The 72,089-nt window shown below is 45.0% G+C and overlaps 1 protein-coding gene across 1 annotated transcript; it reads left to right on the plus strand.

The window, feature by feature from the left end:
* The first annotated feature begins 32,289 nt into the window (after positions 1–32,289).
* LOC147706053 (phosphoenolpyruvate carboxykinase, cytosolic [GTP]-like) lies at positions 32,290–50,826 on the plus strand. Its single transcript, XM_086932502.1, has 10 exons — positions 32,290–32,448; positions 37,660–37,922; positions 38,293–38,474; positions 40,112–40,315; positions 40,412–40,599; positions 45,596–45,758; positions 46,393–46,617; positions 46,735–46,866; positions 48,445–48,540; positions 49,480–50,826. Exons 2-10 carry the CDS (start codon positions 37,660–37,662, stop codon positions 49,932–49,934), a joined length of 1,908 nt encoding a protein of 635 aa, XP_086788628.1. The 5' UTR covers positions 32,290–32,448; the 3' UTR covers positions 49,935–50,826.
* Positions 50,827–72,089: the final 21,263 nt, after the last annotated feature.

Here is a 72,089-nt window from a genome sequence, read left to right on the forward strand (position 1 = left end):
GCTGCTGTCGTACACTTCTGAACGAAGAGCGATCTTAATTTGCGCGCAGTGACATGGCCGTTGGAATACAATGGAAAAATCAGCTGAGGTGACAAGGCTTCAGCAGCGTTTTGATATGAACATATTATTAAATTGTAACATTATTAAAAGAGTTACAATTAAACCAGTGGTGGTCCCTCCCTTAATTCATGCAGCAAGATAAAAGGAAGTCACTAGTGCTCTCAACACTGTGCACCTGCTAGTAGTCGACGGCTCACTAGAGGTTGGTTACTGGATGAGGGGAAGAGGGCTAAGGGCTTCCAACAGAGTGCCCCTGCTATTAGGTCCCAGATCTTGCGAGGTTGGTCATTAGGGGAGTAGTATGCAACTAGTGCTGGCATCAGTGTTCCCCTGCTATTAGTTTGCAGTCACTAGAGGTTGGTCAATAGAGGAGGAGTACGCAACTAGTGCTGTTAGTCCCCTGCTGTTAGTCTGTGGGTAAGTAGCGGTTGGTCAATAGAGGAGGAGTACACAACTAGTGCTTGCAACAGTGTTCCCCTGCTATTAATCTGTGGGTCACTAGAGGTTAGTCATTAGGGGAATAGTATTCAACTAGTGCATGCAACATGTTGCCCTGATATTAGTCTGTGGGTTAGTAGAGGTTGGTCACTAGAGCAGGAGTACGCAACTAGTGCTAGCATCAATGCTCCCCTGCTATTAGTCTGTGGGTCACAAGAGGTTGGTCACTAGAGCAGGAGTACGCAACTAGTGCTAGCATCAATGCTCCCCTGCTATTAGTCTGTGGGTCACAAGAGGTTGGTCAATAGAGGAGGAGTACGCAACTAGTGAGTGCAACAGTGTTTCCCTGCTATTAGTCTGTGGGTTAGTAGAGGTTGATCAATAGAGGAGGAGTACGCAACTAGTGCCTGCAACAGTGTTTCTCTGCTGTTAGTCTGTGGGTTAGTAGAGGTTGATCAATAGAGCAGGAGTACGCAACTAGTGCCCGCAACAGTGTTTCTCTGCTGTTAGTCTGTGGGTTAGTAGAGGTTGATCAATAGAGGAGGACTACACAACTAGTGCCCGCAACAGTATTTCTCTGCTGTTAGTCTGTGGGTTATTAGAGGTTGGTCACTAGAGGAGGAGTATGCAACTGGTGCTAGCAACAGTGTTCCCCTGCTGTTAGTCTGAGTGTTACCAATGGTTGGTCAGCAGGTGAGGGGAAGGGAGCTTTTGCATCATCAAAACTCCCATGCTGGTAGTCTGACTATTACATTAGGTTCAACAGTAAGGGACTGGAAGAGGGCTTGCGCTTCTACCAGCGTGGTCCTAAGAGTCAGAGGGACAGTAGAGGTTAATCAGTTAGGAGAGGAGTGGAGCTAAAGGTTGAACCAGTTCAGCCCTGAGAATACTCCACGTGTTGCACCAGGGAAAATTTGCAAACTTTTTTCCATGACTAGGTATGTCTTACGCAATTTATGAGTATGTCAAATATAAGTCTGGGTGAATCCATACCTACTCAAATGAAAAGGCTATTTGAATCCTGCCCTATATCATTTACTCAAACTGATTAGAAATGCTGGTTTCTTACCAGCCTCCTTGTTTACGTCATTCAGCCAACTCACATGCAAATGGCAAAATGGTGTCTTCCAAGCCATTGCTATAGTTTTTTGTGGTGCTAGATCTGTTGTTTCCTCAATGTTACTCTGTGGGTAGTAGTCCCATGAGATATATTTTCAATGTGCACCAAGACTTCCTCCCATTTCTGTATAAACGTGCTCCAGTAGCGTTACACCACATTGCAGGCTCTCATGGAGGAATCTGCTTGGCCAAAGGGATGTGTGGGAGATATATGGGCTGGGTTGGATTGGGATAAAAAAAATTGGCCTGATACCCTGACAAAAAGAGGCCCGCACTTGTGATTTATGCCTTTTCGCAAAAAAACTGCTTCAGTGTTTTGAGTATTATGAAAAAAAGGTGGGGGGGTTTCTCTAAAAGGGGCATGTTATCTTATCTTCACTGAGATTTAAAAAAATGCTAGGACTCTTTGTGCACGTATTAGTTCACCATTGTTCACCACCCCTGAATATAAGTAAGGCCAATTCTGCTCTGGCACCCAATCTCAATCTGTGTATATTAATGGGTCAGCGGAGCAGGAGACTGGGAATGACACCTCTACCCCATTGATAAAAGGGAGGTAATAGAGGCCCACCTGCCTCCGGAAAGGGCCCTCAGGTCCCTACTGAGTAGCTGGCGGCATCTGAACAGCACAGACACAGCCTAAATCGTCAACCACTGTGGGCAAAAAAGATGCCCATAGCTGCAATGCAGATTACGGCCCATTGCCTGAGTGCCTGCCTTACCAATCCAACCATGTATTTGGGGAATATTATTATTCACTTTATATGAACCCTCTAATATAAAATAACTTCTAGATCACTATTGCTTTGGCGGTCAGATACCAAGTTACTCCTTAGGCTGTTCTTGATTGACATTCGGTAACTCTTGTATCATGTTTTTGGGTCTTGTGTTTGACTCTTCATCCTATAAGTTTCTCCCAAGAGCATCAACTCCTTGGCTCTAAGCACTTGCCATGTATTTTTTTGGGAACAATGGCGTACACTGCCCCCAATGTGATATGGCACAAGAAAATCGAGGAATAAATATCGCCAAATACATTGAGTTCAGAAAATCGTTGCCAAAAATAATGCCCAATTGGTGTTAATAGCAGAAAATCGACACCCATGGGATGATATTTTTGTAAGCAACAGGGTCTGACTAGCCTATATGGCAAACAGGCAGTGCTCGAAGGGTTGGTCTGACAGGTGAGTGTGTGGGTCGGTTTTTTGGCTGTTTGAGGGCCTGTTTTATGGAAAGTGTGCTGGTTTTTAATGATGATTTCCCTAATATAACCACAAACATCAGAGGATATTTTTGTTCATGATAATCACAAACTGCAGCCACGCTAAATATTAATTTCTCCTTTATCACGGACCTTACTAGCAAGAATAACATTTACCTCTCCCACATTAACATACACATTTTCTTAGAACAATGCTCCTTCATTTGTTAAATAGCTTTTTCACGATCAGTCCAATCTAGGCTACCAGTCCAGGTCAACTCTGAACACGGCCGCAAGCACGCCAGATTGGTTTCGACCTACTTACGTCTCCTCAGTGTGATATAGTTTGAGTCCTGTTGCACCATGAACACTGGACCCACGTACGGGCATACACGCTGCACAAACTGATTGAAGAAGTGCTTGAATTAATTTTGGTGATTGCAATCATTTTGCATGGTTTTTTATTCACGTTCTGTACCACTCTAAACCTAGAAAAAACACTTATAAATCAGGCTTGGTTTTGCTCCAATAGGAACTGTCCAGTTCAAGCTGCCAAGGCAGGTCTAAACCAGTGGGGAACACAAGCGACCCAGACCATTTTTAGCCTTGCTAGGTTTCATCAGTGAGGTACACCTTGAGTTCTGTGGCACAGTGAGCAGGGGTCACACGTCTTGTAATACCAGTTGCACTCAGTAGCAGCTGCTACTGGACGGGGGTGGTGAGGCGGGGGAGGAAGGTAATAAAAAAAAGACTTACCTTTAACGACCAGTTGCCCCCTCTCCTTCTTCCTCCGTCCTCTTCATCTCCCTGTCCCGACCAGCAGCAAGAAGCACCCGGGCACACAGGATCCCCTGAGCCAATAAGAATGCTGCAATGCAGCATTGTGATTGGTCTAAGCACCGTGGATCTGCGCTCAAACTGGAACAGGGAGCCTGTGCATGTTCCTCACCAGGCTGTATAATGCAGCCTGTTAGGAAAATGGAAAGTGCGCATAACCTGTTTGGTCGGCTCAAGACAGCTGGCCTAATAGTTCATGCGCACTTAGGGAGTGCAAACCACTCCTCCCCTGCGCCGGCCAGCAACGCCCTGCCCCACCCTGCCCCGCTACTGACTGCAATAGGGAAAATAAAATGATAATAACGATATGTTATTATTGTTTTATTTTTCCTTTTGAGCAGTGGGGCAACGCTCCTCTGCCTTAGCGGAGGAGCACACCTGTTGCACTTAGGGCGTCTACTGCAGCAAACAATATGGCGATGGAAGAAATACTACAATTAATCTCAGACACTGGCGCTCACGCGCGGAAGAATCCCAATCCATCAAGCCTCATTCAGGGCCTTATTTGTGAAGGCCTTGCGCCGCCGGTACGTCACTTTTTCCCATTTTAAAAGTAACGCACTGGTGGAGCAAGGCCTTGATAAATAAGGCCCTCAGTTTTGAAGAAGCCACTGCGCCTCTGCCTGTGACCCTCAATGCTAGAACGCTGACTGCTATCAGAGACCTCGCCCACAACCTCCGCCCTCTAACTGCAACAGGTCTGCACACAAGGATACGTACACCTCCGGCACTTTTTTATTTTGGGAGGTAGAGCACAGGCACTTCTCAAGAGCAGGGCCGGACTGGCTGTAGCGGGCAGCGGGCAGTTTCCCCGGTGGGCCGCTAGGGTGGGGGTCGATTATGGTCCTCTGGGGGGCGTTTTTGTTACAGGGCCGTTATTGCAGCATAGCTGCAAAATCGGCACCTGTTACAAAATCGGCCGAAACCGGCCCTGGAATCAGCTCGACCGCTCCCAGGGGGGGCTGGCCGAGCTCTTTGCCAAGGCCAGTTTTGGTTCCCAGTCCGGCCCTGCTCAAGAGAAATGCTATACTTTTAATTGGAGAGTACCAGCACTTATCAGAAACAAGCAGGTACTCTGCTACAGAGTACCTGCACCAGGCACGCAACACCCATTGGCCTCAAAGGCCTTCAAGCCCCCCCCCCGCCCCCCCCCCCCCCCCCCCCCCCCGTCGTGTGTGGCAGCCCGAGATGAGAGACTTCCCGGGCCCGCTCACAGCCGCACCCGAGCACTTCACGGGTCTTTAAAAGACCATGTGCATGTTAATGGGGCTTTGTTGATGTTTCACCCCTTCCAAGAGCCCCTGCAGCTCAACTCTGCCGATTGCCTAAAGATTCAGCCCCCCCCCCCTCCCTGAAATTTGTTCTTAGGCCCCGCCCCGAAATTTGACTCTAGATGCGCCTCTTACCTGCACCTCTATTTTTCCATTTCAAACACTGCTCCTTATACATAGCTTGGTGTGGGTAGTAGGCCTGGCTGGTTATTGAGGTGGCGAGGCAAAGTCTGCAGCCAGGGAGGTTGTTAGTTGCACTCTCAGAGGGAGAAGAGGTAACTGAGACTGAGAATAAAGTACGATCAATCACCAAACTCCTCGGCAGAGCTGTCAAAGTTGCGACTTGTTTTCTTCTTGTGGGTAAATGTCACTCGTGTTGATGCCCGAGCAGGCAGCAGTCTGGAAGCGAAGATAAAGATACTGTTTTTTTTTTATTTTATTTTTTTTAACAAAAACGTATTATGGAAGAGAAGGCCTCCGAGGCTGGCGCCGAGAAGGGCAGATGCCTTCATGAATATTTAGGGCATATTTACGGAGCGCGAGCAGCTGGCAGACATCAGCAATCAGCGGCAGGGCGCTCGAGAGTGCCGCAGGTGAGCGGAGGGCAGCGCCCGCTGGAAGGAGGACCGGGCCCGAGACCCGCGCGCCCACTTGTGCTGCTAACAGCGGAATCAATATTTGATTCAGGCGACTAAATGTATGTGCAACACTGCGTGCTGCCGGACCCAGGGCGCCTTTCAGGAGATGGGCTCAGAGCTTTCTAATCAGTGGCGGGACTGTGAATTATTCATTAAAGCCTGTGCTCGACCAATCTATCTATCTATCTATCTATCTATCTATCTATCTATCTATCTATCTATCTATCTATCTATCTATCTATCTATCTATCTATCTATCTATCTATCCATCCATCCATCCATCCATCCATCCATCCATCCATCCATCCATCCATCCATCCATCCATCCATCCATCCATCCATCCATCCATCCATCCATCCATCCATCCATCCCCCTCTCTCTCTCTCTCTCTCTCTCTATCTCTCTATCTATCTATCTATCTATCTATCTATCTATCTATCTATCTATCTATCTATCTATCTATCTATCTATCTATCTATCTATCTATCTATCTATCTATCTATCTATCTATCTATCTATCTGTCTGTCTATCTGTCTGTCTGTCTGTCTGTCTGTCTGTCTGTCTGTCTATCTATCTGTCTATCTATCTATCTATCTATATATCTATCTATCTATCTCTGTCCGCCTGCCTGTCTAAGCCTACCTGTCTGCTTACTTATATCTATCTATGTTTCTACCTGTCAACAATCTACCTATCTATCTATCTACCTCTGTCCTCCTGCCTGTCTAAGCCTACCTGTCTGCTTACTTATATCTATCTATGTTTCTACCTGTCAACAATCTACCTATCTATCTATCTACCTCTGTCCTCCTGCCTGTCTAAGCCTACCTGTCTGCTTACTTATATCTATCTATGTTTCTACCTGTCAACAATCTACCTATCTATCTACCTCTGTCCGCCTGCCTGTCTAAGCCTACCTGTCTGCTTACTTATATCTATCTATGTTTCTACCTGTCAACAATCTACCTATCTATCTATCTACCTCTGTCCTCCTGCCTGTCTAAGCCTGCCTGTCTGCTTGCTTATATCTATCTATGTTTCTACCTGTCAACAATCTACCTATCTTTCAAACTATCAACATAGTTTTCCAATTCTGTCTATTCCCTATAACTTGGCGTGTCTGTTTCTCCATCCTTAAGAATATGTACATCTCTACCTGCTTCATTCTCTATCTTCCTGTAGGTCTGAAATAGTGTCTGATAGCCTCCCTCTCTCTCGCTCTCTTCTCTCACAGATACACACTCTCTCGCTCTGCCCCTCTCTCTCGATTAGCCCTTCACCCCTTCCCTTTTTATTTGTATCTGCCTCATTTTCTTTGCATTTTCATGTTTTTAGTTGGGTCTGACTCATTTCTTTGCATTTTCATGTCTTTCTCATCATGGCCACCTTTTTACCTATGCTTTACTTTCATCTTTCGGTTTCTTTCTATATCTTTTTCTGCCTACTCCCACTGCGTTTATTTAGATTCATGTCTTTTTCGCTGTATTTTTATGCATCTATCTCCCTTTGTCTACCTCTGTATCTCTCTCTCACTTCTCTCTCTGCCCCTCTCCATGTCTTCCTCTCTCGTTCACTCTCTCTCTCTAACGAACCCACTGTATATATTTACATCTGTCGCCCATTTTCTGCACTTCCATGTTTTCTCTCTTTGTATCATTTCTGTATCTCTGTCTATGTGTTTGCATCTCAAACTCTCTCACTTTCTTTCTCTCTAGCTCTCCCATTGTCTTTATTTACATATGTTTCTTATTCTCTCTGTTTCCATCTCTCCCTCTTCCCCCCTCTCTCTCTATATCTCCATGTGTCTGTCTGTTTGTATCTCTAACTCTATAGACTGTCTCTAAGTCTCTCAGGGGCAGATTTACAAGCCCCTTGCGCCACGTTTACGCCGCCTTGCATGACGCAACAGCGGCATAAACGTGGCGCATCTCTGCGAGGCATTTACAACGTGATGCATCTAGGGAGATGCGTCACGTTATAAAGCCCAGCGCCACAATGGGGGCATTCCCACGCAGGGTGGGCGTTCCGGCACCTGTGCGCCTCGAAAAAGTGCCTGCGTGAAATCTACAAGATTTCACGCAGGCACTTCTGCGACACTGCTACTCAATTCCTTACGCCTGCTTCAAGCAGGCGTTAGGACTGAAGCAGCATGTAAAGTATTGGGCGGCCCAGAGCACTGCTGGAGTTGCGTCACGCTTACGATGCGACTCCAGCGTTGCGCCGCCCTTACGTCACGAGATGCGTCACACATCTGCCTACCCTTGCGCCACAGCGCACCGCATTGTAAATGCGGCGCATCTGCCGTGATGCAAGGGTAGTTTTGCGTGACGCATTTGTTCTGGCGTATCTCTGCTGATATGCAGAGATGCGCCAGAACTCGTAAATATGCCCCTCAGTATCCATACAGCTGTCCGAAGGTCTATCTTTCTGTCTCTGTGAAGGTCTCCAAGTCATCCCTTCGGCACTCTTTATTGAAGCACTTGGTAGACATTTGCAATGGCACCCCGGTATTGTGGTCCCCGTCTCAACCATCAGGCTGTGTACTAGTGGGGTAACAAAGCTTGAGGGGGCTCCTCTGCAAAGTACATGGAGGAATCCCCTCCGGCCTTGCTTAGGAGCTCTCAGACCAGGGTACTGTGCTGATGGAGCCCCCTAGAGCTCAGCTGCCCCCCCCCCCCGGCACCGTAGGGGCTGCGGGGGCCTATGTTACATCATTGCCCTGTACCAAAGTCTGGTATTCTCCATTCACTGCTCCCAATTACACCATGGAAATCCTACAATCTTTCTTTGAAAGCAATATTGAGGAGGTTGGAAAAGGAATTGCTAAAGTTACTTTTCGGGAGCATCACTTGTTTTTTTCCAGACTGTACCTCTGCTACTCCCTTTAAAGGTCATGATTCCATGTAGGGTTCCCCTCCCAACAAGATGATGAGGAAAGAGGGTTAACCCCACTATAGCAGGATAGAGTCGCGGGTGCTTATTACTGCTTTATGACAAGCCAGATGCCTGCTAAACCACTGATATAGATGGAAGCCACCTGCACATCTACAACTCCATATTTTCCTCATTTCACTGTTGCTCTGCAACATCATGGGTACTCACAAACATTTTCCCAAGGGCTGCAAAGTTTGGTCTGTGGTGTGCCCGAGGGCTGCATCGATGACAGCAAGGTGGTGATCCTGGGGTTGAGGGCGGGGTGGGTGGGCAGGATGGATAGGTGAAGCACACAGTAAGGTGGGTATAGGGGAAGCAAAGCATATACATATAGTGGTTGAATTGCATAATTTGAAACCAAAAGAACTGGGATTAATCCCAGCTTCCCCACTTTACCTAGTTGTGTGATCCTAGGCAATTGTTTCACTGTCCCTCCTTTTACTTTTAAGAGGACCTCGAAATACATGACTTCAGGATGTGCGCTGTACATAACCTTCTCATATGTTTGATTTAATAAACTATAATGTTGTTCATGTATAATAGGAGGCCACCCATAGCAACTGACTTACCTCTTAGGTAATATTGTTGTCAGTACTGGAGGAAGAATGTATGTTTCTAACTTGATGTTTGAAAACTATCACTTAAAAAATTACTTTTTAATACACTGATATAATCTGATATACTAATGTGAAATGGTTCTACGTGTCAATGACATACACTTTTTGAACTTTTGAAGAAACCTTAATATATTTTTACACTTTTGCTGAAAGATGGATTTGAAAATGAAGGTGTTCCCTAAAGTTAAGTGGTGCAGGACAACCTAGTTACTTATTTTCTTTAACTTGAATTAACCCTTAAGTAAAAGCTTGCTTGAATATTTAACATTGTTGTAATTATAGAGCTGAGACGAGTGAACAGCAGTCCAGTGCTGCTGTTGATCAGGAGGCTGCATGTAAAGAGGTCAGGAGGGCCGCATGCGCCCCCCGGGCCGTACTTCGAGTATCGCAGCTCTACATGGATATTATCCCATACATTTTGCTGGGACTCACTCCTTGCTTACTACTGAACTCAAAAGTAAGCCACGCGTATTACAAAAGTAAGTCACACCTGCTTGTGGCAAAATCTTTCTGAATCAAGATAATTTTTATTTATTTATATGCGATGTATACAGTGCAACTTTACAATGATGGTAACAGCGTGCTTTACAGCTATCCAATCGAAGATAGGTACATCTTGTCATTGAACATTAGGAACAATAATCAACATAGTTTGAAATCAGAATTTAAATAGTTACAATCAATGGGGAAAGGAGGAAAATCAACCACTATATCAAGAACAAAAGAAATACTAATCAAAAGTAGGGAATATCAAGTCAAAAGTTAGAAAGGGAAAGGAACAAAAGGAGAATTGAATGCAGATTGTAAAGAAGATGAACAAGAAAAAATCAAGTGAGGGAAGAATAAAAAGACATAAGATTGTAGTACAGCAGATTACAATTCTTTCTTTCTTTATTGTAATTTTAATATGGCACAACATTTCCATTTTGTTAATAACTCATTTTACAAATAAGCAGTCGAACAGAGATGCATCTCATAAACAATAGTCTACGAAACATATTTCTTGATATTTTTCCCTGTGATCTGCAACCTCATTCTAATCTGGAGGTGTTCACAAGGTTTAGAATTCCATATTATCAAAATATGGTACAAATATGCCACCTCAGATACCTGTGAGATCTCCTTTTTTCTGTTCTGCACTTATGGAATTTCTCTGTGGTCCTGTTCATCCATAAGGCCTTCAGGGCTCATGATTTGATAACCCATAAATTGAAATACAGAACTTCTTTTTTCTATTTCCTTGATGTTTCTACTGAGTTGATATTGATTCACCAACTTTACCATCATAAACTTTTTCAATTAACAGACATGCACATAGTCCTCTCTACGACTGCCTGAATCCCACCTTCATTCTACAAGTAGGGTTGGTGAGTTGATTAGTCACCTAAAATTATTCAGATGCAACCACCTTAATCTCTTTTGGGAAGCATCAGATTTGCTCCTCTAAATTTGCTCCTTAAAGTTGGTGTAATGCCGATAACAAATGATACTATACAAAATAAATATTGTATCTTGTATAAATACATTTTGTCCTGGTTATGGTTGTATGTGATGTAGCACAAAATCAATTTGTTATTGTAGTGGTGCATTATATTCACACCTGTAGACTGCATCTCCATATAATCTTTGTTGTGTTAACCTAAGTGTTAGAATCTTGTTAGGTGATAACATGAACATGATGTGTTTAGGCCAAAATGTAGAATATGGGAATAAATAACATTTAAAATGCATGTACATAGCAGAGAATATTAGATGAAACACACGTGTTGTGCCATAGACAAGTATTCCATTATTGAATGTGCTTAATAATAGTGTCATTTTATATGTAGGTGAAATTATTAACTGTACGTGATTTATTTCTATATAGCGTTGTAAAGCTCATATTCCCATTCTCTGTTTATGTTGCAGGTGGCAAAAGCATCCTTGTTAGCTGAAATAATGTCTTTGTTTTAGGAGTTAGGCAAAGAGAGAAGGGGATACATTGAGTGTTGATACTGATATGGAGAACCGTTGTACTTTCACACCGGAGAGAGCCTGGGGATCAAGGTCATCTCACCACCGATCGAGAGCATCACTTTCTAGTGGAAAAGTACCTATGAGGATGTGGCCTGACCAGATGGCGTGACCGTTAAAGGATCCTGGGAATCTACTTGTGCTGTTGATGTATGGTAACTATGTAAAGAGTATAATCACAAAAATCCCAAGGCGGACCGAGGGAAGGGAACCAGAGGCACAGGGTGCTAGGAGCAGGCAGCCTCCAACATATAATGTTCAGCATAAATGGGGCCGCTCCTAGTTGAGGAACCAGTGTGCTACAGTGTTACTTTATGAGTGCAGGCATATCACAAAAAGTGAAGGACTGGTCTCACACACCACCTGGTGTCATGCTTCATCATTGACCAGTCTTCGCCCTCTAAAAACTTGGTTTGATAGAGGGCGGGCATACACCTGACAACAGGGACGCACTTCTAAGCTGAGTGGGGGCCCTTAAAGAAAAACAGTGAAATTAGAAGGCCAGTATAGATGTCATAAATAATTTTAATGTGACTGGCATCTATACGGTAATTAAAACAAGTGATCAGGGTGTTGGGGATTTTATTATCCCCCCCACTGTGTTAAGTGTGGTCGACATGTTTCTGCCTCTTGGCCCCGTAGGGTCCATGGCTTTCATCAGGACCTGTAGATAAGGAGGGCTCCACTCTTACCAGGGTTTTGGAGAGATGGTTCCACTGTGTAGGGTGATCTAGAACACAATCCACTTAAAGGTTATGCGTTCAAACCTGAAAAAAAAACAATGTGTAGAAAACAAATACAAAAACAAAAAGAGCACCAAGTGTAAAATTGCATGAAAAATCCATGAAAATTTCATGCAGCCACATGCATAGATCGGTATTGTGAGTGGCTATAAGTGCAACAATAGTGTTAGACATCTGTGCACAAGTAAAAGAAACAAGCAAATGAGGAAAATTACAACAAAATGTTGGAGCTGCCTTGAGCCACTGTGGCTTTGAAATAATTGCCAAACTACTGGTAGCCGCTGGTACAATCACACATACAGTCATGCTGTCACTCTCTTACTGTTCCGTGGTCTGTCTCCCGCCTCTGCACCTAGCTGTTTTGTCCTCCCCTCCTCAATAATAAATGAGGGGCGCAAGTGTGTGCATTTTATAGTGCTAGCGCTGGGTGGAGTTCGTTAATTAGTGGTATAATTAGGTGTAATTGACCGCATTGTATTGAGGTCCGGTGTCACAATGCGGCGCTGCTAAGAAATAGAGAGCGCCGCCTGGCTTGCCTGGAGCACAGTGCGCGGGCCTCACAGAGACATCCGGTGTCTCCTATTTACGCTGCCCTTATGAATAGGGGGCAGCTTAAATATCAATGGGTGTTGCGGTGGAACGCCCACCACAACACCCACTGCACGTCCCTTTCACGCAAAACACAGCGTCAAGCCATGGCAAGGCAACGTTGAGCCATGTTAAGTGGCTTAACGCTGCCTTGTGAATAACCAAGGCCCCTATCGCCCCTACATTGTCACCAAAAGTGGCATTGTGGTGGCGATAGGGGATTCTGAATATGCCCCAGTGTTCTATGTCCAAAAGGATACCTTCTACCTGCCTCAGCTGCCACAGTATGCCCAGCATTCAAAGGCATTAGCCGAGGAGAGTTACTTGCGATTAACCCTGGAGGGCAATCTGAAGTACAGTGTAAGTTGGACATGGGGTAAGGAGAGAACAGCTTATGTATGTTTGCATGCATGCCTGCGTTTATGGAGGTTTGTTTGAGTCCATGTCTTATGCTAGTTTATGCATGTGAGTCAAATTGAATGAATGTATACAACTGACAGCATGCCTGTGTGCTTCTTGCATTGCACAAAGGTGGCCTGGAATAAGCTGCAGCCCTACCCAACTCATAATCATCCTTGATTTATTGTGGCCTTCCTTTGAAAATCGAGGCTTTTCTGGCATAATGGTGCCCTTCCTTGGCATATTTTGAGTGCTCTTAAAATAAGTACCATTGTCTATTTCTTTATATTGTCCCTGCCATGATGGTAGCCTTCCTTAAATTATTATGGCCTTTCTTTTAAAGACTGTGTTGCTTCACAGCACTATGTTGATCCTGGCATAGTGGCACCAATCCTGAATGTATATGACAAGTTCATGTTTTGGGACCAATACCAAATTTTGTACGGAAATATTTTTTCATGCTATTTTTCAAACTTTTGTTTGGCGTTATTGAATGCATTTATCCTACATGGAAAGTTTATATTTGATAACAAAAAGGGTGTATTTGCAGAATCTGACAAGCTGATTTATAGGGACAAATTATTGTGTTTCAGAAGCATATTTTCAGCTGACAATCGAATGATAATTCATGCTAAATTTGGGAGACATTTCGCTGGCCTTGGTTACACGGTACCACGAGGTACTTAAAGTAGAGTTGTTATTTGATTACTTGTGTGGTTTTATCTATATTGATGAACCTTTCATTTATCGCTGAAAATTGATGTCTAAGTAAAGGACATGGAAAATTAGTCTAACATATCAGATTCATAAAGATCGCTGTAGATTGAGCTCTAGCAATGATTTATGAACCTGCAAAACATATCCAGTTCTTTTGTCTATTGCCTGTGATTGTGAGATTTATGTACTTTTTTATTTTTCCAACCTGCCTCATTGAAATAGATTCTCACTCATATCATACTGAGAATCTACCATCTAGGGGCAGGATGGAAATTGTGTAGGAAGTGCTCTGTACAAGTGTAGAGACCACATATATTGCATCTCAAGAAGATTTGTTTGAACTGCCTATAATAATTGTATCTTGAAAGACAATCTTAGGGAAATAATGTAAGGCTGATGTGCCATGTTTCAAAGTTTTTTTTAGGAAATTGACCTATAGAAATATGCCATTTAGATCAATTTTTTTTTGTAATCGGGCTTTCTCTCTCCAATCCGGTTATTAAGACTCACTACTCTTTAAAGTTCACCAGTGTCGACTGTTTATTAATCAGGATTGAATTGTTTTAAGGAAAATCTGTGAGGTATAGCAACTCTGATACCAGTGTGGACAGACAGACAGCCTTGTTGTAAGACCTGTAGATCCTTGCTGAGGACAGACCAGGAAGCCAATAATAGGAAGTAGGCGGTGTGCCCACAAAAATACCTGATAGATCCAAGAAGTAAATGTAGGTATACAACACGGAGAAATTGGGGTAAATGTTGGGGAGCAGTTGGTGTCCGAGGAAAACAAGGGAGTATGGATTTGTCTATGGGAGGAAGGAAGTATTTATTACACAGGGATTAATTTGAAGGTAAGTACACAGTCGTTTGCATTACAAAGGGGTCAATCATTCACTACACTGCCTTGATAAACAAGCGAACTTGGGGGCATATTATCAAGGACCTTAATTTATGTGTTAGCGACCTTTTCTGGTTGCTAAAGCATGAATTAATTATTGCCCTATTATCAAAGCGTCGCTAACTCCAGTTAGTGACGCATTTCATGCGTTATTCATCGCCCCCACACTGGGGGGATGAATAACGCTAATGATATGCAGGGTGGGCGTTTCCACGTCCAACCACATGTAAAATGTGGTTGGAGGTGGGATTGCCTTATTCACAAGGCAGGCCTTGGGAGAAGGAGACCTGCGATAAACGTGTCTATAGCAGGTCTCCCAACGCCTGCTTTTAGTAGGTGTTAGGCATTGCTAGCATGAGGGGGTGGATCATAAAGCGGATCCACCCCCCATATTATCAAGGCACACATTAGCGCGTGAAAACAGCACTTGTTTTCATGCGCTAATGCGACCTATCGACGATTTCACTTCGCCTGTTGGATTTAGCGTTGAGAATACGCTGCTAACAGGCGATGTGAAATCGGCGATAGATTTTTCCACGTTATCAACGCTGTGCGATATTTTTTGCACAGCGTTGATAATATGCCCCTTGGTTAATTTTAGAGGGCGTTCCTGGAGTTTTCACCCTGGCCCCAAGGCAGGCTTCAGGTTCTTTTAGTTCGAATATTTTCACATGCACCAGGATGGTTCAGACAAGTGTCTGGAGGTGGTTATTAGTAAATGGTATTCAAAATATGTCACTCGTGCGTCCGCTGCACGTTTCACACCAGCCCTGTTGACCAGGGTACATACAGAATATTTCCTCGTGAAAAGGAGGAAGCACCTTGACCTTCATGCTAATTACCTTCTCACGGAAGCCGCCCGGGCTCTAAACACAGGCACGCTTTCCGTGCAGGCGCGTCCTTCTGGCTGCAACAACACTGCATCAGACCTCGGTGGACACAAAAAACACACAAAATAGATTATTTTAATATTTTCTTTTTAAGTACATTAGAATGGTTGAGGTGAGTAAAAAGATCATCATTCAGTTTCTTAGAATTTCAAAAGCCAACATCTTATACCAATTCAAGTTTGCACTCCAAGCGCCAGATGTACGGCGTGATTTTGTATGCACAAACAGGTTTGCGACCCGTGTGCGCCTGCAAAATCACGGTGGGCTGGTACGAACACTATTTTGCGAGTCACAAATAATTGCGACTTGCAAAATAGTGTTTAGTGACTCGCAATTAGGAAGGGGCGTTCCAAGGGCGTCCCTTCCTAATTGTGACTCGTAGCCTAATGTTTTGCGACCGCACTTCAAGAGGGCGATAAGACAGTCGCAAATGGGAAGGGGTCCCCAGGGGACCTCTTCCCTTTTGTGAATGCAGGGGAAAATATTTTTAGAGGTCTCGGGGACCACTACCTGCCCTTAAAAAATGAAACGAAAACGTTTCATTAAAAAAAAAAAAATGCATACTGTTTACCTTTAAGGAAAACGGGCTGCATTTTAAAAAAACGTGCTGTATTCAAAAGCAGTCCCAGACATGGAGGTCTGCTGAGCCCAGCAGGCCACCATATCTGGGAGGGCCAGCCATTCCCAATGCGGTCGCAAATTGAGAGTGCCTCATGAATATTGATGAGGCATGCAATTTGCGACTCCATTCGGTATCGTAAACAGTGTCTTTAAAACTGCAGTACATGGCATTTAGCGACTCACAAATTGGCACTCACAATTGAGCGCAATTTACGAGTCGCTAAATTATTATTATTATTATTATTATTATTAAGTGAAATTTGTAAAGCGCACTGACACCATGGGTTTCCTGGTGCCATGGTCGTACATCTGGCACTAAGGGGCTTATTTACAAGCTGTCATTTTTAATATGCGGGAAAGTGACGTCCCGGTGGCGCAAGCGCCTTATAAAGAAACCCTGCAGGGCCTCATTTAGGAAAACTGTTGCATCACTGCGTGAAAACAGAGATGTGACAGTTTTCACTGAGCCCTCCTTGCGACAGGATAGATGCACCATATTTAATGTTCCGTGCTCCATGTTGCAAGGGGTTACAGATAAGTAAGTATTTCTGACATATATGTAGGCGCAGTAATGACACTTTGCTGGAGTGTGTTGCAAAAGTGAAATAACTCCAGCAATGGGTCATTACACATGGGCAATTCCCATGTTAAATGTGCCTGCGCCAGTCTTATGCCTGCTGATAGATTTCACTGTGCCTCTTCTACGAGGCTTTTTTGCTGAGGAACACCCACCCTTCATACATTATACCTGACGCAGGTATAATGTACAAGAAAACACCTATAGGTAAGGGCTCTAATCAGTAAGGCTGAGCCCACGTAATCAAAAAAACAACAATCGCCAGAACTGATCTAACTTTGCACAAGAAACTAGACAAGGGGCATGCGAAAACCAAACAATATGACCCCAGACTGATTGTTTAAACCATTCTTAATTAGGCATTTATTTTTTTCAATTTTATCTACTTTTGGTTCAATAACAAATTACTCAATATTTACAGACAAATAGTAAAACAAAATGTCACCAAGAGTACTACAAAAAAGAATGACTGGACACCAGTGAAAACTTTCATTGCCATACTACCACACACACTTCCACACACTACAATACATGTATTCAATGTGAGACAAAGACAAGGACAAACATATGCAAAAACTGTGGCTTGCCCATGGCAGTGCCCACAACATAAATATTAGAACTGATCTCAACAAGAATATTTTGGGCAAGCCCAAACAGTGTAGAGCTTTAAACAATTTTGCTGCAATCCCTACCAACAACTGGAAGAAATTGTACAAATTCACAAATAGATTTTCAACAGGGAGCAGGGATACACTCTTTAATACACTTGTTTGGAGAAACAAAAAAGGTTGATGCGTTTCAAACCCTCTCTTATGGGGTTCTCTTCAGGAGCGAAAAACTTTCATAAAGAGATCAAATCATCTCTATAGGATAAAACCACGCATTCTCTTCAAGCTCATGATCCGTATGGGTGGAAGTGGACAAAAACTCTTTTGATTTCCTTCTTCTTGGTTCATGGAATTGATTGTAGGACTCTAGTGCATTTGTCCGCAGTAGAGTATCTTGAAAGCTGATCAGGCGCTTAGTGGACGACAGTCCAAAATATGCAGCTATGTACGACCTGTCATAGCTTTTGGTGACAAATGTGATCGTTCTTTCTTCCTCGTTTTTTTTATGCAGGTATAATGTAGCACAGGGTTTTACAAAGTGAAGCATCTGCTTAGATACATCATTTTGTAAATAGGGCGCAACATGGCACATTTTTTATGCAACAGCAGCGCAAAAGTGTTGCAAGGCCTTATAAATAAGGCCCTCAGTTTGTTAGCTACCTGACATGGGCGTCTGCATCATTGTTTTCAGGGGGGTGGCATAATTAAAAAAGTTTCAAGATTGTGCTGCCTGTATTATATCAGCAGCGCGATCTTGCAATTTTGTTAAAGGGCAAGTGAAATATCTAGGGGGTGGGCTATTGTGAGGAGGAATGGGGCAGCAAGTGCCCCCTCCCCCCCCCCCCCCACTGCGGATGCCCATGATACTAAGCACTCACTGCAGCCTAATCATTAAGGTTTTCTAAGCTTCAAACGTACAGCTGAAAATGCTTTATTTACGGATGCAAGAAATTCACAAAGAGATTCCATGTGGACATAAGTGTTGTAATAACACCTGGCTTGCATTCGAAGTTTGTGAATGCCCACAATCTTAAATTTGGGGGCATTTGCAAACTGTGATCCTACCTGTTGTCACCCTTGACATGGCCACAGATTTACTCCAACCAAGGACTGGAATAACTCCCCTTTCAAGATGGAAAAGTAAATAGATCACCCAAATGTCCTGAGATTGTAAGGGATGAGCTTTTTCCAGGGCAGTTGTTTTTAGTCCTCCAAAGAGATAAAAACGTTTGTGTTTACACAAGGAGCTTAATTCACTCTGTGCTGAATTCTACTATAGATACAATATCTGCACAACGGGAATAAGAACACACTGGAATTGTAACATGGAATTTCCAATCGTATGCTTGGAAACCTGTGCTTGCTGCAGCTTTCTGGGTATAATACAAGGAAGGCTGGAGAATTATAAAAAAAATACGTAAAAGTGCGTTCTGGTGGAAATGTAAATCTCTGCCTGTATTCTTACCTTTTTGGGAGTACCAGTGGCGGCTCCTCCGCTAAGGTGGTGGAACGTTGCCTCACCGCTTTGAGAGCAGGGAAGAGGAAAAATAAATTGATAATAACTAAACATTATTGCGGGGAGGGGTGTGGCGGTGCTGGCCAGAGCAGGGGCCAGGGGGAGGAGTGGTTTTCGCTCCCAAAGTGCACATGACTGTTTGGCCGGCCCTCTTGGGCCGGCCAAACAGTCATGTACACTTTGCATCTTCCCCACCAGGCTGTAATGCACAGCCTTGTAGGGAATATTCACAGGCTCCCTGTCGCCATCTGAGCGCCGAACCATGCAGCGTTGTGATTGGCTTAGAAGAGCCCAGGTGCTTCCTGCGACAGAGGAGAGGCGTCAGCTGCAACTTGACCTGAATGTAGATGTTCTTTCTTTTTTTTTAAACTCCCTAATAGCCGCCACTGGCTATTAGGGAGGCTCCTTAGTATTGCGAGGTGCTGTCCTACTTTGGGTCTACTGGAAGAGCAAGGTTTAGGATTTCTTGTGAAATTCTTTGATTGAGCTAGAGGCTCTGATGTGCAGGGGATGTCCTTCTAGGCGTTAGGTGCCAGGTATGAAAAAGCACGTCAGCTTGTTCTGGCTCTTCAGTATATGGGGGGCATAGGCAAGTAAGAGGTCAACCGAGCAGGGGTTTCTGGGTGGAGTGTGGAAACTGATGCAGCTGTTTAGGTATGCAAGGCCTTAGTTATGGAAGGCTGTGTATGTGTGTGTGTGAGGAGCTTGAATAGTGTACACTTAAGAACACTGAGCCAGTGAAGGTCTTTGAAATTGGTAGAGATGTGAGTGCAAGGTGGGAGGTTAAGTGTGAGCCTGGCTGCTGCATATTGTATGACTTGGAGTCTATTGGTGAGCTGTGTGAGGTTTTGAAAGTAGCTGGAGATGACCAAGCTGACCAGGCTGGTCATCGAGACATGGTTGTATATTAGGTTCTGGCTCGGTTCGGTGGGTTGGTTGCTGGTCTTAGCTTGGATGGCCACTATGCTGAGGTTCAGAACAAAGTGTCTTTCCTGAACAATACCACTTCCATGTTGTCAGAGTTGAGCTTTAGACAGTTGTTCGTCATCCATTTAAAGACTTCAGACATGCGGGAGATGTAGTTAATTTGGTTCTTGGTGGTGACATCACAGAGGAACAGGATGAGCTGGGTGCTGTCAGCATACAAGATGATGTGAAGGCTTTGGACTCAGAACATGTTGGAGAGTGGTGCCATGTAGACACTGAAGAGCATAGGGCTGAGTAAGGATCCTTGGGAAATCCACATATCAAGTTGGATGCAGAAGAGGTGTAATGGGTCAGGCTGATCCAGTGAGGAAGGAGCTGATCAAACGGAGGGCAGGTCCCCTTGGGCCAGATTCCTGGAGGGATTTGGATGGATAAGGGTGCGAGATGAAGTTGAATGTGGAAGAGTGGTTGAAAAGGATGAGTAATTCAGTGTGTCTGTTATCCATAAGATATGTGTCTTCGGAGGCTGCAATCAGGGCAGTCTCGGTACTATGGTTGGGTTTGAATCCAGATGGTGACATGTCCAGGAGGTGGTTGTCAGCTAGTCTTTCATTCATGCGTTTGTTTGTTCAAGACTGTTGGTGAGTATGGTAGCAAGGAGATAGGTCTGTAGTTGGCTAGGGTCTACAGGTCTGCAGAAGGTTTATTCAGTAGAGGTAGTATGGTGGTGTGTTTTCAGGTGTCCGGGATGGTGGCTGTGGTGAGGTAGTCATTAGGTATCGGGAGGAGGACCTCGCAAATGGGGTTGAGTGCTTTGGTGAAGATGCAGAGTGAGGGGGGGTCTGATGAAGCTCCTGAGTGGAAGAAGCACATGGTGTTGGCAGGCGTATGGAGGTGATGGTGGGCCAGCAGATGAAAGTGGTTACATCAGGTTGAGGGGTGGCGGGGTTGGTTGGAGAGCAACGTTTTTGTCATTTATGCAAGAATGACAAACATGTTGCAACTGATACATGTTCCTAAAACGAATATTTAGGTAAAGGTTTGCTTGGTAGAAAGAAAGCAGAATGTTTGCGTCAAGACCGTTCCAATAATATGCTCTCTGACCCCTCCACCCTGTTCTAAAAATGATGAATGCAGCTTGTCAAAAAGTCAGTCTGGCATCAAAGGTTTTAACAAACAGCTTGTTTTGGTGGTTTCTTTGCTTCGAATGTGTGTGAAAGGTCGGCACGTTTACACAGGTGCTTCACATACCTTACGGGAGCAGAGTCCAGCCTGTGTTAAACTCAGATGTACCTGCAGATGGAGCCTGGCACAGAGGCAGTTCTGACAAACAAGTCCTGGCAACGTCAATAGGACTGGTTAGATTGCATATGCTTTTTCAGATGTTCATCCTTGCGGGATATTGCATTGCCCTCAGTTTTCCATAATCATTTAATAAAATGTGGCATAAGGGTTTGCGCGAAGGGTTGGATGTGCAACTGTTGTGAATGCAGCATTCCGTCTGAGCTAAACTTTGCATGTAACTTTCATCACATTTGACATCTGAACTGAAAACTGGGTTGGGGTTAACCAAATGTACTTAACATCACAAAGGTTTACCGGAATTCATCTGCAGGTCGGATTGAATATGCATGATGTCACAGTCCACTTCTGTCACCTTCAGTCAGTAACTTTCACTAGATTACTCCCCACTCCAGATTGATAGATATTCATGCTTTGTTCACTTAATGAACCATGCTGAAATCCAGAATGAGCTTGCGGTCTTGGAGCTTTTCTGATTTGGCAGAGTTGCGTGAGATAGGAACAGATTTTTGTTTGACATTAGCCTGCCCTGCCAATGACAAAAGGTGAAACCCACAAGTTAAGTGAGAAATGGGATATATGCAGTATTACTGGGCAGAGGACAATGACAATGCTGAAGAGACTGTGACTCACAAGGAGGATTAATCACTGGTATAGCTCGGGTAAACCAAGGAACTCAACTGAGCTGCAGGTGTCTTGGGAGGCAAAGAAGTGGGTAAGCAGGTCACCCTCATGGGTTGTTTCTACAATCGCCTGCTGTGACCCTTCATAAATCAAGAACACATGAAAGCCATCAAACCTATCAAAAATTTGAAAAGATGTGCTTCCTCTGCTAGTCATTCCATCATAAAAATGGCCAAGCCTTTTTTCGCTCTAAGGGGTTTCCACTGTCAAGTGAGAATTGACAAACCTTAGACCTTATAGAGAAATTCGACCTAGTAACAGTAACAAAGTCAATACACCATATGAGTCACAAATAATAATTTGCTGATGCTCCGGAGTGCGCTGGAAGTTCACACATTGTGTTAGTCCTCATTTTTCTGAGTTTCTGGAGCAGCTTCTCTGGGACACTTATAAGGCTCCCAAGATCCCATGCACCGCACTTAGGGGCCAGGTCTCACTTCAGCAGAGACCATCGGCAGGGTCCAGTCCTGGTGCAGATCATACTGGTCAACTTGCACTTTTTGAAAATGCTTATTGTAGTTTGTCCCTGTAGCCATGCAGGAGGTCTGCTAGCTGTAACTTAGAGTAGTCATCTTTGTCTTGGGTACAAGAGCGAGTAGGTCCAGCCCATGCAGAAGATCAAAAAAAGGACTGAATCCTGCATGCTGTAACATGAGAGGAGTCTCATGTTACAGCATGCAGGATTCAGTCCTTTTTTTTTTTTTTTTGGAAAACCTTTATTTATACAAAAGTGTACACAGCTATTCAGCCGAACATCCCGGAGGCACGGCAGCACAATAAAAGCACAAACTTTGCGGTACACACGGATCATAGTACCGGATACATGAGGTTTAATTTTCATTTTAAAATCAGGATAGGTTCAAATAAGACGAATGAAATTCCCATGTGGAATAAGGAAATACAAAGAAGGGGGGAGGAATCAGGTGCCGGACTTTAGAACTTAATCATCGAATGAGCGGGCCAGACGAACGAATCCGACACAGTTAAACGATATCAATTAAGCGAAGGAATCGAGATAGGCATGCATACAGTCATTATGTGCACCAGTCAAGCGCCCGCCCATTGCTGTTAATAACACAGTAAGTGTTGAGGCACAGATTACGACATATCCTCGAGATCTCAAAGATTAACCCAATATACTGATCCCTAACCCAAAAAAAGAGAAAGTGAAAGGAAAGCCAGAAAAGCGAAAAGAAAAAAGCCATAGAAACAAAGAACGGAAAAACAACAAAACCCCTCCCCCCAGCCCCCCACCCTGCACCCCTGCAGATGGCTACGGCCTACCCCCCCTAGCAGCGTGCCTGTCGCCCAGTAACCAAAACCCGAAATATAGTAAGAGTGTAGAGTTATAAGAGAAAGGAAAAGTGTCCCTCTCCTCTCCCAACGCCTCAGATTCTGTCTCCGACCAACCATATCATCCTTGTCCCCTCCGAATCATCGAGCAAACTCCGTCCAATAGTGTCACCGTTGCCCTTGAAGAATCAAAAAGGTCTAGCAAGTCAATGACCGGTGGTGCACGCCTACTCGGACTCCATTTCGCGTCGTAGCCCTCCGTAGCTACCATAGTCCCCTTCACCGATTCAACGTCCCGGGGCTCAATAGTCCACAGTCCCGCACGGTCTACAGGGACAGTAGAGGGGCCATGCATCCATTGGTCGCCATCAAACCCCGGGGTAGGGAGGAACCACGCCGTGATTCCAACAACTAGGGCACACAGCGGTAGAAGCGGTTTTCTATCCATAGTAGTGAAGTCAGTAGCGCTCCGGGACAAGGACAATGGTGGCAAATCAGTTTCACGGCCGGGGTCCCGATCTTCCGTGTGGTAGTCCAGTATATGCCGGTGCTCAGAAGGAACAGGCGCCAGGCACGATCGCTCGGTGCCAGTGTCGTCGGTGACCAGTTCATGAAGCCTGGCCTTCACAATGGAGTGAAGGTCCCCAATGGCGGCCATCACGGTCCGCAAAGACGGCTCACACTGTCCCCGGGCTTCCGCCCATCGCTCTGTTCTCAACATCGGTGAGTACCCGATGTCACCGGGCAGGCAGACCGGAGTGGGGGCGGCCTGCGACGGAGAGTGCACCCTCGGGTAACAGAGCACGGCTGCCGATCTGTGGCCCCACTCCGGCGGCGGCTCAGTCTCCGGAGCAAAGACCCGCCCGAAGGGCAGTCAGGCGTAGACAGCAATTCTCCTTTGCGCGTACCAGATCAACTGTTCTCCACACACTCCAGGCCAGGAGTTTCTTTTCCGCGGCAAGGGGACGGTCTCTGTCCAGGTCTCACGGCCGATGTTGTGCAGTTGCGACCCGGCAGGACCTGTACTCGAGACCCCGGCTCGTAGGGCAGTTGGAGGCCGGAAACTTCAACACGACGTAACTCAGCAAATCTGAGCACTGAGAGTCTCGGGACCACACCAATGAACACAGCAGTCGTTCATCTGTGCGGGGGTCCGGCTGGAAATCAGGATGCGAGACAGGATATACGATCGACGGACGGAGGTCAGCGGAGCCGAGAGCTCATGCGACCATCTTGCTTCGCTGGGTAGCTCCTCCTCGATTCAGTCCTTTTTTGATCTTCTGCAGGTCCAGAAGGTGTCTCTGAGGAGGGTTACTTGGAATGCCACATTTATGGTTTTCACAAGCCAGTCGGTGGGTGTGACTCTTAGCCTCTCCAAAACCAATGAGACAAAAGTTCACACTTTTTCAGGAGTTTTTATTTACCCTATGCTAACAATCCCATAGTGCATGCTACTCCTAAAACCCAAATTGGGAAGCCTTCCTCCCTGTGCAGAACCCTTGTGGCCACACAGATGTATGGCCAGGAAAATGAGCACTTCCATCCCCTGTGTCCACTCCATATGGGTTCCGTGGGTATCTACACTCTGCCTGGGTTTTGGAGCCAGCCTGGCTAATGTGGGTCTGGGGAACAAAGGCTTTCCCTTCCTTAGGTCTACCATTACACCAGAGGTCTTCAAACTTCTTTGTTCAGAACCACCTATGCAAAATGCAAAACATTTTCAAGCTGCCCCCCCCTCCAAACGTTTATGGAAGGACTTGAGGGAGCAAAAGGGGTTGACCCTTGAGTACAGGGGCACGGCTTCCGAGATCATTTCAGGGGTACTTTTTCTGTAACTCATAATCCACTCTAAATGTGAGACTTATAAAAGAGTAAATACTTCAAACTAAAACAGCAGTTGACCAAAAAACGCTAATTCTCATAACAGAGGAGCTGTGAACCCCTCACACTCATGAGACCCACTGCAGTTGCACCTGCTGCATCAAGCGTGCCCTCAGCCCTAATCCTAGCAAGGAAAACAAGCCTCCATACCTTTTTTATAAAGTAAGACAGTCATAATTGTAACACAGCGGGCCCCTCACACTCCTGGGCTCCAGTGCACCTGCACCTGCTTCACTAATGATGGTGATGGTCTCCCCTTCTCCTTGTTGAAAACATAGGTCGCCATCTTGCCCCATCCCTGCTCTTCCATCTCTGAGGCCTTATCTAAGGTGTCTTGTCTGATGTTATTTTCCCCTCTCTTGGGCCACTGTACGAAGCCAAAAGCAACACTGGTGCAGCAAGGGGGTCCTGGGCCCTAATGCATGGAAGGAGAATAAAACAGCAGTAATGGGGGATTAGTTGGCCTCTCACAACTCTGAGCCCCTGGTGTCACTGCACACGCAGCAACAGTGATACTTCCACCTCTTCCTACTCCACTTGGCCAAACTGATAGCAAGGAAAATGTCTCTCCGCCTGATTCTTGCTAGTAACGCAGCGATAATTGGGTGCAGTTGCCCCTGACACCACTGCCCAAGTGCCACTTCACCTGCTGCACTATTGGTAGTGATGGCCATATAAAATATAAGGTCACATAGCTCTCCACCTTCCTTTTAGGAAGCTGTTTCTGCTCATTTGGAAACGTAACAATTATTTCCCACATAGAGCTCCCTCGTAGGGTCATCACCTTGATGCTATTCATGGATCTCTCTCCTTTCTGCTTTATATTGGGCCATTATCTGAGGCCCCTTGTGCCTGGATGACCAGGGGTCTGCGCCTGAATATGACACTGTTGGTCTCCTCCCTGCCACCCCCTTTTACTCATCAGAAAGCATATCTGCATGTAAACAAAGGGCGACGTGGGCTGGGGGACAGAGCTGTCCATGTTTTTTAATTTTACAAAAAAAGTTCCAAAACTTTTGTTAAAACAACCATTCCTAAATGGCTATGGGGACCTTAAGGCACTCTGGCTGAAGGTGAAAAGGAGTGTCCAAAATAAGGGTGGGCGTAACTTGAGTAATTTACTGTAGTGTAATTATGAGAAATGAAAGTGGAATTAAGAGACAGGCATAAGCCTGCATATAGCTATATTTTCTAACCGCAAAATGCACCCTGTCTTTCAAAATGGATATGAGGATTCATTTTCTGCCAAGAAAACAGCAGGAAGAGCAACAGCATCTCTTACATTGTTTCTGTGCTCTTGGATAGGCAGTTTTGCCTGAAATTACTCAAACTTGTGTGAACAGGTGTAATCATGTAATGTCTGATACTTTTGTGTCACAAGAGTTAAGCGAAATTTCTGAAATTACTCTGATTACACCGGTGCCATCAAAAGTTCGCCCAGGCCTAGTCTAAAGTGAGGCTGATGGACCAAGAGCTAAAGAAGAAAAATATCTTCTCACCAGAGTACCTGGCACCTATAAGAAATGTAAGCATGTGCAATTAGTTATCCACCAAATGTAAAGGCTGCTTGGAAGTGAGTATAGGCTTTAATTTATGGAGTCACTTGAAACTTCATGTTGAAAAATATGTATTCTTTTTGAAGAGGTATTGTAGGGATGTTAAGTTTTAGAAAGTGTCTTTTTATGGACTTATAAAAATGTTTGCACTAGGTACAGTCTGATTACCTATTATAAAAAGTACATTCTTAGAAAGTACTTGTTTTATCTTAAACACTAAGGGGTCAATTCTGATTCGGTAAAATCCCCTACGAATCGCTGTACGGTGCATTTTTCCCGTACGAATCGTTCACCTTCAACGTCCCCGTACGTACGATGAAGTATGATCCGAACCCAAAGAAGATCTCATTACGAATCGTACGAAAGATAATACGACTTAAACATACGTACAAATCGCATTCTGAACATGCAGTACGCGACGTCCGTACGGATTGAAGCAGCTTTTTACGAACCAGCCAGTACGATTCGTTACAACAACACTCCGTACGACTCTTTTTCTACGGGAGTACCAAACATCCGTAAAAGCATATTTTGACTCGAACCGTGTGCGAAACGGACCCCCCCCCGGGTACGCGAGTGCACCCCATGATTGCAGGGGAACAGTGCGTAGGGGTACGGTGAGTAGGGGTACAGTGCATCGGGGTACGGTGCATGTGTGTACGGTACATAGGTGTACAGTGCATGGGTGTACGGTGCGTAGGTGTCCAGTGCATCGGGTTACGGTGCGTAGGGGTACAGAGCATAGGCATACTGTGCCTACCCCCATGATTGCAGGGGCATGGTGCATATGTGAATGTGTGGTTCTCCCTACGAATTGCTCATACGATGTTTCCCGTACGAATCGCATTCTCATTCCCCTGTCCGGATCGTACTTGCCGGGTCGCACAGCATGTTTACGATTCCTACGGTTCACCGTGAGGGTCCTGTATCGTACGGATTTTCCGTTGATTTTCATACGGTTCGTACACATTCGTACATATTCTTTTCCTACGGATCGTACTATCCGATTTGGACGTATTTGTACGATTCGTATGGAAACGGCTACGAATACGAATCGTCATACGGATTTGTTTACCAAATACGAATCAACCCCTAAATGATTCTGAGTCAGCCTAAATTATACTATGTGTAGTATTCTTTTTAAACATTGACATATATTCACTGTGCTTTCTGTTAAACTGGGGCTTCAGGGCACTATAAATAGACAAATCAGTACTACGCACTGCACCAAACAGTATCCAATTCTGTGTCTCTCTGGTATCACAAACAGACATCTACAGTGATCACATTAACCAACTGTGGTTTCATATAGTAAAAGACAGCATTCCCAACAATTAGTTTAATTTGTATTTATTTTTCATCTGAGATATGTGCATTATTTTATATGCAGTTGGATAAAGGTAAAAATAACAAAAACACAAATGTATATATTATTTTGCTCTGTTAGCCATGTCTTCGACCCCACCACCACAGCTCTCAGAATTAGAATTGCCATACTTATAATGCACTTTAACCACTGGATGAGGACAGCCTGGAAACAAAACAAATAAACAAAACTGCTCTTCCACATCAACTTAATTTTCAGGTACTTACTGGGGCACTTGTGCTTCCCTTGAGAAGTCAGCCATGGACCATGTGGGGGTGCCCCAGAGTTTAAAGACCTCTGCCTTATAGTAAACTTAAATGGACAAGCATCTTTGTCTTTTCTAGTTAATGAAGTGCCTGGGCTCTTCCCAACTGTCCTTCTTGAACTGATGGAGATCACATGCCCCATACTCAGCCCATCCTGTCACCAGCCTAAGCCAATTTTCTGCTCTTGGAGCAGTTTTAGCAACATCATTAAGGTACACACTTGCTGGACAGATGCTGGCAGGCAAATTAGCCGCCAGGATCTTTAGTATGGAAAAAGTAACTTTCTAAAAGTTACTTTTACTAAATATTTATCAAAAATCAATCTTCATCAATTAATTGGGGTTTTAGTAAATTTGAAATATAGTCTTTGAAGCAAAGCAGTACAACCATTCCATGAGATAATATCTGTGTTGTAGTACATGACTTAGGGCCTTATTTAGACCTTGGCAGATAAAGCACTACATTGCAAAAGTGACGGAGTATCCTACCTGCCAAAGTGAAGTTCCGCCTGCTTCATTTTGAGTCAGGCAGAACTTTAGTTCATGGGAGGCGGAGACTGCTTCATCTCTGCCACCTACATTCACCTCTGACGGCCCTTACTCTGTCGGGCCATCGTAGGTTTGGCCATATGTCTGCTTGCTATATTTAGAGTGGCGATCATATTGCCAGTTTTTGCTTTCACATACCATCCACTAAAACATGGCAAAAGGAGAAACATCTAAATGAAGCCTACACAATGCGAGGAGGTCATTGCTTTTTGTTTTTTTTCAAAAACAAAATTGCGCTGTAGGATTCTGTTTTTGAAAATAGAAAACTGTTGGAAATTTGACATACAGTTCCGTCATGTTGGGGACTGTTTCGTCAGAGGCAACGACGGACAGAGCGGGCCTCCATTTCCTGAGCCTGGTCCAGGTGAGGTGCGGTCCAGTCCCGGGTCAAGCTGGATGATAGCTACATTCCTTGATGCGGAGGATGAGTACAAGCAGGTTGTAAGGTCTTCCTGTATGTTCCTTTATATCCTTTCTGCATATACGTTTTTCACTTTTTTGCAGTAGCAAAAGTTAGAAAGCAGAGGCCCTGAAGAAAGCCGTGGGATTTATTTCCCTACTGGCTGAAACATGTTGGCCAGTCTCCAGTTATTTGTTGAAACTGCTGTTTTGCACTATTCTTGTTTTTAAACTAGGGGTTGTGAGGATATTCTAATAAAAAGTGTTTTTTCGTCTCCTCACCCTATTTTATTCACCACTTTTTTGTTCTTGCACTGCACTTATTCTCATGTGATCTATCACTTATGGTCTAAAAGTGATTGTGGGTTTGATCCATTCCAGCCTAATACCGTGGGTATGGTAATGAGTCTCAATGGTCAAGAGACAGACCATCCCGCCAGATGGATGACCAAATGAGAAGATTGATCATTACGATATATTGATGGGAATCCATTTAGCTGTAGGTGGATCTCACTGGTAATAATTTTTTGTCTTTACGCTTGTCTCTACTGTTTTCTCCTGTCTTTACTTAGGCTTGAAGGTAACTTATGTCCAAACTCAATTAGTAAGGAGTCGAAGCTAGTGAGCTAATTAAATGGCTTTTTTGAGACCCCCGGTTCTTCGTGTTATTATAATAGTAATGTTATAGACAAACAGAGATACCACCTCTTAATTGAGCGGGACAATACCAGTTTGCGTTTCCGAGGTACTTCCTTATAACCGAGCGGGAGAATATCAGTTTCCTTTTTTAGGACAATGTACAGGAAGGAGCTAGGATAGACCTGCTTAGTATGACTTTCTCTCCCAGTACATAACAAAGTTTGTTTGGGCTAAGAACACTACCTCTCTTTCTTCCAGTTGTGAAGTTTTCTGGAAAACTGACATAAGGAATACAAGAATAGGGGTCCGGTTTAGCCGCGCTAATCTATACCAAAGGAGATACATGATAAAAGTTCCCAGACAGGGTAAGATGTTATTGGCTATTTAATAGTAAAGAGGTAGTCCTTCTGGCACAATTCACTGGTCCCCCAGTTTCTAATTCGGGTATGGTGTCTTTCCATTCACAGACAGAAGTAACGTCCTCTTTCTTGTGACTCGACTCGCTTGCTCACGGTAGATGGTGTTATACCAATCGAAAACACTGTGAACTCTTGCTGAAAGTGATCACTATTGTTTGAATAGCCATAGGTAGATAAGACCCTTTGAATTTTGTCTTGCTTTAGCGAATCACTTTAGCTTTTCATTTTCTTTTTCTTTCTGCTACATATTAGGTTGCGTAGTAGCTATTTTGCTTTGTCGTACTTTCTCCTTCCTTGCCTAATAAGCTCTACGTTATATCTAACCAGATGGTGCAGGCCTATCACTGTGATTCTTCATTTTATCTGCACTTAAGGCTTTTTCTATTTCACCTCAAACACAGTTTAGTTTTTCTATCAACGCTTGAACTAAGAGCATGCACACATGATGGCAGGTTTTCTTTCTCTCTGGGTGAATTATCTTCCCAGGTATACTGTACACTTAGGAGATGTTTTGCTACACACCTTCACTAGTTAAACTAAGATGATCCTCGACCAATGAGAGGGATCGGTTCTACTTCGAACCATCACTGAAAGACATTACAGGTTTCTATTGTAACACCAAAGGGAAACTTGTAAAGCGCAAAAACCGCGAGGACATCTAGTGTTGGATTTTGGAAGTGCGAGTGACTTCTGAAGAAGTCCAACACTCAGGTGAGGGGTGTAATCTAGTTAGCTGAAGCATTTGTCAGGAAATTCTATAAAACTTTTAATTTGCGCTTCGAAACCTGGACACAGGGCAGAAACCCATAGAATAACGGGGCATATTATCAAGAACGGCTTTAAAATTATCGCTGCTTTAGCGGCATGAAACTGTAGCTAAAGCGTTGATAATGGACTTGATAATATGCCCTTGCTAATCCCAAGAGAAGCCCACGTTCACACCAGAACATGGGCTTCTATGGGAATTCACAAGGGCATATTATCAAGCCTATTATCGCTGCGTTATCTGCAGTTTCCTGCCGCTAAAGTGGCGATAATTATAACGCTGTTTCTTGATAATATGCCCCAATATCTTCACTGGCCACTTACTAAACAATAAAGGCATGAGACAGGGACCATAGTGGTTCCCATCTTCTTTTCACTTATCTTTCATATTCCCTTGCAGCCCGATGCTTCATCCCACAGTTGCATGAGGGGTGCTCCTTGCCTCTTTAGCACAGATAATACACTTTTGGGCTTCTAGTATGACTGTAATGTGCATTAACTGAATTTGCGCAATGCTCAGACGTCAATAACATACTGCATAACCAGTCAGCCAGTTATTGATCCAATTGCCCAAATAGCAAAACCATATACAGCTTTACATCTACTTTCATAGTTGAAAATTGTGCTTTTACCCTTTATCAGATATCTGCAAAACATTACCGAACAGACAGAAATGATTTTACTGCATTATAATTGTAGACTACAACCGTATGTAACTATACAGTACTTGACCGTACACAAGGGGTGGTGAGAGGGTGGAAAATGCATGATTTTCCTTGAGAGATTGGGAACACTCACAAACTTGTGAAATTGTATGGGGAAATAGCTAATTTTTGTCACATTTCTGCCCAGTTACATTGAGAGGCTCCTAGAGTTGGCATGGCATAATTGAACGCAGAACCACCTATTAAAAAAAGGCCATTGAGGCTGAAGAAGAGTCAGTGACGAAACAAAATGTGGGATGTATGACACCTTACCCTCCATAGTGGGAAACATAATGATGTCCTTGAAAATGCTAGCCTTCTGCCGCCTGTCTGCGCCACAGGGGCACCCTGCACTTTCTCCTGTCTACTGGGGACGTGTCGAGGCCGAGGGCGAGCAAACATGTCTCTCCGGACCTCCGGCATAGACGCGTCGACACTTCCACACGCAGGCACTGTTGTGATGCGTGGTGTGCGCATTGACGTGCTTCTGGCGACCTGTTGACCCCGGGATGTTGCTATCTCCCCCGGTTTCGCGCCTGCCGCACAGAAACAGACGGGCCTACTTGCATCAGAGTTCAGGTAGGTCAAAGGTCACCTATACAACAGGTTGTGCAAATATGTCACTCTGTGAATCCCCAAGCAGGAAAAAAAAACACGACGCCGCCTCCTGGAACTTAACAGCCAATAACCTGATCAATCATTACTCCCTTGAGGGCTTTGGTTTCTTGTAAATTGTTTATGAATATGTTGCTTATGGCAGAGTTCCAAGGGGAGGGATGGACACCTGATGATGTCAGTGACAAGCCTCCTTCACTCACCTGTGGCAGCAGGGCGGGCTCTGAAACCCAAGACGACTATTTAAAGCCACACAGAAGAACAGTAAGTCAACAACACTTCAAGAGCAAGAGACGACTCGGAGAACCTAGAAACCTTCTGAGCGTATTCAAGGAACTTAAAGAGACGAAGCCATTTTACAACTGACTGAATCCTTCAGCCACATTCAAAGGAAAAGGTAAGTCAAATACCGAAATAAAAAAAAATACAATTTCTTAATTTAAATTACATTTTATTATTATGCTTTTTTTCCAACTGTATAATGTGAGCAACAGCTATTCACTATAAGTTCTCTATTTCTTTTTGTATTGAAAGATTGGTTCAGAAATAATATAATTAGCAAAAGTTATAACATACGTCCTAATATTTTCTAGCAATGTCATTTGTTAGCTGAAGGTGCTTTGCACTACTGTACTTCACCTTCCCTATATTGTAATTGTATTTATATAGTGCTTACTATCCCTGACGAGGCGTCAAAGTGCTTTTCAGCAAGTAGCACGCTACTCCGAAACCCAAAAAGGATTAGTGGTGAATTAGTATAGGGAAATTGGAGATTAATTTGAGTGGTGGACATGTGAGTCTGTTAGTTGGATTGAGTAGGGTAATGGAGGGATAGAAGAGGGAAGCATCTAGAAAGCATTTATTTGGGAGATCATAGTAGTAAGATGAGGTTTGCGATGCGTCTCTCACTCGTCTTCAAGTGGAAACTCTAGACTTAGAGCCAGACATACTAAACCTCTTTGTGGTCGCAAATGGTCCGATTAGTAAAATCAGACCATTTGTGACAACAAAATTACCTCTTTGTATGCATTGTTAGAGAATCACAATTTGTGTTTAAGACTAAGGGATCCATTATGATAACGGGCGGATCGCCACCGCCGGTATGACGGTGGTGATCCGCCCGCCAAAAACCTCTGCCTGCTTCTAATTTCCCCCCTACCACATTACCATGGCGGGGGGAAACCCGACGGACGGGAAGACCGTCCGCCGGTTTTCCGCCGGTAGGCAATCCGCCCGATTGCCTACCGGGCGGAAAAGCAGTTTCTATGGTGGCGGTTTCTGGTAGACACCACCATCCATAAGGCAGGTGTTTTTTTACATTGGGGGCCCGTAGCGGGCCCCCAGGGATTCTGGGTTTGCACATGGGTGTGTACATGGGGGGTACCTATGGTACCCCCCTGCAGTTCCATGTACAACATGGCAGGCACCGTTGCATTGTGGTGGGCGTTGCTGAGTGCACCGCCCGCCACAATGTCAGGAATGCAGGATGCACCCGCCACTGTGGCGGGTGCATCCTAATGGCCCTCACGGGACCCCCGCCCTTATGGCGGGCGGTCCCATTTCGGGCCATCCTAATGTACCCCTAAATACTGAATTGGTGTTCGGGAAGGCATGTTTAGGCGTCCCTTCAAAATATTGATTCAGAGTTGGATGTAATAATGTTTTGCTACAAAAATATGGTCACGAAACATTAACATTTTACCGACTATTGAAAGGTAGAGGTAAACCACTCGCCAATGGAAAGGGGTCCTCAAGAGACACTCCTAGAGAATGTTGACAAAAGCATCTTTAAGAGTATAAAATGTTTGTTAAACTTTTCTTTTATTTTTTAAACACACCCTGTTTTCCTTTAAGGAAGACGGGCTGCATTAAAAAACAGATTGCTTTATTTAAAGGCAATCACACACATGGTGGTCTGATGACACCAGCACTGGGCTACAATTTGTGACTTTGCTCATTAGTATTCATGAGTTAGTTCAAATTGCGATCAAGTGATATTTTGCAAAATAACTTATTAGTACATAGGCAAAACACGGCAATGGTTGCAAAACGACTGGTTGCAATTTGTTACCATTGCAGACTACTGCCCACCATAAAAAGAGATCTCTGCAGGCTTGGTGGAGCTTTCATTGCCTTTAAAGGCTCTTCTGAAGGCAGTAATAGTTTGCTGAGTACCCACAATGTTTCATGCAGCCACTAGACAAACATTTCTGTTTTACAAAACAATTCCGAAACCAGGAGTTAGTTTATGTAAAATAAGAAACAAACAACGCTGACACTCTGGAGTTTTCTCCCAGGGTGTAGACGTAATTTTTATTTTCTGTTCGGGCTGCCAGGCTTTGCATGGTTGTCCAAGAAAGAAAGAAAAAGTGCATCGGGGTGTCGGGTCTAAATAGGGCGGATTATCCGGTGTACTTACGCTGATGTCCACAAGTCCATGCGCCCATCAATGTAAGGATTCCTCTGGCAGTTTGCATTAGAATTCTCAACTTTCTGTGCACAGTGCATGTCTGCTAGACAACCTTTTGTCAGGTAAAACAATGCAATTCTTCTGGACATCATTTTATCAGTTAAATCCATTAACCACTTCGATGCTGATGACGAGCTCAGCTCGTCATCAGCTACGGCACTCGTATGCGGATGGCGAGCTGAGCTTGTCATGTAACGCTGTCCTTTAAAAAAGGCCGCACACAGCGGGAAAAGCCGCCGCAGCGATGCGGTTAATTGAGGCCATTACGTTATTCTTACTGAAGAACTTGACTGAAGAGACAATAGACCACCTCCAACACTTTCAGCCCTATTTGAATTTCTCCAGGCAACTATTTTACCTACGTTTCAACTTCCTTAAACAGTTTGCTTGACATCACCTCCATACGGGAATTGGAAAAACGCGGTTGGCAAATCCCGCTGTGTTTCACATCCCTCTGCTGACACCACATGTTTGTGTTCTACATATTCTTATGTCTTCACCAGACTCCAGTCTCAATCAATACCTGGTGAGCTGCCCGCTGTTGACCATAGCATCCAATCCAATAACTCCAATTGAACTGCTTCCATAAAATAATTGATTAGATATAATGCCACTCTGGTTGCTTTGGTTTTTGGATCAGATATTTACAGTCGAAATGTATGGATTTTCCATTACCTGAACCGTATTTCTCAGCCTCTGTGTGTTCTGTTGGTCTTTGATTTCTGGTTTACCCGCACATTTTTAATGGATTCATTTATGTGACACTTTGAACTGGGCAGTTAGGCTTAAATGCCAGATTAGATATATATTTTGTGCTCAATGTGAGAAGTGTCTGGTTTACAGTCACGTCAACAATTTATAGGCGAGGGAATGAAAGAACAGAAAACAAAACGATTTTTATTTTGTCACAAATTTGGTAAAATGGAACTTAGGTTCAGAAGTTGATTTCATTCTTTATTTATTTTGTTACAGTTTTTTTTCTAACTCGAACCTGGCTGAAGGGCATTTGCGGTCTTTACAACAGAACCAGACTATGTTACACATTTTCTTTCCTATTCAGGTACAGGGAGATTAGGTGATTTGCCCTAAACCACAGGCTGTTGAGCCTTAGCTATGATTTAAACTTTCAAACCTGTGCCCAATATTCAAAAGTCAGCTGCTCTAGCCACTAGACCATTGAGCCACATGTCCTTGCTTTTATATCTGACAATTTAACAAATAGGCCACATCTCTTGTGTATTGACGCCTGCATTCCATCATTCACCGGCATAGTCAAAAGACGTAATGAGGAATATCTTTGACCAGGAGATAGGGGAGACAGGCTGCACAGCAGTCTCCACAACATGTATGAAGGGTTAAAGCATACAAGAGACAAGGGAGCGAGGGGTGTTCGCAATCTGTCACCCTCAGTAGAGTTTAGACGTCACCGACCAGCATGAGTGGACATCTTCAGAAGACAAAAAGTAACCAAGGCCCCCTTGAAGCAGACAACAATAGCATATGGCACATTTTTTAAAATATTTATGAGATGCTGCATGCAGACAAACATTAAGGCCTTCATTATATCGACCCTGTTAATTGCGATATATGCAGTAACTCCTGTTACCAAACCTATCGCAATTATGAGTTGAGATAAAGTCCACCATGTCTAAACTGCAGATATTTATTTGGGGGAAATGGATGGTATTTACCTGAAAATGCAGCTTCAAAATCCACCTTATTCCCTCTAACCTCCCAATTGTGTGGTCCAAATTGCACCTGATAAATTCCCGCTTAACAGAGTCGGATTTTATCTGGTGCGATAAATATCATACCAGTTATCTGGCCACTTGTAATATTAAGTTGTGCTGTGAGTGTACACTTCATAATTGACTACAGGGAGGAACTTAAAGACGATTGTGATACCTTTCGAGGGCCAGGTAGTCCAAAGCACACAAGAGGGCGCCCATAGCTTAAGCTTTAACTACTAACCAGTTAGTACTACTTCATAAGAAGTGCAGGCTAGCCCAGCTGGGATAAGCATGAAGACAGGCATGCGCAATCTTCACGTTGGCAGGAAAGAGGGCAACATCAATGGATCAATGTTGGGTGTTTAGTAGGCCTGTGCATAATTTTTCTCCCGACATTTTGTGAAATTTTAGGAAAATTGTGTGAAAATACACAAAATTACACAAATATTGGCAGGGTATCTCCTGTGACTTTTCTAGGTGACGGCACATGCAGGAGAGAGGAGAGGGGTTTTATCAGAAAATGTCTTTCAAAGAGAACTTCTCTACCCTAAGTAGTCTTTCTTAAGCAAAAATAGTGTTTCTTTTTTAATATGTGAAATGGCTAAAATTTCAGATGTAATGTGAAATTTGGTAATTGGGTGGGATTATTCCTGTGAAATGAAAATTATGTACAGGCCTAATACAAAGAAGGAAAAAAGGCTGTAAATTGTCTGATATTCCAAAAACCTTCTTATTATGCCCTAACCCCACCCCCACACCCCCAGCACCAGCTTTAGAGGCTTCAGACTTGATGTTGGTTTCATAATACAGCATGCAGTCAAATCACAGGCTTCATGGATTCCAACCCTAGGGAACTCTTGCTGGCAGTGCTTCATTTGAGCCAGTAGTTGCAGGTGGGGCACACCAGCACTTATGTTTGTGGACCAGCACTTATTTTTCTTCAAAAGGCTCAGATTCAGAGCAAGAACAAGAGATAGATCAGCATAAAAAGGTGTAAGAAGGGGGAACAGAAATATACAAAAATTGTGACAAAGGGAGCGAGCAGGGATGAAAAGACCAAGAGTGGGATGGTGGATTAAAGAGGCATGTGTGGAATAAGGACTATGGTCCCTTGATATTCAGCACCCAGCCTTCTATAGCACCAGCCACAGGAATGTTTGGCCCAGTTACCTATTCTATTACAAATAAAGCACTTCTTGTTGGTAACCGAGCGGGTAGGGCCATTGTGTGTTTTTTAATCATTACTTAGATATGCTATTATAGCAATATGTAAAAATAAACTGTCACCCCATCTTTAGAGTAGGCTGTAATGGGTGTCTTAATTAAAGAAGGAATCAGACTTTTAACATCATTGATACTAAATTTATGGAGTAACTGAAATCTTCTTTTCCAACTTCTATTCCATCAGATGATTCATTCGCTGAGACACACTTCGGTCTCTCCTAAGATGGCGCCCCTCTTGCAGAATGAGGGTAAGATCACCAGCAAGATGGTCCAAGGGGAACTGAACAGCTTGAGCCCAGATGTAAGAGCCTTTGTGGTGGGCAGTGCCAAGGTGTGCCAGCCCGAGAGCATCCACATCTGTGACGGGTCCGAGGAGGAGAACGAGGGGATCCTGGCCCTGATGGAGGAGCGCAACATGATCAAGAGGCTGACCAAGTATGAGAACTGGTGAGTGAAGGGCGCCCTCTCCTAGACGGGTCCATAGTCTATAATTATATGTTTATTTCACAGCCAATTTGCACTTTGACTCCTGAGACCTAGAGATTATTTAGTAACTAATTTAATAGTCTGGGATTGTGACAGGATATAAATGACGATGAGGAGAGATATCAGATTTCTGCAAACAGATTGTACCGGTTGGTAGAAATAACTTGACAGTTCTCCGCATTTCATAAGCACAAAGGTGTTTTCAAAAAGCAATCTGCCACCTTCAAGGATACACTTGTCTCTCATTTAGCTGGCCATAAGTAACTTTCGGTTTGAAGTCCCATGGTATTTGTCGAAGAGTACTTACCCAGTCTTTCCTCTCTTTCCATAGCTGGCTGGCTCTTACTGATCCCAGGGATGTAGCCCGAATTGAGAGCAAGACGGTCATCGTTACTCAAGAGCAGAGGGACACTGTGCCCATCTCCAAGACTGGAACCAGTCAGCTGGGGCGCTGGATGTCAGAGGACGACTTCGATAAGGCATTTAAGGCCAGGTTTCCAGGATGCATGAAAGGTGAGGCTAAAAATACAACATGATTTAGAAAACCCACAAAGATGATGAGGGAACAAAAATAATTTATGCACAAGATTCTTTAAAATTTTTAAAATATGTTGATACCATGCATAGCAATGTTTAATAATTTAGCTTACCGGTACATTGAAAATATGTGGGGACCATTGTTGGATAAGAATCTCTATGTTGGTTGGAAGAGCCAATCAAATTATTCAATACAGGGAAATAGCAGATTTTGTTAACGGTCTCATAAATAATGCCTCGCGTAGGAATCAACCAAGCCAATGTTATGACAAACATTGACTACATGAAGTTGATTGGTTAATACATCTGCCAAAGACCAATGTATACAGAGATAAATAGGAGTTTGGCCTGTTGTTTTGTAGAGTGGATAAGATGTTGACAGTAAATCATGTAAACCAGTAGAAAGCTGGCACACATATTCTACAGCTAACTGTAGGACAATAACACACCCTCTTCTTAAACAGGAAGGTCGATGCGTAGACGGATCATCAGTGCACTATGTTGGAAGTTGCTAATTGACAAATAGAAAAAATGGTCTGATAAGAAATAGGAAAACAGGAATGGTGGCAAACCATTGCTTTGGATTTGTGGCAGCAAAATGGAGGCGCAAAATTTCTGACACCCCAAACCTTTCCTCAATCAGAGTTCGCACATTTAACTGGATCAGAGATGGCGTTAATCCCCAATTTCATGAGAAAATGTGTCCACTAGTTAAGACACCTTATAAAGCCTAAAAAGTCATAAACACAAAAATTAAATACATGATTGAGTCCAATAATTGAGTTAGAGATCAATCAAAAGTTAAAGTGTTTTATTACAAAACTCAAGACTAAAGCGTTACACAGTCGGTGTCATGAAAGCCCTCCAATGCGAAGTTATACAGAATATGCAAAAATCTGAAATTATTCTATGTCTCAAATAGAAGAAATCAGAACTAAAACAGACAACATCCCATTCTAGCATTCAGGAAGGCTCTGCATCATCCCCAAAATCAAAGTGTTTTTACACATTGTTTTCGCATACGAAATTACAGTGACCATGAACTCACTGTGGTGTGAATAAATGTATCATTTTATCAGCAAATCAGAGCACATGAAAAATAAGAATCACATTGCCTTCTAAGCACTAACCCACCACATGAATACATTATTCAGCTCCCTCTATGCTAATGTCGCCTGGAGATGCTAGAACATAACGACATACATGAACAATAAGGCATTGTGTAAATGAATGGAGCACAGTAAACTAACGGAAAGACTTTGTGAATGTTTCAAATTTTGGAGGAACAGCGAAAAGTTAATCAAGAGCAGACAAGTAACAATAGAAATAAATCATTATATTTCAGCTTGACTGTGTGCTGAAGAGTTTCCAAGGAGAGAGGATGGGTAGGGGAGAAGACAGGATGAATGGCAGAGATTGACTTCTATTTTGGAGAATATGGTGTTTGCACCACTACTAATGTGGCCTATTTACCATACATCAGAAAAAAACAATTCCCCTTCAGGTCATGAGTGTTCACAATGAAGATAGGCAGTCTAGTCTGTGTGAACTGTGGTACATAATGCCATCTCTACGGCAACTTTCCTTAACATGAAACCTGTGTTGTTTTGTAGGTCGCACCATGTACGTCATCCCTTTCAGTATGGGTCCCATTGGGTCGCCCCTGTCCAAGATTGGGATTGAGCTGACGGACTCGCCGTACGTCGTGGCCAGCATGAGGATCATGACCCGGATGGGCACCGACATCTTACGAGCCCTGGGTGGCGGCGAGTTTGTGAAATGCCTCCATTCGGTTGGCTGCCCCTTACCACTGCAAAGTAGGTTAACAACAGGTTGTAGGGAAGTTTCTCTTCCTCTTTCTCTTCATCTGGTTTAAATTTCATATTAATGTTGCACTTATTGTATGTCTGCAGATCCCTTGGTGAACAACTGGCCATGTAACCCTGACCTGACACTTATCGCGCACATACCTGAACGCAGAGAGATCGTGTCCTTCGGCAGCGGCTACGGAGGGAACTCCTTGTTGGGGAAAAAGTGCTTTGCGCTGAGGATCGCCAGCAGGATTGCCAAGGAGGAGGGATGGCTGGCTGAGCACATGCTGGTAGGATGAGATTATATCTACATGAAAATCATACAGTGTGCTGTAGGCACCAAATACTAAAATATATGTCCATTTTCTTGCTTTATCATTAGCTTTTAGGCAATATGTGATAGATAGGGCCACTGAAATCATATGATTCTGCGGCTGTGGTGTTTTCCGCTTAGTTATGGATTTACTGCATTTGCCAAATCATCCCTCACTTGCTGCATAATCTGAAAAATTTAACAAAAACAAATGTTGTTTCTTGCTCAAATGCATTAAAAGTTACAAAAAACACAGCAAAATAATGAATTAATACTACCCCAAATTGTGTTGCACTGGCCGGCACAATTTGGTTTTCCTGCCGCACAATTTAGTCAACGCTGTAACGTAATTTGGTCCTCCCCTGCTGCATAATTCCAGTGGCCCTGGATGAAGTCTGGGATCCCTTTCGAAATCAGGTGTACATGTTGAATACAATTGCAGACATAGTGACAGTTCCAAGATGTAATTATTATTGCAATGGTAGTAAAGTGCATGCTTAGTAAAGCGCAGTTGAGAGCCAGCATCCGCAGTCGTTCATGGTTAAGTCGCAAATTCTATGCGAATGGCAGGAGAATGTAACTAAATGTGTTCACAATAGAGGAAAGGAGCCCTAAAGAGGATATCATGGAATCAATTAGACACCTCAGAGGCATAAGCACAGTACAGGTGATAAACATGCTTCAGGGAGGTTGCATAGCACCATATCGCTCCTCAAATAAAGACCTACAGATATAGCATGACCGTAATATCGTCTACGAAAATATTGTCAAGTTAAGAGTAGATTTCCTATTGTTAACTCCATCAGAACAATATTCTGGGATTCACAATATAAATGTAGGTCACTAGGTCTCAAAGAATATTTTGGTACAACTCTCTTCAGGAGATCAAGTAACATTAGAACTGACAGAGAAATGTGAACGTGTGAACTGCAAAGGCTCTAAAGCTTAGTCGCTGTAAATTTGGTGTGATAATTGCTCACACATATTTTGAGATACCCTGGTGTGCATTCATTAGCAGGTGGGCAATTACTGCGCCAAGTTTATTTTGAGAGTTTGTAATGGGGGCTAAAGCTGTAATTGTGCTTGTTTCCTCCTTCTGAGGTGCACAAACTCTGTCCTACAACAGATGCTGTCCTACAACAGATGTGGCTTACTGTACCTGGTGAAAGTCATGCAGTCAAACACCTGCAGGATGATGCAGTGCAGTTTGTAAACTTGGTGCAAACAGTCACACATGCAAATCTAATCAGGGAGGACTTTTGTGAAATTCCATTAGACATTTCATTGGAGTGAACAGGGTGAGACCAACACGTTGTTACATTGCTAGTAAAGTTGTGTGCAGCTACCAACACAGTTGCACCTCTCTCACGACAGACAACTTACCGTTTAGTGAACAACTAGATAATGCTACTTTGTAGGCTTACAGACCATTATGGCAACAGGCTGCACCAGTAGAGTAGCTAGAGCTTTTGCCGCCTGGGGCGGTCCCTGAGTTTGCTGTTCAGTGACGGCCGGTGCATGTAAGCGCGCGAGGGGGGAGTCGACAGTCGACGGCGAGGGAAAATAACATGTAAAAAGGAAAACAACTTACCTTGCACTCGCCAAAATTGCTCACCTCACCCGCCGCCCCCAGAAAAGTGCTGCACAAGGTGGACCGCCCCCCCCCCCCCCCCCCCCCGTCCCAGCTACGCCAATGGGCTGCACTTAAGTGTAAATATTTAATACGTTCGATCTGTCAGTAGTTTAGAAATACCTTTATGGAGAGTGTCTTAAAAGAAGCACAGCTATCTGAGAGTTTGCAGCACAGCAAATCATTGCAAATATACCAAAATAAACTGGTTCTCTCTCTCTGATGGCTGCGGTTAAACGGACTGAAATTGTCGTAATCCGTATTCCTCCTTTTTCTTAACATCCATGAAGCATTGTGAAGTCCAGAAGGACTATATGCATGTCATTACTCCTTATACAACCGGAATCTATATGTTGTGGTTCCTGAATATTGACTACAGAATATAGTTGAACACTAATATCATAGACAGAATAGCAAGGGACAATATATCAAAAGGTAAGTATGTGTAGATTTTCTATACCCAACTCCACATCTACATACCTTGACAATAGACATATATTTGCAAGGTACATAGATGTGGAGTTAATATAGAATTTCTATACCGAACTCCACGTCTAAATACCTTGACAATATATATATTTTCAAGGTACATAGATGTGGAATTAACAATTGTAAATCTGTACTTCCCTCTGTTCACTTACTTTTCGATATGTTGTCGCTCTGTAATTATTTCCGCAGTATTAGTATATCACGATAATGTTCTTTCGATATGCCAGAGTACAATAATTTTTAGGAAGTGAACACTGGAGGGCACATATTGATGGAGCATCAGGCGATCTGATAGACAAAATAAGGATATAAAGATTGTCATCTGCAGAGGATGATAGAAGAAATATGATATTATATTTACTTATTTATTACTTTGTGAATTCATTACATAAAAAAATCACAATTCAACCTGTATAATATAGCAACAGGTGGGATTGGGTCTGCCCATTCACATACCTAATAAGTAACCAATGAAGGCATAAAATCAAAAAACATCATGACAACAGTTAAAACCAGTTCCAGTATGGAGCATAAAGACACGAGAACAGTGAATAAAGAACACATATGTCTGATGCTATGGGGGATTAAGTGGGGAGAAAAGGAAGAGGTTAGAAGGTTTTCAAGAAATTAGGGAAAATCGAGAAAATATAAAGGAGAGGATTTAGGAACAAAGAAATAAAGGGGAATTTTGAGGTGTGGAGGCCTGCAGTTGAAAGGAACCAAGACTTTATGAGTAAAGTGACATCCAAGATAATGGGGAGGTGAAAATGTGAATAGTTGTGAGGAGCAGAAAACAAAATTTAGGATTTGCAGGTTCATGAATACTCAAAAACATGAATAAAACTAGTTCGAACATGCCCCTGTTCAAGTGTTTCTGCCCTCCCTTTTCCTCTGTGAGTGGACTCAGTCCTCTTTTATGGACATGGCAACCTGCATGCTAATGTCAAAGGAACTCTGTCCTGATACCTTGTGGAAGTGTGGTTGGGAGGAGGATTACGCAGATCTTCTCAGCCAAGCACAATTCAGTACCCCAACATTAGCTAAGATCCTTTTACCTCTTGACCTGTTCTGGACATTGCAGAGCAGCCGAAAATCCCTGGCTGAGAGCTTCACAGTGTAATCCCCATTATATTGGCAATTTGGTGCCAGCCCCTTACATCTCCTCTGCAAATCTGATCTGCTGGTTACATATTTGGAGGAGTATTTCCATTTTAAATAAAACTTGATGTTGGTGGGCTCCGCCCAGTTCTTTAAAGCAGCAAAAATAATATTCCTCCTGAAAAGTAACTTGTCCTTCATTTGGCCTCGAGGAAGGAGCCCTGTTCGCCAGCCCAGAGAGATGTTTGTAGCGGAAATATTCTGCAGGTGCCTGTTTCCCTCAAGGTGACACAAAGGATGGGACGCTGAAGGAGGAAGCCCACTTGATGAAACAGAGGAACCTGTACTGCTCAAGATGGGGGAATCAGGCCCTGGACAATGAGACGGAAGCAAAGCTCAGCAAACTCATGAAGGCTACCTTCAGGAAGAGAAGTGCCCGGAAACACAGTGGCCTTGCAGCCCAGCTGCTCTGCTCAATCCCATGATATAATCAAGAATGTTAAGGACTTGAGGGGAGCATTCAGAAATGATGTTTGTTGGTGACCCTGCATTGTCCCTGACCCTCTTCATACCATTTTTGAATTTCTGGTAGCCTATATTTGCCCTTTTGCATCTCGAGAGGTACTCAGTGTTTTTCCTTCTCACACGCATGTTGGATAAGGCTCACTGCATTCAACATGTATTCTCAGGTCATTCATGTTTGTAACAGGTCTCTCCACTGCTCTGTCCATTGCCAGTACACTGGCATCTGGATCTCTGGTAGCACGCGAGTTTGTGTCAGTTGTGAATTTGGGAGCTAGTTCCTAGCATCCCAAAAGTGTCAACATTTGGCTTGAGATGAACCTCTCATCGGTTTGTGTACTGGGTTTAGGTCCTCTTACTCTCGGGGACTGAATTTCATTTCCTTAACCATGTAGGCTCACGCTCCCTGAGTTGCACCAACCTGCACCCTGACCCAACGCTGATGAAACCCCGATCTCAAAATACCGAGCGCTGCTTCTATGTTCCATTGAATTAGTACTGTCATCTCAGACCGCAATCGAAGTTCACAAAGACATCTGAATATGGGCATACCCAAACCTTTTCCATGCGGAAAGATTGGTCAAAGATTCCCATGTTATTTGCTTTATGTAAACTACTACAAACAAGATTGGGTTTGCATCTAAACTTTAACGGATGCTATTCTTGTACATAAAGAACGCTATGTAATTTTCTTTATGCAAAGAAAAAAACAATGTCTTTTATTAAATAGCTATCCATGAGCGGATCTTGGAGAATTGACTCTGTTTAGGGACTTACGTCATGCAATATCTGTATTTCAAAACCTCTACTGTCTTCTGCAGTCAGTCCTAAGGGCCTGATTTAGATCTCAGCAGATGGGTTACTCGGTCACAATGGTGACGGATATCCCGTTACAGGTACTGCCCAGCAACCTCTGACTGCCCCAGATGCCCTAAATCATCTGCAGGACTTAGCATTCACATGTATGCATCTAATATGTCTGCAGCAATTATCGCAGAGGGAATCTTCTTGAACCTTCTCCAAAAGGTTCCAAACAGCTGGAAGTGACTCAAACATCCTTAGTCTCTCGTTGGATACGTGGAAAATATTGCGATACCTTATTTCTAGTAAGTAGATAGGAGAAAACAGGCGTCTGTTCCATTAGAGCAGAGTGAGCAGTAATTTGTGTTTTTTGGTTGGTGTGACAATACATGGGACACTCCACAGTGAGCAAACATCTGTTTATCTTCCACAGATATTGGGAATCACAAATCCAGAAGGTGAGAAGAAATATTTTGCAGCCGCCTTCCCTAGTGCATGTGGGAAAACCAACATGGCCATGATGAACCCAACGCTGCCCGGGTGGAAAATTGAGTGTGTGGGAGATGACATTGCCTGGATGAAGTTTGATGAAAAAGGTAACTTGCTCATGTCTAAGGATTTTGGCTGCTTTACTGTTATACGTTAAGAGCTTTAAGACCTACTTTTGGTTCAGGATAGTGAGACGGATTCACCAATTCCAGCTGGTCTCGCTGCAGCAAAATATAGGAATTACTAGTTACTTTCCAATGCAAGGGGAATAATACTGGTTCCATGTGCTTTTTACCATTCCAAGGAATCTAATGGCACAAGTCTGCATCAGTTCACCACCTGCTTGTAGCAGACGGCAAACGGACGCAGGGACCCTGTTATGGCTTGTGGTGTGGGTGGCGGAGGTGGGAGAAGGGCCAGGAGTGGGAGGAAGAGCCAGGGAAGCGCTTGCTACCCCTGCATCCCTGCATGTTGAAGGAAGATGAGGGGCAGGGGGCGGGGCTATGCTGCAACCCCAGTATTTTCTCTGTCAGGGACACTGTCTCAAAGCTCGGGATTGGCAAATCAAGTAATTGAAGTCATGATAAATTGGGACCCAGAGATACCCAAAAATCTGTAATTAACTGGAGCACTAATCTAAGGCACACCATTCCAGGTTGTTCGTAATAAGGTTGTATATGATGCACTATGCGAGGGCAAGTCTTTAGTTTCTTTCTAAAAGATAACGTTGCTGTGTTGCAGGTCACCTCAGGGCTATTAATCCAGAGAATGGATTTTTTGGTGTTGCTCCTGGAACATCAGTCAAGACAAACCCAAATGCCATGAAGACCATCGAGGCGAACACAATCTTCACCAATGTTGGGGAGACCAGTGATGGCGGCATTTACTGGGAGGGCATCGGAGATATCCTAGAACCTGGGGTGACACTGACATCATGGAAGAACAAGGAATGGACACCTGACAGTGGTAAGAAGCAACGCACAGACACTTCTGAAAGTAAAGCTCTTTTTGATCTCTTTTTGGGCTAGCTTGTAGACTTGATCTTGGGTTCTCATATGTCACATTGCCTTTTCATCACTCCAGATGAGCCTTGTGCCCATCCCAACTCCCGGTTCTGCACTCCCGCCAGCCAGTGTCCCATCATTGATCCGGCATGGGAATCCCCTGAGGGCGTGCCAATCGAGGGAATCATTTTTGGAGGCCGCAGACCTAAAGGTAACTACTGTTAATCATTTTTTGAAGAAGTTCAAACTAGCCTCTTTCTGTGCAGAGTTGCATACAATTCGTAACAAGTATGTAGTCACTATTTAACCGTTTACCCACAACAACGTAAAATAGAAGGGTGGAAAAAATTCCACCATTGACAATGGATAGAACCAACCAGGTCCAAGACACGCGTCTCTGAAGCTCCTGCCACGCAGGAGGGGACGGGGGGCAAACCTTTAGGGTCCCCGTTAAAACAGCGGGCAATATATATATATGTGTGAGATATGGGAAACCTAGTGGCCCCTCAACACATTTTGCAGTGGGTCCCATCATTTTGTAGTATACCACTGGTGCCAACATACTGCTTATAAAAGACATTGCTTCTGTAGCACAAGCGCCTAAAGCGGACTTGTCTCCTACAAGTATAAACAGGGTTATCCCATGGACTGTAGGAGCAGAATGATAAGCGCTGTGCTGCATCATTTTCTGTCTTTACCTCTACACTATGATTACTTCCTGGTGTCTGCCTTTTCCAAGTCCTTTTTCCCCTGTTACTGGTCCACCCCATCACTCTTGCAGGAGGGTGATGATTCTGTACCTGTACCGCCTGTCAATTAACACTGAACCTCACTTTTTTTCCACACAAAGTAAAATCCTATAGATGTCTGACTACTATGCCCACAACCATTCATCTGAAGCATCCAGTAATAAACCACATTTCTTTTTGACTTCGAAATCGCCCAATAAACCCCAATCTGGATAACAAAATGTAGACCTTGATCCTCCCCCAAAATGGCTCTTTTGACCTCTGGTAATGTGTGCACATTTGGGGAATTGATACGGAATAACATCATCTGTGCACGAAATAATAAGCAATTTAGTTGATTTTGAAAAAAGCCTATAAGTAGGGCCACTGGAATTATGCTGCAAGAAATTATAGAGCTAGAAACTGAAAATTATGCACATAATATGGCACATTGTGTGATGGTAGCAATTCATTATTTTGTCATTGTTACACATTTTAACACTGTCTGGACAGAGATTTTACCTGATTAGTACTAGTGTAACCAAACTACAGCACTATGCAACTGAAAGGTGAAGTACTTTCTGCAATGCTGCAACACGTGTTGCTGCATTTTTAGTAACTTTTGTTCCGTTTGAGCTAAAAACAACTTTTTTTGATAACAATCTGCTAATTATACAGCAGGAGATGAGTTATGTGGCAAATGACACAAATCAATGATTACGTGAAAAATGCTGCAGAATCAATTCCAGTGGCCCTGCCATTAAGGATCTGCCAAAATATGGCTGATTCTTAGTGCGGTCTACATCTCTTCGCCTAAAGAATATCGACTGATCACTGTGTCCTGAAGCTATTTTGTAGGCGTAATGGGGGAATATGGAGAGTGATTTAATAGCCTTACCCTGTACCAATAAGCCACATTTGTGGCATGATTTGTATAACTTTCACAATAAATTCCCAGTTGGGTTAAAAAAAATTGTTTTTTGTAGTCATAACTAATTGGTAGAAGTTGTCATGGTTTTCCGATCGAATATGGGACTTGTGGTTCTTCCTCTGGTCTGCAGGTGTTCCTCTGGTGTATGAAGCTCTGAGCTGGGCGCATGGGGTGTTTGTGGGGGCGGCCATGAGATCTGAGTCCACAGCTGCTGCAGAGCACAAAGGTGAGTCACATTTTTATTTTGTGCTATTAAATGTCGTGCAAGGTCTTCTCTGTCACAGTCTGGTTGAATATACACCAGCGTTCAAACAAAACAAGGTCATTTTTGAAAAATTATAGGGGCATATTATCAAGCCCAATTTTGACGCTTTAGCTGCCGTTTTTGGCCGAAAAGCGGCAATTTAAATATCGCTCTATTATCAAGGACACGCTAACGCATGTTTCCATCAGTTGGCAGCCATCTTTTCTCCACTTTGCATGTCAGCGATTATTATCGCTAATGGCATGTAAAGTGGGCGTTCCTCAAAGAACAACATGGGAAAACATTGCTAATACTGCATTGCGATATTTACAAGGATGCCCCAGACCCGCAAATCGATGATCGAAGTCGCGCTAAGCCCCCTTCGTCTAAAGGATTTTAACTCCTGCTATTAATCCGACTTAGTCATCTGTAACATGGGAGGTGGATCTCAGGGCTAAGTCCACACCAGCCTATTATCAAGGTTTACATTTTCGCAGGGCATTTTTTGCTATTTTTCCCACGCTAAATCATGTTATCACACTCTGTCGCTGGATTTCACATCGCCTGGGGAAAGGCGTTAACAATACGTCGCTAACCCGGTGCTAAAATCCAGCGATGGACGGCGATAATGAAAATCGCGCTATAGGTGATTTACGATAATTATCGCACGTGCTTGATAATATGCCCCATATTTTTCTGTACTTGCAATTAAGACTCCCTGCCACTCCCTTGACACAAAAACACAAACCTTCAAACAAAGTACCTAAAATTGGACACCATCACTTCCAAACTAAACTGTCTTTAAAAAAAACTCACCCTGAATACCAAAAAGTTTTTTTTAATGAGTGTGTATAAGTCTGTGCTCTCCCCTAAAAATAACTTGTGTCATTTACATGTGATTCTTTACTCATTTAATTTCAGGCAAAGTCATCATGCACGATCCTTTCGCCATGAGGCCTTTCTTCGGCTACAACTTCGGCCGCTACCTCGCCCACTGGCTGAGCATGGAGCACTTCCCCGCCGCCAAACTACCCAAGATCTTCCATGTCAACTGGTTCCGCAAAGATGCACAAGGCAACTTCCTCTGGCCCGGCTATGGTGAGAACTCCCGTGTTCTGGAGTGGATGTTCCGAAGGATCAACGGCGAGGGGTGCGCGGATCGCACAGCCGTCGGCTATGTGCCCACTGCCACGGACTTCAACTTAAAAGGGCTGGGAGATGTCAACATGGCAGAGCTGTTCCACCTGTCCAGGGAATTCTGGGAAGAGGAGGTGGAAGACATCAAGAAATACTTTGATGAACAAGTCAACACGGACCTTCCATATGAAATAGAGCGGGAGCTCCTCGAGCTGGAAAATAGAATTAAACAGCTGTGAGCTGCAGCTCAGAGTGATTGGTGAATCACTTAATGAACATAATTGAACAATAACTAAGAAACCTCGAAATCTGAGGTGCAGGCAAAGGCCAGTTGCGGTGACTACTATATTGTTACGTATATAGTAAAGTCACATTAAAAGTTGATACAATGACTGCGGCAGTCCGGAAAAGCCTCAGTAAAGCCTATAGCAGCACTGCATCAGCAATGCTTAGAATGTTTAGCTATGAAAACATATATGAGTCATGTGCCAGAGGTTGCTATGCAGTTGGACCTGTGGTCTTCAGTTTTTTTCTGACTTCCAGAGTAATGTTAAATTTTACAAAAGGTCCACTTCAACAGAGGGAGTCTGGGAAGAGGATGAGTGTGAAAGCAACAGATAGAATGCAAACATAGTAAGCTCACATCCTTATCACCTCTTGCTTTTATACTACATAAAAAAGTAGCAAAACATATGGATTTTTAAAAGCAATGCAAGAAAGAGTGAAACTCAATGAATTGTTGGATAGCTGCACGGTTTCAAGAGGAGGATTGAAACTGTACCTTAACCCTTTCGATGCTGGTGACGAGCTCAGCTCGTCATGATGCACGGTTGAGCTGTGCTGATGACGAGCTGAGCTCGTCATGAATACAGCCTAGGAGCAATTTCCAGCACTGGGGGGTAAAACGCCCAGCAGCCATGTGGTTAAGAAGGAAATGGGCAATAAAAGATGAGAGAAAATTCAAAGATTACATTTTATAGCAATATATAGGTCTCTGTCTAGATCAATATGTAAATAGTCCAAGCAAATTCTACTATATCTCATAAATATTTTTTTCTAGAACACGTTTGTAATAATTCCAATTGCTTTTATCACTGAGCTGTTATAATTAATAAATTATATTTTAACAAACTTTTGAATATGTTCCCAATTTTACACGTTTAACCACAACTTGGGAGGGTCTTAATGCTGTCACGGAGGAAAGACTTCAAAATTCAGTTTATGTCAATGTATTTTCAACCATATTCCGTACACGTGCTTTTCACTGGTCAGTAAGTAAAACTTTATTCAATCATTATCAGGTAAGATCATAAAACAGCAGTAAATTATAAATTATTCCCACGTACAACGTACAAAAACAGTTCATCATTTCTAAAAAAAAAGACATTTAAAAAGAGGATAACAAATTCGTTCTGAGTTTCAATGTATACATGCACAGAGGCAGATTAGATATGGACTAAAATACAGTATATAATTAAAAAAGTTTTAGGGAGTTAAAACAATAAATACCAGAAACAGTTATGGTCCCAGAGTCTTTCGTGTTTTCATGCAGACCCATAAGCATGAGCCTACTGAGAAGCACGCTAGATGGTCACTAGCTGTACACATATGAGATACAATATAGCTTTCAAAAACCGATATCCAAGAGGTTAAAAACAATACTTTATTATTGTTGCTCAACATGTAAGGGCGTTCCAAACCTTTTCAAATACGTTGTTCTAGTTCACACCACTTGTTACCAAGCTATGACCCTGACTGGTACAGAGAAAGCACTTGACCACATTAGGTAGAACTCCTCCGATGGCCATCTTGGAATTGTTTCAAAACAATTCAAAGATGGACTCTACTCACTGTAGTAACAGAGGTCAGTGGATGGACCAATAGAGGAGTTGCAAGTAGAGAGGGAGAGAAAATAGTTGTTCAGGCACTACAATGCATGTTCCTGACATGAGCAATGAAAGGACGGAACTCATCCAATCATAATATGGTGAGACTGAAATACTCGGTACAGTGGCACGATGAAACTCGAGGGCCTTCCCCCTGCAGAGTACATGCAGGACACCCCCCCCCCCCCCCCCATGCTCCTGAAGGAGCTCCAGGCTAGGGGCTCGCTGCCCATGCAAAGTGCCAGACAGGGCGGGCCCCTTGGGGATGCCCCCTACCCACTGCAGGGACTGCGGTGGCTAATATTACACCACTGCTTCTGAGTGATAAACACAAGAAGGGAGTGGAAAGTAAAGGAAAGCAGAATAATATGTGGAATGGGTGAGTGCCCTTATCATGCAATATTATAACAATGCCTCAAAGATGATCCTTGGCTTCACAGCAACAATCCTTAGTTTAGTCCTAGTAATGTGGCAAATAGCAGGCAGTTGTTACTGGAACAACATGTGTTAAGTATTTTACAGTACCATAAAGGTTCATAAGTAATTGACAATACTTGAGAAAAATACAACACCAATTTATAAAAATAGAGTATATTTTAGGTAAATTTAGTCACCAAAACCAACTAAACAGCATACATATAACCGGAGTTATGAATTTTCAAAACATTAGAAAATAAACGCATTAAATAGTGCAGATGTTTAACATTGCGGTCAATGGGGATCCCTGCTAGTGACAATCAGTCCCTTAGGGCTTGAGTTGTGTTTTAACTTTGCAGGGTAGAAGTCCTTGGGTTCCTATGACCTGGGCCCAACACTCAGTTCAATTTTACCTGGCCCATGGCGTCTGGATGTAGTGGTTGTCCCGGCTGTCAGTGGTCTTTAAACAGGAGTCACGCTCAAGATGCTTTTACAATAGGGACGACGCCACAAGAAAGGGGGTGCAAATACACAAGAACTGGGTCATTGCTTGCATTGGTCGCAGATGTTGTGAAGTGCTCTCTTCATGTAGCGTCGAGTTAAGGGGTCAGTTACCCTACTAGTAGTAGTTGTTAGACCTAGCATATCTTGGTGTGATTACCCCTGACTTTTTGCCTCTGCCTTCTTTGCTTTTAGATGCTTTGGGTACTTTGCCACTGCTGATCAGTGTCAAAGTGCAAGTGTCCCCTATGTAAAATGTAATGGTGATTGGTTGGCCATGATTGGTATGTTTGCCTTACTAGTAAAAGTCCCTAGTGATGTGCCCGGTGTGTGTGCCAGGGCTAGTAGTGCAAGAGCGTGCAGAGAAGGGAACTCAGGCCTTCAGTGTAGGATCTGCGTGCAAAATGCTAAGTTAACATGCAGTCCTGACAAGTGCAGCCACTTGTCAGTCCTGACATTCCCTTTTACATACATGTTGGGCACCCCTGTGGTAGATCCCAGTTAACCCCTGGGCAGGGTGCAGTGTAGGTAAAAGGCAGAACATATGCTGAGGTGTGTGCTTTGTCCTGACAGTCAAAAACTCTCCATTTGTTCTTCACTGCTGAAAGGCCATCCTGCCCATAGGACAGAATGGAGGAGGCTGGGTGTTGTGTTTGTTAGCCTAGATTCCTGTCGGTTTATAATGGAGTGGTGAAGTTTACATTGTATGAACTCACAGTGTTATAACACATCTTTCTGTGAAAGTGGTTTTATCACTGTGTGTTCATAAACCACTCTTTTAGAAAGTGGCTGAGTTTTGTGCTCTGAGCATTTCTGTGTGTCTTTGAAATGTGGATTGTCTGTCTGGATCAGAGAGGTGAGAGGAGCTGGAGAGGTCTTGACCCAGGAAGAGGTTGAGATGGCACCAGGATGCCCAGCATCTGGAGAGTAGGTTGGGGGAGGTGCCTGGGAGGTGAAAAGGCCTGGGCTGGAGCTATAAACCAATTGACCCATCTCCTGCTGAGTGATTAAGGATCCAGACCCCCAGTATCAAAGGAAGAGAGGTGACAATGGGAGGGACACCCAGAACTGATTTAGGGAGGGGTCAGGGACCCTTGAGCACATACGATCTTCAAAGACATTATGGGGTATATCTAAGAGAGTGGAAACCCCTGACAGGGGAAATGAAACATATATGGATTGAGACTGTAAAGGCTTGGACCCATTCTGTGGTCAAGAGGAACCTATGCTAAAGAAGGAACAACTGAAGAGACTGCTGTGGACAGACCAATCCTTGCTTTGTGACATGGGGCTGGTCTGCAGTTTGCTGTTCTAACTAAGGGAGAGGCTGTTGGGACTGTGCTTGGAGGCGCTGGGGACCCCTGCTTGAAGAAGACTGTGCTTTGTGCTGTGTCTTGTAACCCCCAAAGGCCTGCGGCGAGCTGGCTCCCTGTTTGGAAAATACAGGATCATAAAAGTTCAGGAGAAGTCCCAAGCAATGCGGTGTGCACGTGCTTTTGCAGCTTGTGACCCTCAAAAGTTGTGCCGTGTGATCGTGGGTATGCCAGAGTAAGCTAAGCCTCAGACACGCTGGGTGCGTATCGAAGTGCACGCCAAGGTGTTGGTCAGGAGGGCCTGGTCGTGGTGTGCACGGGAGATGAGGTGAGGCTCGGGGATGTATGTCGTTACAACGCGATGTTTTACATCGCAGTACTTTACGACAAATGTTTTACAATGCAAGTCGTTACCACGACTTGCGTTGTTGGGGGCTGGATAGTAAATAGTTTAATTTACTATTCCAACTCCAGTCCCCGTGGATAGTAGGTAAGGAGTTGGATAGTAAATTAAACTATTTACTATCCTGGAGCGCCCCCCAGCGCAATTCGTTGTTACAACTTGCGTTGTAAAAGTTGCGTCGTAAGGGAACTGCGGTGTAACATCCGCGTTGTAAAGGATGTTCCCCGAGGCTCGGACATGCAGTGTGCGTGTCGTGGTGCAGCTCGGGTGTTGGTGAGGAGCACCTGGGCCTCGTGTGCACCAAAGGAAGAAGCGAGACTCAGAGGTGCTGGGTGCTTCTCGGGGTGCAGTCAGGGTGCTGGTGAGAAGCGTCTGGCCATTGTCTGCACCAACAGAAGAAGTGGGTCTCAGACATGCTGGGTGCGTGTTGTGGTGGAGCCCGGGTGTTGGTGAAGAGCGCCTGGGCCTTGTAGGCACCAACAGAAGAAATGAGTCTCGGACGCGCTGGGTGCATGTCGTGGTGCAGCCAGAGCATTGGTGAGGAGCGCCTGGACATTGCGTGCACCAGAAGAGGTGAGCCTCGGACGAACAGAGTGCGTGTTGTGGTGCAGCCAGGGGTTGGTGAAGAGCGCCTGGACATCATATGCACCGGGAGAAAAGGGGAGACTCGAACGCACAAGGTGCATCCTGAGGTGCAAGCGGAGCAATGGTGAAGAGCCCCGGATCGTCGTGAGCACCAAAGAGGCGACTCTCAGATGCGCAGTGTACGTGTCGAAGTGCAATCTGAGGCGCTGGTGAGGAGTGCCTGAGTAGGTGGTGCACCGAATTGGAAGTAAAGTCTCCGCAGTTCTGAGGGCGGATCTTGGTGTGTACTGAGACCGCTTGAAGGAGGGCCAAGTCATTGGGCCCCCTGAGTCACTACCCGTGGAAAAACTGAGTCGCCGGCCTGAGTCCCCCGCAACCTGTGACAGAGTTCTGAATCAAAGCTCAAGGGACTAACGTTGGAGAGGAGAGTGGGATAACACCCCCTAGGTTATGTGGATCAACACCTGGGGTGGGGTTCAGGCCCAGAGGGACACTCTCTCGCCGTTGCTTCGTCTCGGATCCCGGCCCATGATGAACCAAGGAGGGACAGTGCTGGGACCGGAGTAGGAAGCAGTACTTTTGTGTCATCATTTGATCCATGAAGGGGGCACTGGTAATGGAGCACGTAAAACTGTTGTATTACACTTTGCATTATTGCTGCTAACGAACTATCAAACTGTCATATGACGCCTGTCCTCATTTGGGCCTGACTAACTATATACTTGGTGCGCTACGAACTGACTTATTTTTCCCCTGCATATTACCTGATTGTAATGTGGCGCATTGCATTATTTCTTCAGTGCACAGTATCTGAGTATAACGTGGCGCAGTGTATTATTCCTTCTTTGCACTGTACAGGATTATAGTGTGACCCATTGCTTTATTTCTTCCTAGTACTGGGCCGGCTGGTGGTGATAGGCATTGCATTATTTCTTCAATTGCAAAGTACATGACTGTGGCGCTATGTATGGCATTGTTTCTCTGTTGCACAGTATAAGAGAATATCGTTATGCATTGCAGTATTTGTTTCCTTTTGAAACATGTGTGATTCTAGCAATACGACTAGCCTAACCTTTTGGAAACGGTTGGAAGTGAGCTTAACTGTTGTTTAGGAACGGTGGTTTAGATTAGAATCTACAAACCCACCGGAAAGAATACTACCCAATCTTTTATGTTGATTTTGTATTGTGTGGTCTATTCGTATAATTGATATATTAAGATTATACTAATTTTATCAAAACTTGTGTGGAGTCTATTTGTGGGGACATCATGGGGTTACTGTGAGCGTGGTTGCACATATTGAACACTCGTGCCTTGGAGATTAGCCTGGCTGCTCGTGCCAAGCTACAAGGGGGTGAGCAGGGCTATCTCAGACGGTGTCCTTACTTAGTCTAATGTTGAAGCGAGAGGTCGGGGTCTCCCGCCTCCATTATTTGGTGGTGGCGGTAAGCGATTAGGACCCCAACTTCCAACAGTAGTCAACAAGCTTTTGTAGTTGTAAAAGTAATGAAAACAAACGTCTACGTCTTCCGGACCAGGGGAGTGTGGTAGCAGCTTGAAACTTCTGTGAAAGCCAGAGTAGAACTCCCAGAATGCACTTCACCATTTACTTTTGGGCAATCCATCAGAGGGACAGATGGCCAGTGAGTCTTTACATACAGAGCATTGTGTAATCTGCACTGTGCAGGGGACTGGTCCCACCAATCCAGGGGAGTCTGAGGGTGCATCTGGCTTCCACAGGGGTTTCTCGCATCAGGAGTGTCGAGTTTTAGCTAAGGAAAGGGACTGTTCACTCAATTCCAAGTCTGTCGCCTCCGGAAAAATATATTCCTCTTTTGCTTTGTGCTATTGGGCAGAGTCCTGTTGTCAGTGACATGGTTCTCTTCTTTTTCCTTCATTGAAGTAGATGGTTAAGATCTCCTGTTCTGGTGTCAGGGGTGTCCCTTAAAGCCTAGATTTAGGGGAGTTAGGCACATGGGAGCTACATGTCTACATTCGTAATATACTGCACCCTGCCTACTGAACACAAGAGACCTTCTCTAGGGGTAACTGGCATGTACTTAAGAGCAGTGCTGTGACCCTGTCACGCATGGTGAGGACAAAGTCAAAATGGAGCAGTGAACAATGTTCCTGCAGATTGAAATGGCGGGCCAGCTGTTATCTGTGTACCGGGGCACTCGGGTGACATAAACAGTGCTGCATTCTCTGAGTATACCTTTACCACCCATGCCCTGAGTACCGCATTACCACTCACCAGGGACTTACCAGGGGGTTTGGTCTCTGTCGATTGGGGATGTCAATTACACATGTTACTTTTAGGGAGAGAGCACTGGCACTGGAGCCTGGTTGGCAGGCTTCAGTGCACTGTCACCTTCAAAAACCAGCACCCAGTAGTCCAAATGGGGCAAAAAGTGAGAGGGTTATCTGTAAAAAGCCCTGTTGTCTTACAGAAATCCATTAACTCTGGGGATAGGAATTGAGTTAGACAAAAAACATTGAATCATGAGCAAGGGGCAGATCCAGAGCCTACTGTAAATATATGTTCGATACAATAGAATTCTGACAAATGTCTATAGCCAGGACCACTGGTATTTTGTGATTCTGCAACCGTGGTGTTTTCTGCATAAGTATGGATTTGCCACATAATCCAACATTTGCTGCATGATTTACACATTTTACTAAAAAACAAATTGTTTCTACCTCATATGGATCAAAATTGACTAAAAATGTGGGGACACGTGTTTCTGTGAAGAGGAAGTCCGTTTTGCAAGAGTTGATTAGTCACCTTTCAATTGCCTATTTCTGTATTTGAGTGTTAAAACTGTTGTTAATGAGATTGAATCCTTGCACAGGCAGTGTTACAGTGCACAAAAAAAGACAAAATAATGCAGTAATAATGTCAGAAATGTGCCCCTTTTGGCTGCTTAATTTTCTTTTTCTTGCAGCATAATTGAATCAACTCTGCCACATAACTTGCTCCTCCCTTGTCACATAATTCCATTGGCCCTGCATATAGCAGTCTGAACAGGCATAATAAGTGATTATTAGATACTGTAGGTCTTCAATTGAGAAGATAAAAGCTGTCAGTGAGTCGGACACCTTATTGGAATCAAGGATTAAACAACTGTTTAAATCCACATGCTTTGAGACAATCCAGTCTAAACTGCAAACTGCTGAACTCGCCACTTGCCTGAGCGCTCTAGCGCTTCTCAGGAGTCCAGGTGAGCCTATACTTAAAGCTCACTCCACCCGCGCAGCGGTGACGCGCAGCGGTAGTGCCTAACTCGCGCCTGAGTCAAGCCAGAGTCTGCCCGTCTGCGCCCGTCAGCGCTAAGGAAGTGTGGGGTGCGGCAGAACTCTATCATCCTCGCTATGGCCTCTTCTTCCATCAGGTATTGCAGAGTTGACTTACTGGCCATTCGAGAACGGCTCCCCACTTGTTCTCTTTCGCTAGTAGCGCCGCTAAGTGGCCCTTATCGCTGCACTTGTTGTTGCTGGCGACTGCCTCCCCCCTCCCGCATCCGTTCCTCAGAAACTTCATCCCAGCAGATTAACGTGTCTGGGGTGAATGCTATTGGTATATATAGCTTAAATGTCAGATCTTTGGTTAAACATCATGCGGAGATCTTTGATATTCTTACTAACGACTCCCCGGATGTGTTTTTCATGACCGAGACCTGGTTACAGGATGCTGACACCGCGATATTAAATTTCGCTTTCCCCCCTGATTATACCGTGGCCGCTCTTAACCGCGGCTCGAGAGGGGGTGGAATTGCCATGGCAGTGAAACGCCGCTTCCCCTGTGAATGGAAAGAACTAAAATGTCCGGGATGCGAATGTGCTCGTTTCAGAATCTCTTTCTCCCATTGCTACAGCCTTACTGGTCTTTTAATATATCGGCCTCCGGGCTGCGATGCCGCCTTCAGGGCCGCTCTCCCAGACGTTATTAGCTCAGAGGCTCTTGGCTGTATCCCACGAGATCTTGTTGCGGCGGTTAGAGGACGCTGGCGTTAGGGGATCGGCTTTGTGTTGGTTCCGCTCATTCCTCTCCAACAGATCTTTCCAGGTCTCGATCCCACCCGGTAAATCTACCTCTCACCCGCTCACTTTGGGGGTCCCACAGGGATCATCTTTGAGCCCCACTTTATTTAATCTATATGTCAGACCGCTGGCTGCGGTAGTCAAACGCTGGGGCCTGACAATGGTGTCCTATGCGGATGACACGCAGCTGGCGGTCACATTAAGTGGGGACTCAGCTGTGGAGGCCCTCAACTTTTGTGAGGGGCTTCGTGCGGTGGCCAATTGGATGAATCAGAACTGTCTCCAATTGAACACTAAGAAGACAGAGGTCATGGTGGTCCGAAAGCAACCGGGATGGTGGAATGACAACTGGTGGCCTCCCGAGTTAGGAATGATCCCTTCTCCTGCAATGGAGATAAAAAATCTCGGGGTCTGGCTGGACCCCACCCTCAGTTTCACCTGCCATACTAAGAGGGTGGCTGCCTCCTGTTTTGGCATTATCAGGGGCATCAGACCTGTGCTTAAATTCTTCGATGCCCCCACTAGACAGCTAGTGGCCCAGGCCTCTGTACTATCTAGGATAGACTATGCCAGTGCTTTGCTAGCAGGTACGAACCAGGCGGAACTCATGCGGCTGCAGCGAGTGCAGAACGCCACAGCCAGAGCGATATTAGGTCTGCCTAGACGATGTTCAGTTTCCAGAGCATTACAAGCGCTCCATTGGCTGCCTGTTGCTCGGAGGATCGAGTTTAAGGTGCTTTGCCTGGCGTTTAAAATTCTAAAAGGCACGGCCCCCCCTATACTGCTGAATCTACTGACCCCTTATGTCCCTTCTCGATCCCTGAGATCGATGGGCCAGAACCTGTCTGTTGTTCCACGCTTCTCGCTGAGCAGGATTGGTGGCCGCTCCTTCCGAGTAATAGCCGCAAAATTGTGGAACTCTCTTCCCATTGAAATTCGAGCGCTGGAAGACTTACTCCAGTTCAGACGTGCCATTAAAACCTTTCTTTTTAATAAAAATCTCTGATTCTGCTGCATTTTGTGATGTTGTGTATACCTTCCTTGGCGCCAGGACGCCCCTTTGCTGGGGCAGCTGTGCGCGGTACAAAAACAGTTAACATAACATAACATAACATAACAAATCCCCCGTTCTGACTTCAGGACCACGAACAGCAGCCCCCCTCTCCCACCATCCCGGCACGTATCACCGATCCCAGACTGCATAATTACGTCAGTGCACCAGCACTGCACGTGACAGGTTAAAGGTGTACACACCGATCTGGAAGTCTAAGAAACTAAAACTGTGTTTATTTTCTTATTTAAAGTGTTTATTTTCTTATTTAAAGCAGTTTTGTGTGTTATTAGATTAAAACCAGGATGTGATTTGTTCCATCCGTTTCAATTTTTTAAAACAATCCTGTGAAGTTATTTTTCCCGACATTTTAAGAAAGTGATGGCAGATTTCACAATCTTGCGTCTGCTGCTGGATTTACTAACCGAAACATTTTTTAAAAGCTGTTTTTATTGTTTTATTGGCATTTTTCGGACACCATGTTTACAAGCACTACAACCAGTGGCCATCAATGGACCCCTCTATCTTTCAACATAGTACGTGTACTCACATGTCCAGCGTAAATAACAAATGGTAAACTAAAATAGGGTTAGAGTGCCTTTCAAAAGGGCGAGCATCCGACCGGCCATAGAGAAGCATGACTCTGCTGTTGATATTAATCACAGTGCACCTTATCATTCCTACAAAAAGAGAGGAAAAGGGATACCTAATATAATAATCACACCAGGTTATCAGGCCCCGTTGTCGCAGCCCCTCCCCTTCCTGAAGGTGATCCTTTCCTCTGCACAGGCAGCCACGACAAACACCACGCGCCGCACCCCCACCCCCGTCCAATCCCACCCTGCCAGCGCTCGAGCACTTTCCTTCGTGGTGACGTAATCGTAATGTGGTGCTGAATAGTCGTGACAGGAGCATATCCCACTCGGTGGTCCTCGAGGTCTGCTCACCTCTTACAGTCACATCAGTGAGAAGCGTTGCATATTCCCCAGTCCCCCTCACGAGCTCACCTCCCGGTGTGGCTAAGGGGATAGAGCTGTGCAGCTGTCCCACTGCGCTGCGAGGTGTCTTTTCGCCAACATCAACTCTCGATCGGAAAACTTAACAGCTTCAGAGAGTTTCTTGGGTCTTGGAATGAACCCCGACTGACACGTCCTCCGTTCCCCCTAATTGCCAGTTGTTTTTTTATTTAATTTTTTTTTATCTAGCACACTCGCTCCAGTGGGGTGACGCAAATTGATAGGCGCCCCCTGCAGAATGTGGTGAGGGAGGGGGTCCCTCTTAGTTTCCAATGGCCTCACAAATATTCACGGGCGGACTATGCCACTTGGATGCCACATTGACTAAAATACGTCACTTGGAGGAGCACCATTAAAACACTGATAGGTGATGGGTGGCATGCAATCACGCGCTCAGCCGCCTGCAGCTGCTATGGATGGCTGCATTCCATTCCTCCATTTTCTGCCCATTTCGGAAGTCCGGATGGGGAGCGGTGTTATGATTGCTTCTCAACATTTGCAATCAGCAAATGATTTTTAACCCCGGCTCCGATTGCAACAGTCCCGGGGCCCTAGGCATGCTGGGGCTTATTTACAAGACTCTGCGACACCGGTACGGTACGTCACTTTTTTCAGCGTGGACAAAAGTGACGCACCGACGGCTCAAGGGCCTTGTAAATAAGCCCCGTTATGCTTTGTTGCATTATTTCGTGTCGTCTTCTGTTACATTATGGTGTGCTACGGCATAGGTTTATTTTCTAGTCCACAGCCGTCTTACTTGTTTTATGCGTGGCTGCAATTGGCATGACGTCGATAATTATGTAGTGTTGTGGCTGACATTAGTGCAGCAGGTGTAGAGGCACCAGGCTCCATGGACGGTGGAGGGCTACTTAATTCCAATTATGGCGCCTTTATCCAGCAAGGGTCGCGGTGGGGGTGGCCATTCCTCTAACATTAAAACCCTCCCTAATTCACTTCAATTAGGTGATTTTGAGGCCACAGGTAATCCTGCCTCCAGGGGGTTAATGATGTGGTTGCCTACGTGGCATCGGCCACTGGCGACCGCTTGTGGCTCTAAGCGTGTTTTCAGCTCACACAGCTCCAAAGAGGATTAAGTTGTGTCCATGGAGCACAAAGAGGCTGCGCCGGAAAATACAGGACGGTTCCTGTCCCAGGCTGAGGTAAACTGCCTGCTGTTATCAGCCTTCCATTTGAAATAACGGCCGCTCTGTCATGTCAACGTCAGAGCTGTGAGGCGCCTCCGCCGCGCGCCACTCCAGGTGCTGTTGGGCTGGAGATGAGAGAGGCGCCTTTTAGCCCGAGGAACACCCCCAGGATACAAAAAAACGTGTTTACGACGGGGGTTGAAACATTATTATTTTTAAAGAGGGAGGCTTTATCAACCATGAAAGATGGGCTTCAAAATTAAGGGCAATCAGATCTACGAAATGATAGGCCTAAGGGGGGCTTGGGGGGGGGCAGCCAACTGGAGGGAGACCCCCCCCCCGCTGTTTGGGAGGGGCAAGTGGGGGGGGGGGGTTGAGAGCAGGCTCACTTTGGGCTTCTTTTGGGCTGGTTTTGGGCTCTTCTAATTTCTACTGAGGGAGCCCAACTATAAATTCTGTTGGCTCCTCCTCCCGGCCACCATTTTAGGCTAGGTGACCTGGTGGCCGGGAGCTCTATTAGCTTAATACATTTTTTCCTTGTGAGTGTAGTTTAGTGTTCTTTTGCGAGATGTCTGGTGAAGACTCTCGTGTGCTGGAGGCAACCTGCCTTTTGAGCGAGGCGGGACGTCTGGACATGGTCTTGGGGGATGTGGCTGGGCCGCCGCGTCCTCAGCGGCAGGCCTCAGCTCGTGTGGCCGCGGTAGTCGCGGCTTGTCTGACCCCGAAGAGGTCTCGCCGTGAGGCGGTAAGTGAGAGGGGTCGCCCGCGCTCTAGGAGACCAGCCCCTGATACTGTGGTACCGTTGCAAACAGGGGCGGTGTTGCCTGGTCAAGCGGAGGTGGGGGAGGGAGGGGCATCTGCTTCTCTTGTCCCCGTGGGGCCGCCGGTGCGTTCCCTTTCGGTTCCCGCTGCGAGGGGTAAGCGGGCTGGTAAGCGAGGAGGTAGGAAACGCTCGGCCTCTGTTTCGTTTCCACCAACCGTTGAGCAGGCGGGAAGCGCGCCGGCGGTTGGCGTGCATGCGCAGGTCGACTTTCTGGCGCCCCAGGCGCATGAGGCCTTGATGCTAACGGCTGAAGGGGAGGCTGGACAATTTTCTGACCAGTTGGCATTGGGGGCACACGGTGCTGGTCGGGAGGTTGACTTCTTCCCTTCTCGTCAAGAAGTTGAGGGAGTGCGTTTTTCTACTAAATAAACAAACAAGAGGTACCTGGTCAAATTGCTTTGCTAAGAGTTGTGTCGTGCCAAGGAGACCACTACACCAAACTGACCTCCCAATGGCAATACTAGGTTAGAAAAAGTCCCATCAGCCCACCCTTATTGGTGGAGTGTCGTCATGTGGGATATGGACCATGAACCAAGATTTTCTCCTGATGCATCTAGTAATGATGCAGAGATAGGTTCTGGAAGGTGGTCTTCTTAACCCAAGTATTGCAGAGGTAGGACCAATGGGGTGCAGTGCTAGTGAAAACAAAGAATAAGAGTGATTTTAAAATTGGCTCCTGTGACAAAAAATATGTTTATTCAGTATTGTCCGGGGTCAAGAGTAAAAACAACGCCTATAGTCTTAAAAAATGACTATATCATGGCGTAGTGGTCGACATGTTTCAGCTCGGGGGACAACTAGTCCGAGCTTTCTTCAGGACCTAGAGATGTTCTGCATCTGCACTATTAGAGACAAGTGGTATAGTTAACATATTGGATTAGTCCTACTGGATCTTTGAGCCCAAAGTATTCCTTGGTAGTCGTCCAATTGGTCTGGATTTTCCTAAATGGAATGTGAGAGTCAATTGGTGAAGAAGTGGCACTTCAAAAGACACAACACAACTAAAAATAAGCAATGGCTGCCGAAGACTTTTCTCAGCCCTTCAGAAACTACATATGTCTTCTGATTTATAACTAAAGTAGTTACACATTACTCGTAAATCTATGTTCTACTCACCCAGCGATCTCTGGGAAAGCGCCTCACCTCACCCGGCACCCACTCGGGAAAGAAGGAGGCCCCGCTCTGTTAGAGATGGAAAAGTATAATGACCTCTAATGAACTGATCTATTGAGGTACAGAGTATGTGTACTCAACTTATCCATATATATGTATTTAAACACTAACTAAAACTAGTTGATTAAAAAGGAGACTCAACCCAGACAAAAACACATGGTAAGTGACTAGGCTAGGGAATAAAACTTAGTGAAAAAAGTGGGTTCTATAGATGGGCTATAGATGTAAGCTGAACCCACATGCAGAAAAATAGGAGGGACCAAAACAGGCTAATTTGATGGCAATAAGACTACCAAACTAACATACAATAAACCACACAATTTTAAGTTAATTTAGACAATGCCACAGCTTAATAATACAAGTTACAGAATCTCATGGTCAGCTGGATCCATACCTGTCCGTCGGTACCCCTATGGCCAGCGTCCGAGTAGGAGTGGAGGTGATATCAGCTATGAGATGCTGGGTTAAATACACCCTCTAATTGGTTAATATGTCAAAAACGCGCGAAAAAACGGCGTTTTTTTATGAAAATGACCTCCCCATTGGTCTTCACTATCCGGCCAGTGTTGAGGGTGGAAGCTAGAGTTAGGCGCGCATGCGCTAAAGGTTAGCGCTATGAGGAGATACTGGAATTTAAACGCGCATGCGCTGAAGATTAGCGCTCTGGAGAGATACTCCTGCGCATGCGCTAGAGGTATAGCGCTATCGATAGATGCAAAGGCACATGCGCAGAGAGAATTAGAATCTGCAAGCGCGTGCGCCGTGTACCGTATTTGGACGCTCGGCGCATGCGCAGATAAACTCCACCGATCGTATGTATACTATTACAGCGGCACCAAAATAAAGTATAACAATGTGCGCGCATGCGTCACGCCAGCGGTATGATACGCATTTGAGAGGAAGGAATTACCAATGCGTGTTTAACAGTGGTCTGTGTTGTATAACAGAAGTTAGATGTACAGAGGCAAAAATACCTGGGGATATTAATCCTCATGAGGTGCTTACAAGAATTAGGTTATACAAACAAAGCTTCACCAAGTATTATTAACAGTGCACGGCCAGATAGTTACACCAATGGGCATCATGGATATAAACTGAATATATTGTTCAGACAAAGAGGGTGATATGTAAGGCAATCCTATATAGGGAAGGCACCAGTAAAGAGAGGTGGAGATGGTCCTTACACATATTGGCTCAACAGTAGGTCATGTGTTCTTGACTATTATGTATGTTGTGAACATAGCCATGGTTTGCTATAAAGATGACCATGGGATGTCGTCGTTGAGCCCCTTGGAGTCGCTTTGTAGCTGAAATACCCATTTCTGCTCCTTCTTGAAAAGGAATTTAGAAATGTCATTTATATGAGTGGGGATGTATGGATGTTCAAGGACCACCCATCTCATGTCTTCTGCTGTGTGTTTGGTGCTTAAGAAGTGGTTAGTCAGTTTGGTTGCCTGCTTGTGTCGCCTGATGGTACTCTTATGCTCACCAATCCTGATTTTGATTTTCCGGGTTGTGTAGCCAATATATCTGAGGGAACAAGGGCAGGTGATCATATAGATCACATTCTCTGTATTGCAGTTAGTGTGTTTTTTGAGTACCCAAGTCCTCCCCAAACCTAAATCAATGGTGTTGGTTTTGCTAGTCTGAGGACAGACACTACAAGAGCCACATGGGTGATGCCCCGTGACAGGCGGAAGATTCCATAAGGTGGTTGGTACTACAGTGGTTTGTAACCTGGGTCTTGTATGGACCAATGTGTCACGTAAGCTTTGAGCTCTTTTAAATGAAAAGAGTGGTAAGGGGATGTTGGCATTGGTGGTATTGAGAATCCCCCAGTGTTTACGCACTGCTTTCTGAAGTCTGTTGGATTGTGCGTTGAAGGTACTCACAAATGTGAGTCTCTCAAGAGGTGGTTTAGGAGGACGTCTATCCAACAGTGCCTCTCGGTTGTTGTTGGAGGCCCTTTTCCATGCCCTTTTCACCAGGTGTTTAGGGTATTCTCGTTCCTTCAGTTGTTTTGAAAGGGTCTCTGCATGTTGGTTGAACAGTGCTAGGGATGAACAATTCCTTCTCACTCTGAGGAATTGTCCCACGGGAAGGTTTTCCTTCAACGAGCGTGGATGGTGGCTGTTGAAAAGAAGCAGAGAATTTCTCGCCATTGGCTTGGTATATAATTCACTTTGTAGACTACCAGCCTCAGGAAAAATAGACAGGTCTAGGAATGCGAGTCTGACACGGCTATGTTCTAGTGTGAATTTAAGGAACTGGTTCCGTTCGTTCAGCCATTGGTGGAAAGACTCGATCTCGTTCTCAGTCCCTCGCCATACCATCAAAATATCATCTATATATCTCCTCCATAGCACCACTTGGTGGAAGAAGGGGTTGCTATGGTGGAGGACAAGATCTTGCTCAAATTGATGGACATAGAGGTTGGCGAGGCTAGGGGCAAAAACGCTCCCCATTGAAGTCCCTGAGATCTGAAGGAATAGTTGGTCCTCAAATTTAAAGAAATTTTCTTTCATAGCTATTTCTGCGCATGCAAGAATGAAATTGACAGGGGTGATGCTATCTAATTCTTCTAATGATAGAAGGTGTCTGATGGTGTCAAGGGTTTCCTGTTGAGGTATGCAGGTGTAAAGAGACTCGACATCAAAGCTGGCTAGTATGTCGGTCTCCACATTAAACTCGATGTCGGGTAGTAGCCGTAGTACATCGGCAGTGTCTTCCAAATACGTGGGCATTTTCTTGACAAGAGGTCTAAGAAAGACGTCTACAAAAGTAGACAAAGGTTCCAGTAGGGAGCCGATCCCGGAAATAATGGGACGTCCCGGGGGTGGTCTGGTGGCCTTGTGGATCTTGGGTAAACAGTAGAACCCAGGAGTTACAGGGTTCTCTGTTACCAAAAATCTTGCCTCCTGCGATGTAATCCAACCTTCATTCAATCCTTCATCTACCAGATTTTTGATCATTAAAAGAAGGCGGGGAGTGGGGTCTTCAGTCAGGCGGCGATAGAATTGCTGATTGTCCAGTTGTCTAAGACATTCTTGTCGGTATTGGACCATGTCTAAAACTACCGTCGCACCCCCTTTATCCGCCGGTTTTATAATGATAGTGGGATCTTTAGTAAGACTGGTGACAGCTTGTCTTTCTGCTTTGGAGAAGTTATTGAAGGTTGTGGACTCCATGTCTTGTATTAGTGCAACCTCATGTCTGACTGCTTGTTCGAATGTAGTTACAAGTGATGGCACTTGATGACTCAGGGGGGTGAAGGTGGATTTTGGTCGCAACCCGGTATTCCTGGGTTCATCACTGCTGCTGTCAGGAGATTCAGTTCTATCTTTAAAAAAGAAATGTAGACGCACCTTACGAAAGAATTTCTCTAGTTCAGTCCTCATCAAAAAAGGGTCCCCTCTATTTGTGGGGACAAAGCCAAGGCCTTTTCCCAAGACTGTTTGTTCAGCCGATGTCAAACTACGGGAGCTTAAATTCACTATTAGATCCCTGTCGTCTCTGCACTGCTGCTCTGTTGAGCTGCCTTCCTGCTCCGTGTGTTGGGAACTGAGATGTCGGGGTCCCATTGAACCGTTTGTTGTCCTCTTCTTTTGCCCCGGTTCTGTCCTCGGCCCGTCCTAAAAAAGACTGGTTAGGAAAAAACTGTGGGGGTTGTCCAAATGGATTCATTTGTTGTGGGAATGGTGGGGGTTGAAAACCCCACGGCCCTGGATGCCACCAAGGTCGAGAGTGCTGATAATTGCCTGGATATTGGTTATAATTCCCTCCTCTCTGTCTACCACCTCTTCTAAAGGGTCGTTGTCGTTGCCCATCTAAGCCGGCAGATGTACTCGCTTGATTTGACGTTTCCGAATCACTTGACTCGGATCCAGAGGTGGAGTAGTTTGACCCGTATCGTTTGCCCTTGTTATTAAACCCAGGGCTTCATAGTTATCACTAGTATATGGGTAGACTTTGGTTAAGGAAAAGCGTTCAAGATCCTTTTTAAATTTTTCCATCTTGCTTGTGAGTATGTTATCCTTGTATTCTTTGTTGGCTTTGTTGGTTTCATCCATACGTTTTTTGAATAAAGTGGTGCAAGTGGCCTTAATCTGTCCTTCCAGAGTCTGGATCTCTACAAGGATGGCATCTGCCACCCTTTTTGCCGTGTTGATGATTAATATGAGCCAGTCTCGCGTACAACGCCATGCTATAAGGGACCAGTCGCGCTTAAATTCCTTATCGGTCAAGAATAACCTAGGTGCATTTGTCACAATTAAGCCCGTAGGTGCACATTTCCCCCTAAGGTATTGTGCCATGATGGTGCCGTGTATTAGAGTACGGGAATGTGTCTTTTTTAAATTCAGAAGGGTAGGCCAGTCATCTTTGGTTGTATTGGTGGTCTCGGGCAGTGAATCGAGAAGACAAGGGTTCTCATCTAAAACAGACTGTAGCATCTCGTCATCGAATGCTAACCCTGCAAAGTCAGCCATGGTTCAGAAAGGGGAGTCTCATACAATATATCAACTAGTTGAGCGTATGACAGGGAAAGGAGCCCTGTGCGCAAAACAAAGAATTTTAATATATGACCCGCAACAACTAGGTTGCACTAAACACTGGAAAAAAGAGGGTGGGGGGGTCAATAGGGGAAAGTTTAATGACCACGGTAACTCAAACCCCTTTCATCAACTAAATAAACAAACAAGAGGTACCTGGTCAAATTGCTTTGCTAAGAGTTGTGTCGTGCCAAGGAGACCACTACACCAAACTGACCTCCCAATGGCAATACTAGGTTAGAAAAAGTCCCATCAGCCCACCCTTATTGGTGGAGTGTCGTCATGTGGGATATGGACCATGAACCAAGATTTTCTCCTGATGCATCTAGTAATGATGCAGAGATAGGTTCTGGAAGGTGGTCTTCTACGCCAGCTCGTGGTTCTAGTGCGACTTTGTTGGAGGGTGTTGGCATGACTCATACGGTGGCAGTTTCTGAGGGTGACTTGGCGCCCGTTTTTTCTGTACTTAGTGGTTCTGTTGGGGAGGGGGAGTGGGCGCAGGTGGAAAGAAGGGCGAGGGATGTTTCCCGTGGTCTGGAGGCCGATATTGGCGGGTTGGGTGTTGCTCAGTGTTCTTCTGGGTCGGGTGAGACGGGTGTTGTACATGTTCTTGGGGGTGATGTTTTTGGACATTTGCAGGGGAATGGCGGTAAGCAGGTAGGTGCCAGGTCTTGGGAGGGTCTGGATGTTTTTCCTTCCTGGGCAGAGGGGATTCGGGATGCAGGCGGTGTTCCTCCTACTCAAGGTACTGACATGTTGAGTGGCTTTGGAGGTACTTTGAAATTTCCGGGTTTGCCTGTGGGGGGTAGAACTTCTGGGAGGGTTGCACGGTCCGTGCAGGATTCGCAGCAGGGGGGGGGGGCGTAGTGGGCAAGTTTCAGGTCCTGCGTCGAAGTTCATTCAAGAATTGTTAGATTGGAGTAGCGATGGTGAAGTCGTGGAGTCGTCTCCTCCTCGACAAGTCTTGTCCGGTCGGCCTACTGGGTCGGTTTCTGGGCAGGTTGTTCGCGGGCAATTACAGGAGTCTGGGTCTTGTGTGGCTAGTGATATTGATATGTTTGGAAGTTTTCGTAAGAAGGGCCCCGGCACATCAGTCCAGCCTTTTTCTTCACAGGTTGCGGAGCATCGTGGACCGGCAGACTTGGAAGGGTGGAGTGCGGCCCGGTTGCACCGAGGAGAAGGGAGGGTGGAGCCTGGTACGGCATACCCCGTACCGGCGAGGGATCCCGGCGCGGTCAACATATGCAGGTCCGGAGCAACTTCGTTGGCCCCAACGTCTTTGGCCCAGGATTTCACCACGGTCAGCAGTAGCAGGTCAGGCGCGACCTCGCTGGCCGCAACTGCCTTTTCTCAGGATTTTGGCGGGGTCGGTAGAAGCAGACCAAGCACGTCCTTGCTGGCCCGACGTCCTTTTCTCCGGTTCTCAGCGGGGTTGGCAGAAGCAGGACAGGAGCGTCCTCGCTGGCCCCAACGTCTTCATGTCATTCTAAACGTGATTTGTCATTGGACAAGGTGTCCAAAAGTGGTCAACGTTTGGGGGAGTACAGACGGGTTCAGTCGGCTCCCCCGCCTCATGTATCAGTTCGGGCGGGTAAGGCCCATGGTGGTTTTCGAAATATGTCTGTGGTGGTTGCCCCTCCTGGAGTGGAGGACTCAGTGGTGTTGGATTATGAGGACAGCCCTGAGGAGGGCGAATTACGTGCTGAGGGCACGGAGGGGGGGGGGGGGTCTTTTCACGTTTCTGAAGCTGTTTTACAGGCGCCTGTGGTGGTGCGTCCCAAGAGTGCTGTCACCAGACCTACTCGAGAGCGCGGCCCCTCGGTGAGGGTTCCTCAGACGGTCGATGACATGGAGCATCTGGCCTGGAGAGTGCGGCAGGCTCAAGTTCCTTTACTTAAACCAGGTGAGCGTGCTGTACCATGGGCCAAACCTACTATTGTGTCTGTGGGGACAGGTGGTGACACAGTTTCTGAAGGTCTGGACCTTAAGTTGCACAAGGGTCGTTATGTGAAAGATCAAGGGGTGGGTACGAGTGATGGGGGTCTGAGTTCAAAGGTGGATTCTAGCACTGGTACTGACCCCATGGACGTGAGTAAAGATCCCCCGGATAGTAAGGAGCTTAAGATAAAGAAATTACCTTACATGGGCGTTACGAAAACTTTGGGCGCTCATTTGATGTTGGCAACTAAGGAACGGATTTGGAAGGGGGAGTACGTAGAACTACTGAAGCTCTTACATAGGGAGGTTCGCTCCAAGGAGGGGTCTAAAGAGGAGGAATACGAGCTGGCTAAGCGCCCAAAGGTTCCTTTGACGATCGAAAACTGGACAGCGGCATTTCTGATATATGCTAGCGTGTACTGTGAAAAGTTCCCTGAGCGTTATGTGGCCATTTTTAACCCCTTCCCTGCTGGCCCATTTCCGCCGCTGTGCGGTAAACAAACGAACAGGGGCGGGCCATGACGAACCCCAGCCGTCATCAGCACACGAGCACCGTAGTGCATGACGGCTGGGGTTCGTCATCAGCATGGAAGGGGTTAAGTATATGGATGTGATCAGGAAGGCACAGATTACCGGCAGTGGTTATGCCTGGTCACAGTATGATGAGGAATTCCGAGCACAGATGGCTTGGGATCCTGAGGCGAAATGGGGGGAGTTGGATAATGACTTGTGGCAACACACTATGGGTGCATCGGCTGGTGGAAAGACGATTTTTACAGCTAGTGGCTATCCCTTACTTTACCGGCCCTTTCAGGGGAAGCCCACCCGGGGGGGTGGGGGGGGGGTGCAGCAGCGACAGTGCAACCTGCCAATGGGACCTGCTGGGATTTTAACAGGGGTCACTGCCCAAGGGAATGTTGTAAGTTCAGACACGAATGTTCCCAATGTGGAAGAACACATCCATTGGCCAGGTGTTGGGGGCCTCGAGTTACAGGGGGTCGACAGTGGTCACAGCAGCCCGCCAATACCCCTGGTACGACACAGCAGCCTCAGCCTAACAGAGGGGGGAAAAGCGCTCCGGGAGCTGGGCCCAAAGGCTCGTACTCCGGTTAAACTTTTTCAGCTGGCAGTGGCTCTGAGGGGTTATGGGAATGCTGAGGCTGGTAAGTTACTGCTGGGTGGTTTTCGGGAAGGTTTTCGGCTTGGTTATACAGGGCCGCGGTTGCGGCGGTGGTCTAAAAATCTTTTGTCAGCCGATGAACATCCTGCTGTAGTGCAAGACAAATTGGATAAAGAAGTGCATGAGGGAAGGATGGCAGGTCCTTTTGATGATTGGCCCTTGGAAAATCTCATTGTGTCCCCCATTGGTGTGGTCCCTAAGAAGGAGTCTGGGCAATTTTGTCTCATTCAACACTTGTCATGGCCGGAGGGTTCCTCGGTTAATGATTTAATTGATGATGAAGCTGCTTCAGTATCGTATTCATCTGTGGATGTGGCCATGGCCCCGGTTGTGTCTGCTGGCGCTGATGCACAGATGGCTAAGTGCGATATA

The sequence above is a fragment of the Lissotriton vulgaris genome, chromosome 7 (genome assembly GCF_964263255.1).
Source record: "Lissotriton vulgaris chromosome 7, aLisVul1.2, whole genome shotgun sequence".
NCBI classification, from domain to species: Eukaryota; Metazoa; Chordata; class Amphibia; order Caudata; family Salamandridae; genus Lissotriton; species Lissotriton vulgaris.

Bases quoted from the DNA above. Each gene is read 5' to 3' on its own strand.
- LOC147706053 (XM_086932502.1), top strand. From the start codon at position 37,660: ATGATTCATTCGCTGAGACACACTTCGGTCTCTCCTAAGATGGCGCCC. The intron at 40,316-40,411 runs GTAGGTTAACAA...GTATGTCTGCAG, and splicing joins CTGCCCCTTACCACTGCAAA to ATCCCTTGGTGAACAACTGG. The intron at 45,759-46,392 runs GTAACTTGCTCA...GCTGTGTTGCAG, and splicing joins GATGAAGTTTGATGAAAAAG to GTCACCTCAGGGCTATTAAT.